Genomic DNA, 72,089 nt, shown 5'->3' with positions numbered 1-72,089 from the left:
ATGAAACCTTGGAAATGGGAATTTTTTTTTGAAAATAACCTTGTATAAGGAGAAAGAGTTTTATTTAACTTTTTCCTGGTTTTGGACACTTGTAAAGTCACTCTCAAGACCAAATTTTCCCTTGCATTAATAGGGGGAAACCAAGAGACAAAATATTGGGAGGGCGTTACTTTATTTGGAATAATTAAATCAATTACCTACCTCTTATTGGGGGCTACCACATAGGGAATTTCCTCTAGGATATTTGTATTGTGGAGGTACTTGTGCTGTGATATTGGTGAGTCTGGAATAATTTCGCCTATGTTAACTATATCTATGTGGATTAAGGGGTTGGGAGTGTAACTACAATATGAGGGGGTACTTAATCTTTGTATGTCTAGCTCCTTGTATTATTTTCTTTTGGGCCTAAGTTACAAGACACCACTATAGTTGTGGTTGTCATCGCTAGCTAAAGGTGGTGGTAAGATATTTGTAGAGCATGACACCACCATTACTATGGTTGTGATCACCAATTAAAGGTGGTAGTAAGATCCTTGCATGAGGGTTGGCACCACTATGGTTTTTGTTGCAATCACTGAAAAATGGTGGTATTAAGAATCTTACAGACCATAATCCCATGGGGTTTAGAGGTGTTGCAAGGCTAAGAACCCCTCCACCACATGTAGATTGAATTGTTATGAGTCATTTTAATTATTCTTGAATACATTGGGTTGGATTCTTGAGATTTATTATGAGTTTGTGAGCCTTGCTCTAGGGAAACACTAATGAACGTTGTTCTAGTGGTTTGATAAGTGATCACTCCTTATAGTGATTTTCCCTTACATTCATTTAATATTAGTTTGTAGGATCATAGTGATACCTAGTTCGTGGACCCAAAGGTGTGGTTGGCTCAATTCTTGGACTTATAAGAGCTAAATCTTAAATCAATATTGTGTATTTGAGTATTTAATTATGCATTTCAGAATGATGTATAGTTGCACAGTCTTTATGCGGCTTTCGCATGGCTTCTTTGATATATATGTTTTTAGGGGATAGGTTCATTAACTTATTCCTTGCATCTTAGGAAATTGACAAATCATTAGTACTTTTAAGTCTTACTCTAAAACTAAAAAGACAATTTCAACTTAGATGACATCTAAAAAAATCAATACCTCAAAATGACATTACTAAAATTATAATAATAAAATCATATACTTTCAAATAACATCTAATTTTAATCATATAAGTGAAACCAAATACTAATAAAATTATATATTTTTAAATAATATTTAATCTTAATTCTATATATATATATAACTAAATAATTAATATGTCTCTTTTTATTTTTATTATTCTTTAATAAATATCCAATAAATTAAATCAATCAATCAAGATGTAAATTAATAAAATATATTCTCTTATCAGCCTCATGATAAATTATATTTTATCAACTACACGACAAGGTAGCAGCTTCTCTTCCCTTTATTCATTTTCTTTTAAATATTATTTATAACGTTATCCCTCCCTCTCCATAGAATGATGAAAAATGGCATAATATACTAAGATACGAGGGAAAATAACCTCTAACCTAACAATGTCATTTCACATATTACGGTGAAAAGGATAGTGTGTGATATTACGAGGTGAAGATACTTTGAGAAGAATGGCGATGTGATATTAGGAAGTGAAGATATGTTTGAGGGATATAAATTGATAAAACATTAAAATATAGTTATAATAAATATAAATATAGTTCGAGTATATTTAATGATTTAGAATATATATTTTTATAAAAATTATAATTTCACGTTAAAGAGTATATATATATATATATATATATATATATATATATATATATATATATATATATATATATATATATATAAAAAAATAAAAAGTTATTTTTTTATGGGGTGATTAATTAAGTTAACGATGATACTGAGGTAATACGTGGGCATTCATGAATACTACATGGCTAAAGGCACGACGACCGGCCTCTCCATCCTCTCAATGCACCTTCCGTACGGGAGATGGTAATGTAACTTGTGTGAGACCTCAAATCAGTCTTGAAACTCGTTGGAGGTGGCATCCGTCGATGATATATGGAGGGTGGCGAGGTTTGTTGTCAGAAATTATGGGTTTGGTCTTGTTATGGTAAATGTAGTTTGAGCTTTGAGCAAGGGAGAGATTGTTTCCGAGGGCACCCTGTCTAGGAGAGGTGGCGTCTTCGTCGTTAGCGCCCCCTCCTCCCCTTACGGGTGTGCATTCTTGTTAATTGTCAGTTTGGTATTCGGTTTATGGTCATCACGCACAGGGAAGGATTTAGCCAAGTTCTAGCTCTGGTTTTGTTTTGCTAGTCTTGTTGGGGTTTAGTAACATCCCCCTTGCACTGGAGTGAAATTTGGCTCGCTACCTTTAGTGGTCCCCTCTCGGGGTCGTGTAAGGTCAAGCGATGTTTGTGGAGCACATGTGCTGGATTTTGGGTGGTTTGGTTAGCGGGGATCCTATTCAGGGAGAGGAACTGTGAATTGTAGAGCCAAGTCCTCATTGTTGGGTTGGAATTGGGGTTCTTTACATTCATCCTCGGTTGGTTGGTTGTGGTCCCGCCGGCAGAGGTGGGGCGTTTCTCCTCAATAACAGTTGAGTTTCATGAAGTCACCTATTGGTCAGCTTCAACTCATCCCAGCAGTGTAGGGTTGGTCATAATGCATCTGACTTCCTGTTTTTCTCATTCCTCTTCACAGCTTAAGCCCAATTCAGGTATCCCGGGGGGCTGTGTGTCTCTCTCGCAGATGGAAATGGCAACCAGTCACTCTGGGCGGGGTGCTATTATTGCAAGTCACTCGGAACGAGTGGTCTCTAGCAGTCGCGGTGGCAACAGGGCGGGTCATTCTGGTCGGGTGGATTATGAGGCATGTGGTGGTTGCTGTCATCATGGCTTAATGGCTGGTCGGGTGGATTATGAGGCATGTGCTGGTCACTGTCATCATGGCTTAATGGCTGGTCGTGGGATTTGCACCCCACGGAGCCAACAACGGGGTGGGACGATTCATCGCGACGGTTCGGGGCAACAAGGGAAGGCTCGTAATTTAGGACGTTGTCAGAGACAGGATTGGTGTTTAGAGCATTGTTGAGATTTGATTCAGTCGGTACTTGAACACTTAGAAACCTCGGAGCAGGTGAGGCGAGAGGAGCATGCAGAGCTCATTGCCACTTTGAACAAAATGCACTACTTCTAGTGCCAAGTCCGAGAGTGCGTAGTGGTGGTCTGGCGAGGCTAGAATATATTATCTGAGAAAGTAGAGAAGTTGGAGGCTTGGATGGCCCACTTTGAAGAACACGTTCAATGCTCCTTTTGTCCTCCTCCTCCTCCAAGAACAACTCTAGACAACCCAGCCTCCATCACTTCTAATGACTAGCATGGTTACAGGTGTTTACTAGTGCTTTTAGCCTCCTAAGTTGTGGACTGTGTCTTTAGATGTTTTTTGGTGAGACTACCTGCATTTTGCTATTGTTGTACCTTTTTTTGGAAGAATGAATAGAATCTTGATTTACAAAAAAAAAAAACAGTAGTGGGGACAGTCAAGCCATGCAAGTTGATTCATCATTGTTATTCAAGGAAAATCACATCACCTAGAATTACTGGTTAGTGATCCTTAAGGGGGCGGGCTTTCACTCCTATTAAATGCCTCTAATCCTTGATGGTTAACCATAAGAAAATGGGCTCTTAGCTAAGCAAAAGAATTTTTAAAGAATACTCCAACCCAACAAACAAAAAGTTCTTACATATTAATTTGGTAATTTTAAAATTAGAATTTTATTTTTTCTTTTCAATGAGAAAATATATTTATATTCCATACAAAGAATAAGATTTTGTTCTCGAAGTTTATTAAAATAACAAAACTAGAAACCATGACAAAAAAAAATAAGTAATATAAATTCAACATATAATGATTGAACTAATAAAAATTATATGAACATCATCATTATTATTATTATTATTAATTTAAAATATTTTATTTTTAAAATACTATTATAATATTCCAATTAAATTATAATAAATTTTATTATTTTCAAAATACATATATAGATAAAAATAAAAATATTATTCACTTTTTGTGTCACTCATTTAAAATATTTTGTTTTTAAAATAATATTATAATAAATTTTATTATTTTCTTAATATCAAATTTTATTTATATTATAATACTGATAGAAACAAAAATATTATTCACGTTGAGTGTCACTAGTATTTAATGGATAGTTTAATGTTTTAAAAATATAATTTAAGTAATTTAAAATTGTGATTTAATTAACAATCATGCTAAAATATTTTAATGATATTATTAAAATTAGCTTAAATTTATTTTAATTATCTTGATAGGTATGTCTATTTTAAAATAGGGCTTCTTAAATTTTAATTAACTTATCGATAATTATTAGGTAGATGGTAGGGATTTAATCTTCATGGAATATTTTAGAATATTCTTAGTAGTATATTCAAATCAAAGGTTAAGATTTATTTTTGAAGTAATTATGTAATTTTTTCCTTTTTAATTACATTTAGTAATTAAAAAATGGCATATGAACAAGTGTCATGTAAAAATAAGCTATGGTTTATGATATTGACAAGTCATGGTATCAGCCCATGATATTATAACAAAGCATATTTATAGATTAAAAATCTCATGATAAAGTTAGGGTGAATTTTCATGGTTAAGAATCATGTTGCATGTTTTTTAATATATATATATATATATATATAGAGAGAGAGAGAGAGAGAGTTATAATTTAGTTCATTCTTATGAGTATTTTAATTTTAAGAATTTGAGATGTATGATAAAGGTGTCTTGTGGTTAATTTATATGCACTAAAATATTATTTATGATCTTGTTCAAATTAAAATGTTATATTGATTTGTTTTTGTTATTAATATTTTTCTTTGTCAACTGTGTATTGAATATGGAAGGAACTACAAATGTATCATGAATTAGAAACAAGAATAGATCCATCTTAAATATGGATCTAGTTAGGAGAGATCCAATTACTTCACTTGCAAATTTTTGTATTTAGTTATTTATTTTTAATTTTAATTTTATTTTAATCTATATGAACAAAATTTCAACTTTGATGAATAGATAGGGTTACACATCATACTCGGTTGTAGAATGAGCCTCTCGACTCAAACACCTATGAATGAAAAAAAATTATCTCTTTACTTTTATATATACAAAAAGAATTGATATTGAAATATTTTGTTTATGATAAACACTTTATCTTTTTTGTTATTTATATTTTTTAATTGTTGCCTATCAATTTCATATTAAAAATAAAATAAATTATACATTTCTCGCATATATGTGTATATATGTATAACATGTAAGAGACTTGAAATGACTTAGAATTTATATAATTATTTCTGTTTTTTGTGTTTTATCACTTGACTTGGCATTATATCTTTTTAATAAATAAATATAATCTATTTAACATTTCATTACAAAATCTCTTCCATATTGTTTTGAAAATCTCCTCACAACACCCCCACCAAAAAAATACTAAACAATAAAATATTTAAATTTATCTTTTAAGCAATAAAATTATATATTATAAAACAAGTCACTTATTCCCCCACCAAAAAAATACTAAACACTAAAATATTTAAATTTATCTTTTAAGCAATAAAATTATATATTATAAAACAAGCCACTTATTTGAATGCCTTTAAAATGTCACTGGTGTGAATGCATTTATAATATATAAATTTAAAATAGAAAATTAAAATATTTAAGATATATTTTAATAAGATTTTTGTTATTAGCTCTTGTCAAAATGACTCAACCGTTGGATTTGTGTATTGACCACTATTAATTTAGCATTGACCAATATAACTTATAATGCTTAATTTTGAAAAAATAAATAGCTGTTTTTCAATACTATTAAAAAAATCATTTTCCAAACATTTAATTGGACTATAACTTGAAGGTCTTATTGCAACCTTTGCACAATATAATGTTATGTAGATAACTACATCACATATTTTATGGTTGCAATATTCATACATGATTTTTATACATTTGTGTACAATGATTTTTTGTTCTTAAGCTTCACATAAAACCATCCAAAAATAAAATATCTTAAAATTATCTCATACTCACTTGATTCCCACTATAATTTAAGTTTTTGCATAAAAAAATGAATAATGAATAGGAATAAGACCAAAGGTTTATTACTACACACTCAAATTTATGCTAGTTTTTGTACTTAAACAAACAATTAATTTATCAATCTCATATCTCAAATTATTAAAAACAAAACAATAAAATTCCATTTATCTATTAACCATGGTTAAATTTAACATGACCCATACAAATCATAATTTTTTCTTAAAAAAATTATTTCTTAAAACACGCTTATTTAAACTTCTTAATAAAATAATTACTTATACATTACCACTAACCTAAATACGCTGCAGCACTTCTTAATAAAATAATCACTTATACATTACCACTAACAGCAATCTGACCTCTACTTAATCCTAAAAATGACGAATTTTCGGACAAGAAAAAGTAACTTACAATCTAGCTTGACACTGTTTCTGCACCAACGAAGCTATGTCCTAGGTACGAAGGCCGCCGTTGATTAGTGTATAAATATTTTCTTCAAATATTTTCATAGCCTCCGACGGCAAACAAACAGGTACTCTGATTCCTTCACAGTCGTTCTTTGAGGCCCTCATCAAAGACGAAAGGTTGGGTACCGGGGAAGAAGCAGGACACACATACACTGCTTTTCCCCACCCGAAGTCGGCATTTGCGCAAGCCCCTACAATATCGGAAATATCCGAAATGATGTAACAACCGCGCGGTGGGCTGAGTGGACGCCCATTCACCTCCGCCAAATCAACCGTGGATCGCACGTATTCTTCGTCCACCATTTTCTTCCCTTCGTTAATCAATTTCACAGCGAAAGACAATGGCTGGTCAATCAGATCTCCGGCTCTTGCTATAGCGTGGCCGCATGCTACTACATTTCCATAGTACCCCGTGGGAAGACGCGGTCGAAATCGAGAACGGGCGTTCACGGAAAACAATAATGCCGAGTCTTGGTGGGCAGGGATATTGAGAGCCTTTACTCTCGATTGCCACAAGCAACCCGCTATTACTTCGAATGTGGTGCAGTGCCTTACCTCCTTTGCCTGCCGTTTCAAAGCTCCAATTTCTTCTGGACCAAAATAGAACCATTTTGAGCTCATTCCGTCTCCTGCACGCACTGGCACCACTGATTTTCGATATTTGTCAACAAAATCATAATATAAACGGCCGATAGCAGGGGATTTCACGGTAGGCTGCGCTCTGGGTCGAAGGATTTCTCTTTTCCAAACGGGAGGAACCGTGGGTGTTGCTGCTCCTCTGGCTATTTCACTCAGACCCATCACAAACTGGGCGATTCCAACGCCATCAGCGATGCAATGGCTGAAATGCAAACCTAATATGAAGCCACCACATTTTAGACGAGTTACCTGTGAAAGATTCAAACATAAAAGTTACCAAAACCATAGTTACTAAAGTTAAGGAATCGATACGAAAATATTTAAGTCTCTTAAATCTTATTGGAGAAATATTTGGGAGTATATATTATAAAAAAATCGAAAGAAAAATCAGGATATTTTCAAAATTGATTTTATTATTATCAAATTGAGAAGTTTTTGATTACAAACAAATTTAAGATTAAAAGTGCAGTTCTTTATGATATTTTGTTAAGTGAAACAGGGATTGCTCCTATTGAAGCAATTGCTATGATGCGAGTGATAAGGTATTTGAAAAAAATTAGCAAATGGAAAAGGGTAGACGGTCTAAGGTTGTCTTTAAAGATAGATTGTGCAAGAGCAAAAAACCTTGGATGTAGCGAAATAACAAATGGTTTAGTAAATGGGGTATTTGTTTGAACGCGTGTCCAGCAAAGAGATAATAACTTTTGTTATGGAAAAGTTTTACAAGCGTACTTGGGATAAGGAGCTAGAAAGAAAGAAAAAGTACTATATTGAAGTGTTTAATCTCACTCTTAGTCATCAACCAAAAGCATACATAGAAGTCAATATCTCTTGGAGAGCCAAAATTTTTATTGCTCAGTTAAGGACTAATTCTCATCGACTCCGTTGTGAAATAGGGCACTCGAAAAGGCTAAAGGAAGTGTGGGAGGAAAGAAAATGCATTTTTTGTTCTTCGGTAAAAGTGGAAACAGAAAAACATTTCATTTTAGAATGTGAGGCCTTCAAAGACAACACAGAACTTGGAATAATCTATTTAGAGAGGGGTTTGTCCAGAAGTTGGGAGCATTTATTTTGAAGCTTCACAGAGAAAGGGCCTAATACATCAAGCAGATGAAGAAGCAATCTGTCCCATAGGTAATACATCAAGCAGATGAAGAAGCAATATGGATTTTTAATTGTTTATTTATACCGTTATTTAAAAAAAATTATGGGCCCACATTATTTAAATGTTTTGTATAGTTATTTAACTTTTTAAATTTTTTATTTTGATTTATATTTGATAATGGACCTATATCCTTACACATCATATTGCATTGTAAAATATACCTCTTGAGAAAAAATATATACACTTTTTCTCTAAAATTATTGAGAAACATTTTCTATTTAAATTATTAATATTAAATAATAATAATAATAAATTAATAATATCAATAACACAATTTCAAAACTAAAAATGTAAGAAATAAGATTGTAATATTAAAAATAGCTCCAAATAATTTCCATATACCAAAAATTTATGTTTTAAGTATTAAATAGATTCTCATAAACCTGAATAATATTAAGGTCGTTTATAGTAGTTAAATTTAAATGTATTCAAGCAAAATTGAAATCAACAAATTAACCATTTTTATTGTTCTCCATTAAAAATGGAATTGACTAATCAAATCCCATTGTTTCATAGTAGACGGGAACGTGGTAATTGCTATCTTTAAAAAACAATGTTTTGCCAAAAAAATGTAGAGGAGTTTTACAACTGTAGTTTTTTAAGCAATTTTTTTTTAACTTTTGAAGAAAATTATTTTTGATATTCTAATTCATAAACGAAAAAAAAAATGTATTTTAATATTCACATAGGTAAAGATAACTAAAAAATCAAATCACTACAAAGAGAAAATTATTTTTAATATTCTAATTCATAAACCAAAGGAAAAATGTATTTTAATATTCACAGAGGTAAAGATAACTAAAAAATCAAATCACCACAAAGAAGAAAATTATTTTTGATATTCTAATGCATAAACGAAAGAAAAAATGTATTTTAATATTCACAGAGGTGAAGATAACTAAAAAATCAAATCACCACAAAGAAGAAAATTATTTTTGATATTCTGATTCATAAACCAAAGAAAAAATGTATTTTAATATTCACAGAGGTAAAGATAACTAAAAAATCAAATCACCACAAATTTATATTTATTTATTTATTTTTGTCAATTTGTGAATTAAAAAAAATTGATCACTATGATACTAAACAAATTATCACAGCTTATGGACTTACAATTATTAGTACTTGTTTTTTTTGTAAGGTTATTCTTGCAGATTGTTCAACCCACGAGAATATACTAGTAATTTTTCAATAATATTCTTGCGTGTTATTCAATCCACACAAAATTTCATATATCAAATTTATAATATATATATATATATATATAATTTTATTTAATTAAAAAACAAACGAATTTAGTGCAAATATAAGTGCACTAACGGGAAAATCCTTATAATCGTAGATTTTAAGAATATGTTAAACCCTAAACAAAATCAAAACAACAAATACAAACGTGACACAAAAGAAGTGGAGAGTTTCTGCGGGAATATGACGCTGGAGCGTTATTTATAAACTCGAGCATGAGGAATAGGTGGAGAGAGATCTCCCAAGTCTTCCAAGGAAACATCTGCGTCGGCCTCTACAAAGAGAACCCCTTCACCGGTGCAGTCAATGATAAGCTTACCTTTACCTTTATGGGCATTTCTTAATCTGCCAGCAAATGGATAGTAATCCACCAGAATCTTGGCCAGAGCCTCTCCAATAACTTCGACTGGATCCTGATCATTCTTGCCATTACTATTCATGGAGATTTCAGGGCGTACTGGTGGATAAAACAAGAGTGAATTGACATAAACTCTTGATGAAAATGAATCGTCCAAGTTGGTAAGATAAAGAGGCTGGGTGGGAGTCGGCCGGTTGGGCGTAACCAGGAGAGGTGGCCGCCTAGTGATTGCGAAATTGCGGGGAGACTCCTTGAGGAGACGAGGAAGCGGCGGAAGCGGAGCTGGCGGCGAAGGCGGGGGCCCCGCTTGTCTGGCCACCGCCCAAACCAATCCCATTCCCAAAACCGCCATCTAAACACAACAGTTGCAGAGATGGCCAGAGATCTCAGAGAGCAGTAGCGTGTTATGGTGATCTCAGGAGCACTAACTTATAAATGGTTGGATTGGTTGTAATCATTTAGTTATCATACAGAGTTAAATAGTAAATTAATTAATTGTTTGTACATTGTTATTGATATGGTAAGCTTTAATAGCTGCTATCAATATTTTTGGAGTTATAGCATATGTTGTTGTATATATAACTCTTAGATTTTGGATCAGTACTTTATATGTCAACCATTAGATTTTGGTTAAATTTTGTGTGATGTTTGGGAAATTTTTAATTTTAAGACCATAAATGATGGCTCAATGATAGATGTACATGTTTTATATTACATGATGTATATGTTAGTTTTTATTATCATTTACATAATGTATTATATGAGGTTTTGTTTTATATATATATATATTATATGAGGTTTAATATTAGTTGTTATTCATTGTTCAGATAATGTATTATATAAGTTTTTGTTAATTTTTTATTATGAATATAAAAGCAAATTTTATTACTAAATTTTGTGTGATGTTTAGAAAATTTTCTAATTTTAATTTGACCATAAATGATGGTTCAACCAAGTAACATGATAGATGTACATGTTTTATATTACATGAGATTTGATATTAATTTTTATCTATCATTTAAATAATGTATTATATAATTTTTTTGTCAATTTTTTATTATGAATATAAAAGCAAATTTTGTTACTATAAATTTTGTACAGTATTTAGGAAATTTTTTAATTTTAATTCAATCATAAATGATGCCTTAAGCAAGGAACATGATAGATGTATATATTTTATATTACTTCAGAAATATCAAACATATTCAATTATGTTCAATTTTATGGTCAAACTAACCTATGATTTGGTGCAATTATGTACAATTGTTATTTATGCAATTCCAAAGATTTTATAAATCATGCCCAACCATTCTTGAAAAGTGAGTATCTTGGTCAAAACCATTAACTATAATGTATTTTGAAGAGGAACAATCAATCTCAACTTACAACATGATGACTTGGAGAGAAAGATGACCTTATAAATAATAAAAACATATTTGAACCCACTTCTAAATAGTTGTTTGGATCATATATTTTTAAAAAAATCATAACTTTTGGATAAGTAAGAAGGAGGATGGAGTCTCCCTTCTACACCCTAACACTTGAAAGGCCCAAACCCAATTGCATCCATATTAAAGTATGAATGTATCAAACACATTATAGCCTTGGTAACCACACATTTGAGATTCTATACACAACCATGAAATAGATCCATTTTCTAGTCAAGCCCATAAATAAATAGATCTACTTTATAAAACCTAACACTAACACTAAAGAAAATAAATAAAAACTATGAAAAAGAAAACAAAAAGTTATTTAACACATACAAACAAGAAAATAAGTTCCATTATTTATATTGGAAAACTAAAAAACCCTTCAATTTGATTACTCTATCCTCATAAGTTAGTGTTTTATATAGCATTGCAATGGCTCATGGGTGTGGGCATGCCAGACAAGTCTCAACCTTGAAGCTTCAAGCTTTATTGTTCAAAACTTAGATTCAAGTGTGCACAATGCAGAATTACATGATGTAAGTGGAGATGGAGATAGGATTTTTCTAACAAGTCCAAAGACCCACTATGGGTGAGTTTATGCTTATCTTGGAATCTCAAACTATGGGTTTGTGACTTTTAAGAGTCTCATCGAGGTCTTCATATCGTGAGTGCTACATAATTTGATGTTTATCTTGAAATCTTTGTTGGTTTCTTTTATTTTCTGTCATCTTATTTGGAATTTACTTATATGTATGTAAATTTTTAAATCTTTGATTTGTTGACTTCTTTTATTTTCACAATCTTATTTAGAATTTATTTACATATATACATCTTTAACTCACTGAAAATTTTAAAAATTAAATAAACAATATCAATAAATTGAAAGTTTTAAAAATTAAATAGACAATATCAATAAAATAAAAATATTAAAACAGTTAATATTTAATGGTTATATATATATATATATATATATATATATATATATATATAAATAATTAAATTAAATTTAACCTCTATTTAAAATTAAATTTAAAATATTTTTCAACTATAATTGTAACTATACAACATTAATAATACTAAATATATAATGTTCACCCTAACAACTCACCTTCCACCTTCGGCACATTAATAAAAAGCAGCTAAATGCTGTTAGCCTAACAACTTCCCTCCACCCTCATGAATGAATCTTTTCATTGCAACACAGACCACGATGTTCTGATTGTTCACCCGCTATCTTTCCAGGAAATGCAAATATTTATTTTGAGGCTACTCAGTTGGTAAAACACATAAAATTCTAATGAATCCATGAACGGAATGGAGAACAAAAACTTTGTAATACGATATGATGATATAAAATGTCTTTGTTTTATCCACTAAGAGTTAGGAGAAGGCACTAAATCTCCATAAAACTTCATTACCGGTTCATCTTGCAAGTGGGTTACACGCTTTTGGTAAGGTTGGTATGTATTTAAAGTTTGGTGCATTATGCCTTTCATGAAAGTTTGTGTGGGGTTAAAATTGATTGATATATATTTAAGATGTATTCCATATAGGTTATGAGTTAGGATGCTTTTTTTCAAACTATAAATACTTATTGTCAAGTGGGTGTAGTTGGGGTGGGACTCAGAGCTATTATTATATTTTTTTTTCAAAGTTCTAGTTATATTAATATGCTTGTTTTCGGATCATTTTTATATGAAAGATAATTTGTTTATCTTATGAATAGGTTTTTTATAGATGTAATTAGTATTTATATATATATATATATAGATATAGATATATATCCGTTTTTTAAATTACAAATGATATTATTTTAAATTTTACTTATATTTAATATATTTTATAATTAACATAATTATTGGGTCAATACCATAGTCTACCAATACCACATGCTCAAAATACAAAAACTCAAGTTCATATGACACATGTTCATATGACATTTTTTTTAATTAATCAATTTAATTAAAAGGGAAGAAATGGCATAACTAATTTGGAGATAAATATCAACATTTGATCTTTAACTGTGACTAATAATATTTTAAAATATATCATGGAGGTTAAATCCCTACCATCCACTTAATAATTATTGATAATTAAATTAAAATTGGGTAAAAGCATGTTAATGTGTCTCATTATATGGCAAAAGCAAAAAAGTACTCAAATAAAAAAAGATAGAAAAAAAATAATATAAAAATATCAATTAAATGAGTTGAGTTTCATACTTGTTAATTATAAAAAAAAATGCTAAATTTGTAACAAAGCTAACTCACAATAAATTTTGGTAAAAGCTATAGTGAAACTATTTAATGGGTTTAGAAAATATTAATGTTATAAAAAGTAAATACTAAATTTGCAAATAAGTCAACTGATAGTAAATATTGGTAAAAGCTATGGTTAGTCACTCACAAAATATAAATAACTTGATGTAAAGTTAAATGAAATGCTAAAACTCTTTATATATATATATATATATATATATATATATATATAGAAGTAGAATTTCTAAACAAATAATTTTATATATTATATTTTGAATAATATAAAATACGTTATTATAATCATAATTAAAAATTTTATTATAAAAAATATAAAATATATTTTAAAAAATTTCAAAAAATAATTTTAACATTTTGTTATATGTTATTTTCAAATTTCTATTAAAAAAATGATTTTATAAACTTGAAAGGGTAGTTTCTTGGGTTGCGGTTTTATATTTACGAAAATATGATCATTTTTACTAGTATTTTAATAATAATTAAAAAATCTGCTTACTTTTTATTTTTAAATTTGTTTAGCAATCTTTAGAATGTTTACAACACATCTCTTAAAGAAAATGGAATTAAAAAACATAAATCAATAGAGAAATGGGGGGTCGCTATTTTGTCACTACTTAAAAATTTATGTAAAATATTAATGATACCTTTTAAAGAAAATGAATAAATTAGATATTAAATTTTAGAAAAAATATGACATGAAATTCAATTTAAATTGACATGTTTTGTCTTCTTTTACCACCACCTAGTTTTTGATGATTTTGTGAATTTAAGAGTAAACATTCCAACTCCATTTATTTTTATAAAACTTCTTTGCCACAAAAAGGGAAAAAGTGGTACACATTAACATGCTTTTACCCAATTCTAGAAATTGTTGAACAATGTGTTGTCATTAATGTCAAAGTTGTGGGAGTCCTAAGTGGATACATGCACATGTTTAGAGGAAATGACTCAAACCATAGAAGAAGAGCAGAGGCGCAAGGTCAAATACCAAAGAAACAAGGTTGAGTAGCATGAAGGTATGATGAAAGGCAAGTAACCAGAAGACAATTGGACACACAAGGAAAATCCTTGGATCAACGCATCTTGGATGAGTGCAAGGAAACTTGGATTAGTCTATCAATGTGTCTTGGATTAGCATAGCATGGATTAGATCAGTTTCTCTTATTCATTTCAGGGGGTTCTAACATGCTCGAAGCTTAACCGAATGGGAGGTACAAAATGACATCAGGGAAGTAAACCGCTAAGGGCAAGTGATATATGATGAAGGAATTTGTTATGAAACCAGCTCAAGAAAAGATAGAAAAGAAAGATTAACGCATTAGAATTCAGCCTCTTCGAGGGGGCAACCTCCTTTACATTACATAAATGAACAATTCTTGGATGATACAAATGACAAAACCTCCTTTCTATATATAGGAGTCTAAGGAGTCACAATATAATCCAGCCGACCTAACAATAATAATATAAAGCCACACAAATAACAATAGGGGGCTTCTATGGGGCACAGAAATAACAATATGGGGGGTAATAGGGGCACAAAAATATAAATAAGGGGTATAACTACAATAGTAATGGGGTAATCACTAGTATTATAGGGACCCAACATGCCCCTCTCCTTCAAAAAAGTGTTGTCCTCAACGCTTGAGTAGTTCTGGATACTTCTGCATAAAATTCTCATCCTCCCATGTGGAATCTTCAGCGGATAAGTTCTTCCACTTGATAAGATACTCTGAAATTGATCGATTTCGTAGCTGTCGAGTTCTTGTTTCTATGACTTCTTCCGGTTCCAATATAATTTTTCCTTCCTCATCAAGTTCTGGCAATATTGTTTGAATTGGGAGCTTGTCACCTATAACCTTCTTTAAACATGAAACATGGAAAACTGGGTGCAATCGAGAAGCTGCAGGAAGCTCCAATTTGTATGCCATAGTACCAATCTTTTGCAACACCTTGTACGGACCATAATACTTTGGTGATAATTTATTATCCTTCTTAGCTTGCTTTAGGGACATTTGCTTATATGGTTGTAGCCGTAGGAATACCCAATCACCTACATCAAAACTTCTTTCACTGCGATGTTGATCTGCCTGTTGTTTCATTCTATTTTGTGCCAACACGAGGTTATCCTTTAAGAGTTGGAGGACTTGTTGTTGATGTTCGATGTGATGTTCCACTGCCTGAACCTTAGAATTTTCTCTTAAATATGATGTGATGGATGGTGGTTGATACCCATAAAGTGCCATAAATGGGGTCATTTTTGTTGCTGTATGGAAGGAAGTGTTATACCACCATTCAGCCAGAGGCAACCATTTGACCCATTGTGTCTGTTTATCAGATACAAAGCAACGAAGATATCCTTCCAAACATTTGTTTACTATCTCAGTTTGCCCATCAGATTGAGGATGATAAGATGAGCTATGAGCTAACTGAGTACCAAGACAAGAAAATAATTCTGTCCAAAAATTTCCAGTGAAAATGGGATCTCTGTCACTTACAATAATCTTTGGGTTTCCATGTAGCTTTTGAACTGTTTCCATAAATGCAGTAGAAACTGTACTGGCTTTAAATGGATGTGATAATGCACAAAAGTGTGCATACTTGGTAAGTCTGTCAACTACCACCATGATGACACTCTTTCCCTCAGACTTGGGTAAACCTGTGATAAAATCCATTGAAACCTCCTCCCAACGTTGGCTTGGAATGGATAAAGGTTGTAATAGACCCGGTGTCTTAATTGTTTCAACTTTATTTTGCTGGCAAACCAAACATTCCGCCACAAACTTTTGAATATCTGATTTAAGGCCATCCCAAAAAAATTCCTTCTTAACCCTGTGGTAAGTTTTTAAAAATCCTGAGTGCCCTCCTAAGGGAGAAGTGTGCAATTCCATAAGAATCTTTTGTTTTAGCTGGGAATTCTTACAGAGGTATAAGCGATCTTTGTACCATAACGAATCATTTTTCCAGCTAAATGTATCAGAAGTACTGGAATCTTGTTGTAGCTTTCGAATAAGTGCCCACACTTCTTCGTCATTCTTCCATTCCTCCCTTGCTTCGTTTATCCAATCTGGTTGGATAATAGAAATGGCACACAACAATGCTTCCACATCCTCATCCTTTCTTGAGAGTGCATCTGCCACCACATTTTGCTTCCCTTTTTTGTAGATGATTTCAAAGTCATAACCCAACATCTTTGTGACCCACTTTTGTTGCTCTTCAGAGGATAATCTTTGTTCTAAAAAGTATTTAAGGCTATCATGATCCGTTTTTACCTTGAAGTGTCTTCCCATTAGGTAGGGTCGCCATTTCTTAAGTGCATGGAGTATTGCCAACATTTCCTTCTCATAAATAGCTTTGCTTAAAAACTTTCCCTTGATTGGACGACTTTCAAAAGCAATGGGTCTTTCATCTTGCATTAGAACAGCACCAATTCCATTTCCTGAAGCATCACATTCCACAATAAAGGTTTTTGTGAAGTCCGGTGTAGCTAAGACCGGTGCTTGGCACATTGCCTCTTTAAGATGTTCAAAGGCCTTTGTTGCTTCCGGAGTCCATGAAAATGAATCTTTCTTCAATAATGTTGTTAGAGGTGCTGCTATTCTCCCATAATTCTTAACAAACTTGCGATAATACCCTGTCAACCCAAGAAATCCTCGCAGATGCTTTATGGATGTGGGGATTTTCCATTCCTTAATGGCTTTAATTTTGCTAGGGTCTACCTTAACTCCTTCATGAGATACAATATGACCCAAATATTCCACCTCCTGGACTCCAAAGAAACATTTGGATCTTTTTGCATATAATTGTTTCTCCTCCAATAGTTGTAGCACCCTGTCAACATGTTCAACATGATCCTTCCAAGACTTGCTGTAGATTAGTATATCATCAAAAAATACTAACACAAATTTTCTAAGGAATGGTTTGAAAATTGAATTCATCAAACCTTGAAATGTTGAAGGTGCATTGGTAAGGCCAAAAGGCATGACCAAAAATTCATAATGACCCTCATGAGTTCTAAATGCTGTTTTTGGAATGTCTTCAATCTTCATTCTGATTTGATGATATCCCGAACGAAGATCCAACTTGGTGAAGTAAATTGATCCATGCAATTCATCCAGTAATTCATCAATAACAGGAATGGGGAACTTATCTTTAATAGTGAGCTTGTTGAGCTCCCTATAATCTGGACACATGCGCCATGATCCATCCTTCTTGTGCACCAATACTACTGGAGCAGAGAAAGAACTTTGACTCGGTTGAATTATACCAGCCTCTAGCATTTCTGCAACCATACGTTCAATTTCACTTTTTTGGACATAGGGATATCTGTACGGCCTGATGTTTGGAGGAACACTTCCTGGAATCAGATGAATAGCATGATCATGATCACGCATAGGTGGGAGACCCTTGGGAGTCTCAAATACCTTGGAATGATTGTCCAAGACTTTTTGGAGATCTGGAGAAATAGATGATTCCAATGTGGAAACATCTAGCGAACATAATTGTGCAATTACACCTCTTTGCTCCTTTTTTAGAAGCTTTGTCATACCATTAGAGCTGATTATCTTTCCTGGTTTCCCTGCAATACCCCTTAATTCAACTTCCTTTCCTTCCGAAGAAAATTTGATGAAAAGTTCTTGAAAATTAAAAGCTATTGTACCCAAGGATTGTAGCCATTGGACTCCTAGTACAACATCAGCACCTCCCATTGGAATGGAAAGCATTGGGCTAGTCAATACATATTCTCCCATGGATAGCTTGATATTATGGCACTTTCCAGAGCAATTTATTGTTCCTCCATTTGCAATCATCACTTGACACTCTGGTGCTGGATATAGGAAGCAATTCAATTCTTTTGCTACCCTACAATGAATAAAATTGTGGGTGCTTCCTGAATCAATCAACACTATTACCTTTTTCTTCTTGATTTGTCCTTCTATCTTGATGGTTTGAGGAGTGGTAATTCCCGCCAATGCATTACAAGATATGGTCGGATTTATTTGTTCTTCATCTAGGCTTTGTTCCTGGAATATATCCTCTTCTTTTGACCTTTCTTGCTCCTTTTCTTCTTCCTCTTCACAATCTATGTAGAATAATTTCTTCTCAGCACACTTATGACCTTTTGTGTATTTGCTATCACAATTGTAACAAAGCCCTTTTGCTCTTTTTTCTTCCAATTGTTGTGGTGTCAACCTTGTAGGTTGTGGAAGACTATGGGCAACAACACTTCCATCTTTATAGTTGTGAGTGGTATGCTTCCTAGTTGCCATAATTTTGCTTTCCATTTTTCTTGCTAACCTGAATGCCTTCTCTAATGAATCAGGTTCCCAAAGGCGCACATCATGTTGGATATTATCCTTTAAAGACCCTATGAACACATCAATCCTATGCTCCTCTGGAATATCTTTTACCCTTATGTTCAATTTTTGGAACTCCTCAATGTGCTCCATTATTGAACCCTTTTGTTTGAGACTTATCAATTGGCTAAAAAAAGTGTTGCTTTTTGTATCCTCATAATGTGCTATCAATTCTTCCGTAAAAATTGCCCAAGTGATAAATTGTTTACGAGAACAAAGCCATTGATACCATACAAACTGATTTGGTTCCAAATATAAAGTTGCCATACGTACCTTTTGTGTGTTTTGCACATTATTGAGATCGAAGAATTGCTCCATCTGTAATATCCATGTGGCGGGATCCTTGCCATCAAACTTCCTCATATCGATTTTTGGAACATGGTGCGTCTTCGATCCAACATTAGAGTCTATGGAATCATGATTAACATTTCTTTTGTTCTCATCATGAGTTTCCTTTACTACCTTTTCACCATTAGTGACCCTTTCTTGTAGCAAGTTCTTCAATTCTTCCATGTCTGTCTTCAAATCTATCTTCAAATTTACCATCGAATCCTCCACCTTAGTTTCCATGCCCTTTATCTTAGATTCCACGCCATTTATCTTAGATTCCACGCCACTTATCTTAGCTTCTGTTAGCTTTTGTGAGTGTGACATTTGTTGCACTTGTTCTTGTAATTTTGATATATCATGTAGCATTTCTTCCTCTTCTTCATGAGTCATGCTAGAGCTTTCAGGTTCCTTACTAGGTGTTTGCATTTTCTTTCCTCGGGGCATCAGTTACCGATAATAATGCTTTACTATGCCCTTTGAATTCCGTTAAACCAAGCTTACATAAAAATTTAAAAAAAAACTACACACCTTTTTTCACTTTATAGAAGCCTGATATTGAATCTGATGTATCTCTGTAATTTTGGATCATCCAGTTCTGAAATTGCTACCTGTAGTAGCCTTCTGTGTCCTCTTTCCAATGCCATAGGTCTGAGCCAAATTGGATTCTCCAAGTAAGAGTTATGTGAAATCTCCCACAGTGACTTTCTTTTAGACTGGTTCAGTAGAGTGAACTTGTACGACGTGCCACGAGTCACTGTTTCAACCTTTGAATCTGAAACACACATACAAGAACCTACAGTCCATCCTCTTTCTGTACCTTTTTACAAAATTTCAATCCGATCCTCAGAGAGAGAGTTATGACGATTTTCCCCAGGTCACCTGTTTTGAATGTAATTCAGCAGTCTGCAGAAAGGCCAACTTCCTCAGATCATATCTCCGAAAATATTGCGCGAAAAGCTCTGAAATTCAGACCCCAAGTTCAGCGCCAATTCTTCTCAAATGAGTTTTTTTTGTGACTTCTGAAACTTCACAGAAAAACAGTTATAGCGAAAATGCCACAATGACCTGTTTGGATCAGCGAAACCCTAGAATCCAAAGCTCTGATACCAAATGTTATGAAACCAGCTCAAGAAAAGATAGAAAAGAAAGATTAACGCCTTAGAATTCAGCCTCTTCAAGGGGGCAACCTCCTTTACATTACATAAATGAACAATTCTTGGATGATACAAATGACAAAACCTCCTTTCTATATATAGGAGTCTAAGGAGTCACAATATAATCCAGCCGACCTAACAATAATAATATAAAGCCACACAAATAACAATAGGGGGCTTCTATGGGGCACAGAAATAACAATATGGGGGGTAATAGGGGCACAAAAATATAAATAAGGGGTATAACTGCAATATTAATGGGGTAATCACTAGTATTATAGGGACCCAACAGAATTCACCCCCAAGGAAATTGATTAAGGTAATACAAAACTAGCTAAGGGTGATCTAGAAATGGTAAGGCCAGGTGCAACAAGTGGACCTCACACCAACTAATAGAGCATCTAAGGAGCATCCCACAAATCAAAGGTGTTATGGTCTATCATCAATTAATGAATGAAAAAGTTTCCATCAAGTATTCGTCCATCTATCAAACGCTCAGCTTTCGAACGCTGAGTATATATTTGATATCTGATATGGTAAGCCTCCAGTCAGAAGTATCGATCATGAGGCACTTAACGATCCACACCTAGGAGCTAAGCACCCCTGGAACAATGTATATCGGAAGTTTTTTGATACAAAGGCTCATATGATTTTCCAAAAACCCAATTTGGTTGGCACTCATTTAAACCTCTAATCACAAAGTGTTAAGGTATAGTGTTTAAGGGATAAGGTACCCTAAGCTCTCACATCATCAGGCATATATGCAAGCTCTTCATCTTTCTAATTTCTTTGATATTCGATATAGGAGCCTCTAATCATGCTCCTAGCCATAATGGAGTTAAGGTATAGTGACTAAGCGCTAAGAGCCTTCAGGCCCTTGAACTATTAGGCGTGTTGGAAATTTTGTCAATACAGAAGTCACAAAGTTTCCCTAAAATCTGATATCCCAATGCATGAGACATGCAAACTAGACCAATGACAGAGAAATGATGTGGTGTGTCAAGTGGAGTAGGTGACATGGAAGTGCTAGGTGGAGGACATGTATCACCCATATTTAGCATTTTTGGATTGTTGGTTGTGTAAAGGTAAGTGACATGTGGCATGTGTTGACAATGTCACATCGAAGAGGACTCGCTAGCATTCATTATACGCCAAACTGTGATTAGTTGTCAGAAGAATGAGGTGGTAGGCTTAGTGGTACATGGAGCCCCAGAATCCTCAGGTAGTGTTTTGCTATCTAATCACCCAATATTGTATGGCCCGCAGTCAAAGATCCTAGTCAAAAAGGGATGACATGTAGCACATGAGGAATTAGCTCCCTGGGCCTCTAGAATCCCAAGATATTGTTTTACAAGGGCAAGTTCAAAAAACTCCTAATAGCCCAAGATCACAACATGCAATTCTAGCCACTTTTCTTACTTAACACCTGGGTTCTAAACGGTATATCCATAGGTGTTTTCTCTCGATTGTCTAATAGATTGATATCCATTGATTGTTGGGTTCAAGGGACATAAATTTTGTCATTTCCTAGCAACGAGTATTTCCCAGATTCCCCATAAAGTAAAAATTAGATGTCCAGGCCACACCAACCTGTAAACAGTGGTCAACCAATATTCAAATGTAAATAGCCAAAATTTAAGGCTTTCGCATCCACCAATGCAAAGGTGCATGGTCGTGTGCAATGGTTAGACCAAATGGAGCTTTAAAATAATAATAAAATATTTTCATAAGTATTAGAAGTGGTTCAAACCTAAGATACATTGGAAAAAGTGCAAAGTTAGTTAAACTGGGGATGAAGGTAGCATCTATAAATTGAAAAGGCCTAGAGAGGCATTGGGATACAAGAGGTGCACAACAATGAGTATAAGCACAAGAGATGTTAGTGTGTCGTAAGCACACAAAGAGAAGCTAATGTAGGATTTGTGGGCAAAGCACATAGATAAGAAAACAAAGGTTTGAGTGAGTGCTTTAACTAAGATATATATGAAGTATGTGAGATGCACACCAATCAAGAGATATCTATCCATTATGTGATATATGTGCCCATCAAGAGAGATTTGTGTAGCACATGAGATGTGCGTCGGTCATGAGAGATTTGTGCAATGAACAGGGTGATGTTCCTGATGTAGAGTTGGTGTTGATGAGGTAGCTATAAATAATTGAAGAAGAGAAAAGTTGATATTATTGAGGTAGCTGCAAATAATTAAAGAAGAGTTAAGCTCAACAAGAATTTGTATTCATATCCATGGATACTCAATACATTGATTAAGAGAAATCAATTTCAGAGGAATAAGATGTTTATGGAGAGGTAGATATTGAGACAAAACTTATTAGTGCATTAGAAGAAATAGAAAGACTCAAGAGAAAGAATAAACAACTGAAAGAGTTGTTGCAGAAATATGAAAAAAGAAAAGAATCATGATCTTGATGAATCAATAGTCTCTCATGAAGTTATAGCTAGAAGAGGCAAACAAAGGATAATAAATGTTGCTAAGCCAACTTGAAGAAAACAAAGGGCGTTATGAGAAAATAGAAGTTAGAATTATATCCTTGAGAAAGGATTTAGAAAAAGTCAATGATCAGAAAAATCAAAGTTTGAAGTATTGAAACCTTAGATGATATTCTCAGTTGCTAGAGATCTTGTTTTATTAAAACAGGTCTTGATTTTCATGAAACTACTAAGGGAGTATCAAGCTCAATGATAACAAAAAAAATGCAACAAATAATCTAAAAGGCATGTTAATGTGCTCAAAGGATCTAGTAGCAATGCAAGCAAAATATTAAATGAAGCCAAGGATAAATAGAGACATGACCCCATAAACAATACAAGCAAATTGAGAAAAGAAGTAACAAATCAACAAAGATCTAAGTTTCCTCACAAAGATAGTTAGAAAGGGTTCAGAAGAAGGCCCTCCTCATCTATGTATCAAAATTAATTTTATGGCTATTTCTTTTCATTTCATAATTTTGGTCATAAGGAAATAGATTGCATAGCCTATGTGAGAAATTAATATATGAGGAATAGGAGAAAGGAATCATATAATAAGATCTCAAGGAATAGTTGTGTGAGAAACAATTTTTGAAGTTTTAATGAGAATGTTGTCAAAAATTACAATTCATTTTCCCCCTTATTAGATCATGTTGAATGTTTCAAGTGTAATAAGTCTAGGCACAAAACTCATGACTGTAGAAGAAATGCATTGAGGCATCTAAATCAAAGTAGAGAAGAAGACATTGTCAATAACAGAAATCAAAGAACAAAGGTATGTAGAAGGAAGTAATAAAATAAATAAGAACGTGGTCTATCTCTATGTGTTTAAAACAAAAGGAGCCAACGGTGTATAGATAGTGGATCTTTATGTCATATGATAGAGAGATAAAAGCAAATTTCTCTCTCTAAAGGAAGTCAAAAGAGGTAGTGTCACTCTTAGAGATAATACATCAGCCAGAATATTGGGCAAAAAAATAGTTACCCTTGTTAATGAAAAAGCAACAACTCAAGGCATCCCATTTGTTAAAGGTTTAAAGCACAATATGCTAAGTATAATTGAAATAGTTGATAAATAACATGAGTTCACATTTTGTTCTAAAGGTGGTAAAATAAAAAAGGAAGGATTTGGAAGATTGGTGGTAAAAGAAATTAGGAATTAAAACAATTTATATGTCCTTAATGAATGTAAGGGAAAAAATTATTGTATGAGAATGTTCTCTTTCATCTTATCAATAAAAGAGAAATATAAGAAAGAGTGAGAGACTATAGCACCTCAAACTACATTAAGAAAGGAACTTTAGAGAGTGAGTTGCAAGAGAAGAATGATGAAATGGAAAGTTTGAAGTATATGAATCAATAGTTCATGTGTAAAGAAAGTGAGGCGATTGGCAAGAAAATAAACTATTCGTAAATGCTTAAATAAACATCAAAGACCTAAGAATAAAGAATAAGCTAGTTGAAAAAGGAATTGAATATACAAAAGCTTGAATCATAAGCTCAAGGAGAGTGGCTCCTTTCTCATGTTATATCATAATAAGGGAGTTGCAAATAAGAATAAGCATTAGTTCAGGAGAGCATGTCTTTATAAAAAATGAGAAGTGCAGATGAGAAGAAGTGTGCGGTCAAGGGTAGCAACCCCTTCATGTTGAAGGGGAGTTAATTTGCAGGAAGAGAAGAAGGTGTAGAAAAATGAGAAGTTGTAAACAAGGGGACAATCTCAAAAGGAGAAGACTTACAAAAAAGGAACAGTTGTATACAAGGACAACATTTGCAGTCAGAAAAAGAGAAGTTACTGACAAGGGGAGTAACTAATTTTTGGTCAAATTAACTATATAAAAATGCAAACTTGCATACAAAATGAAGAATTATAACCAAATATGGAAGTTATAGACACAGTGAAGAATTGCTAACAATTAGACAAGGGGAATTTTTATCAAGATAGACAGGGTGATACTCAATAGGTATAACACTTTGCCATTGATGTAAAAGGGGGTGATATTGCACATAAGGGGGTCCCTTTTTAATTCAACAATAAATCTCAAATTTCAGAGGTTTCCATCAATGACAAAGGAGGAGATTGTAGAAGAATTTGTTGCCATTGATTTCAAATTTAGATGGAGTCTTAAGTGGATAATTGCCAATGTTAAGAGGAAAGGGCTCAAGCCATAAAAGAAGAGAAGAGGTGCAAGTTCAAGTAGAAAAGAAGTGAGATTGAGTAGCATGAAGGCATGATGAGAGGAAATTAAGTAGAGAATATTCAAATGCACAAGGAAAATCCTTGGATCAACATATCAACACATCTTGGATCAACACAACTTAAACCAGATCGGTGACTCTTATTCGTTTCAAGGGGTACCAACATGTTGAAAGCTTAACCGAAGAGGGGGTCCAAAATGACATCAAGGAAGTAAATAGTGAGGGAACATGGCATACAATGGACGAATTCCCCCCCCCCCCCCAATAACCACCTGAGGTGATATCAAACTAGATGAAGGTCATGTGGCACTGGTGGGGCTAGGTGTAACAGGTGGATCTGATGCCAGCTAATAGAGCGTCCAAGTAGCATCCCACAAATCAAAGGTTTTATGGACCACCATTAGTTAACAAATAAAAAAGTTATTGTAAAGTGCCAATATGTCTATTGGACACTCAGCATATTGGAGTGTTTGTCAATACAAAATTTAACTAATTTCTTTGATATCTAATATGGTAAGCCTCCAATCATGGTTCTCAATCACAAGCCACTTAAGGATTGGCACCCAAGAGCTAAGTGCCCTTGGAATAACATATATAAAAAAAAATTCAATAAAAAGGCTCAGCGGATTTTCCCGAAACCAAATATGGTTATCACACAATCAATCCCCTAGTCACAGAGTGCTAAGGTATAGCACCTAGGGGCACTTGGATCATCAAGTGTATAGTCATGTTCTTCATATTTCTAATTTCTCTTATATTTGATATGGGAGCCTTTGGTCATGAAGGAGCTAAGGTATAGAGACTAAGGATAAGAGCGCTCAGGCCCCCAAACCATTGGTCATGTAGGCAAGTTTGTTAATATCAAAGTCACAAAGTTTTCTCGATACTCGATATCCATATTATGCATGAGACATGCCAATAGGACCAATGATAGAGTAGTGATGTGGCATGCCAGGTGGAGTAGGTGATGTGGTAGTGCTAACTCGAGCAAATGACTCACCTCTATTTAGTGTTTTGGATGGCTAGTTGTGTAAAGGTAAGTGATACATGCCATGTGTTAGTAGTACCACATGGCAGAGGACTCATCAACACTCACCACGCATCGAACTATGATTGTTTTTGGAAGAATGTGGTGGCAGGCTAAGTGGCCTTCAAAGCCCCAGAATCCTAGGGTGGTGTTTTTCTATCAAATCTCCTGATCACCTAATAATATATGGTCTGTAGTCACAGGTGGATTACATGCAACACATGAGGAAATAACATCCCTGGGCCCCTAAGATCCCAAGATAATGTTTTACAAGGGAAAGTTGGAAAAAATTCCAATAGCTCAGGGTCACGACACATGGTTCTAGGCACTTGTTGACTTAACGTTTGGGTGCTCAATGGCATATACACAGGTGTTTGCTCCCAATTGATAGATATTTCTATATATGTCGGTTTATGGGTCTAAGGAACGAAAAAAGTTCTATATCCTAACATAATTGTCAACAAGTCTAAAGGAGATTACTTTGTAAGGCTTGATTAGTATTAAAAGTTTTCCTGGTATTTTTTGAGTTCTCGGTAAAGTTCAAATTTTAGGTCTGGATCATACCAACCTAGTAATGGTGGTCAATAGATAGTCAAATATAAACAACCAAAATTTGAGGATTTGGAATTCTCCAATGCAAAGGCATGTGGGCATCTGCAATGGTTGGATCAAAGGGAGCTTTAAAATAATAATAAAATATTTTCATGAGCATTGGAAGAGGCACAAATCTAGGATTTGTTGGCAAAAGTGAAAAGTTAGTAAAATTGGGGATGAAGGAAGCATCTATAAATAGAAAATACCTAGAGAGGCATTTGATCTTGAAGGAGCTAAGATATAGAGACTAAGGTTAAGAGCCCTCAGGCCCCCAAACCTTTGGGTGTTTAGGCAAGTTTGTCAATATCAAAGTCACAAAGTTTTCCCAATATCCAATATCCAATGCATGAGACATGCCAATTGGACCAATGACAAAGCAGTGACATGGCATGCTAGGTGGAGTAGGTAATGTAGCAATACTAACTGTAGGAAATGGGTCACCTCTATTTAGTGTTTTTAGATGGATAGTTTTGTAAAGGTATGTGACACATGGCACGTGTTAGTAGTGCCACATGGGAGAGGACTCATCAACACTCACCACACATCAAACTATGATTGGTTGTTGGAAGAATGTGGTGGCAGGCTAAGTGGTCTTCGAAGCCCCAAAATCCTAGGGTGGTGTTAAGCTATCAAATCTCCTGATAACCTAATCATGTATGACCCATAGTCAGAGGGGGATGACATGTAGCATGTGAGGAATTCACATCTATGGGCCCCAAAAATCCCAAGGTAACGTTTTACAAGGGAAAGTTTGAAAATTTTCTAATAACCCAGAGTCACAACACATTGTTCTAAGCACTTGTTGACTTAACATCGGGGTGTTCAATGGTATATACACAAGTGTTCTCTCCCAATTTCTATATAGTTCTATATATGTCAGTTTATGGGTCTGAGAGACAAAAAAAATTCCATACCCTAACAGAGTTGTCAACAACTCTAAAGGAATTTACTTTGTAAGAGTTGTTTAGTGTTCAAGATTTTCCTGGTATTTTTTGAGTTCTCGGTAAAGTTCAAATATGAGGAATGGGTCATACTGACCAAGTAATGGTGATCAATAGATATTCAAATATAAACAACCAAAATTTGAGGATTTGGCATACTCTAATGCAAAGGCATGTGGTCATGTGTAGTGGTTGGATCGAAAGGAGCTTTAAAATAATAATAAAATATTTCCATAAGCATTGGAAGTGTCGTAAATCTGGGATTTGTTAGCAAAAGTGAAAAGTTAGTTAAATTTGGGATGAAAGAAGAATCTATAGATAGAAAAGTCATGTAGAGGCATTTGTTCATGAAGGAGCTAAGGTATAAAGACTAAGGCTAAGAGCCCTTAGACCCCCAAACCATCGGGCATGCAGGCAAGTTTGTCAATATGAAAGTCACAAAGTTTTCATGTTATGCTCTTAACCTGCAAAGTAATACCGAACATAGAATATGCGAAGAAAAGATACCCAGAACACAGAATATGCGAAGAAAATATACCCAGAACACAAAATAGCAATGATTTTATTACTCAAAGAGAAATGTTCACAGGCCTCTTCGAGGGGGCAACCTCCAATAGAGCAGAGCTCGATTACAAAACAAGACACGATACTCCTCGCAGGGAGTCTCTATCCTTTATATATGACTCATACATGCAATACCACGGGCCAATACCGTGGGTTTTATTAATACCATCTATCTAATACTACCGCCCATTTACCATCTATCTAATATTACCGCCCATTTGCAACTAACTGTGGTCCCGTCATTAATTGCGGGTTAACCACTTACAAATATTAATATGGGCTTTATTGACTCTTGACTATGACGTGATCCCATGACATAAATAAGGGGGTTAGGGTGGGACCCTAACATGCCCTCCCCCTTAAGACTAGCCTTGTCCTCAAGGCTGAAGCTGCGGAAACTGCTGAAGAATAGTGGCTGGTTCCCAAGTTGCATCTTCTGGAGAGGTGTCTTTCCATTTTGACGAGGACCTCCTTAATCATGCGGCCGCGCAGGTGCTTGTCTTGTGTGTCTAGAACCTGTTCAGGTTGAAGCCAGATTGACCCTTCTTCGTCCAATTCAGGTAGACTGGTTTGAACTCGGCAATTGTTCCCAATCACTTTCTTGAGGCACGATACATGGAAAACTAGGTGGATTTTTGCTGTAGGTGGCAAAGCCAACTTGTAAGCCACTTCTCCAATGCGCTGAAGTACTTGGTATGGTCCGTAGAATTTTGGAGAGAGCTTTTGACAACCCTTGTCTTTGAGTGATGTTTGCTTATATGGTTGCAGCCTCAAAAAGACCTGATCCCCTTCTTGAAATTGGCGCTCTGAGCGATGTTGGTCAGCCTGTTGCTTCATACGGTTCTGAGCTTGATGAAGATTCTCGCGCAGATGGGCGAGCATGGTTGCGCGGTGTTGTAGGAGTTGATCCACGGCTTGTACTTTGGAGCACCCCGTGAGATAAGAAGTAGGGGAAGGCGGAAGTTGACCATAGACTGCTTCATAGGGAGTCATTTTGGTGGTGGCATGATAGTTGGTGTTATACCACCATTCCGCCAGAGGTAACCACTGTACCCAAAGGTGTTGCTTTTCTGAAGTGAAACACATAAGGTAGGTTTCTAGACATTTGTTGACGGCTTCGGTTTGACCATCTGTTTGCAGATGATATGAAGTACTGAGTTTGAGTTGAGTGCCTTGTATTCTGAAGAGCTCCTGCCAAAAATTACTAGTGAAGATTGGGTCGCGGTCGGACACAATAGAAGTGGGCATGCCATGCAATTTGAAGATCTGATCCATGAAAGTTTGAGCAACCAAAGTTGGTGTAAATGGTTGGGGTAGGGCGCAGAAATGAGCATACTTCGATAGTCGGTCCACAACCACCATGATGACTGACTTGTTCCCAGACTTTGGAAGACCTGTAATGAAATCCATGGACACCTCCGTCCAAATTGACGCCGGAATGGGCAATGGTTGTAATGTGCCTGGTGTGTTGACGGTTTCCCCTTTGTGGCATTGACAGACGTCACATTCTGCTACGAAAGTAAGGATGTCCTGTTTCATGCCGGTCCAAAAAAATGATCTTCTGGTGCGAGCATACGTCTTCTGAAAGCCTGAATGTCCTGCAATGGGAGATGAGTGCAATTCTGCCAAAATGCGACTTTTGAGGGTGGATGTTGGTGATCTTACGACTCTGTCCTTGTAGCGAAGAATATCATTCTGCCACCAGTAGCCCTTGCTGGAATTAGGATCTACCTGCAATTGAGAAATGAGTTGGGAGAGCCCGGGATGTGAAAACCATTCCCTGCAAGCCTCTTCAATCCATGTCCTGATTCTGAGTGCTTTTGAATTTGGTGTTACTTTGATTGATGCATTGTTTGCATTAGGAGTTTTTGAAACAAAATCTTCATTTTTTCTTTAGTTGAAGCTTAGTTGCATGTGAGCATCTGAAATCAAAGAAAACATCATATAGGTAACATGCATTTTAGTAAAGTAAAAGTCATTTTTGCTTTCAATAGATTTCATAATCATTAGTGAAGTGAAGTTTAGTTTTTTTCTTGCATTTCACATTTGGAAAAATTAGTTGAGGCATATTGTTTGATGCATTCTCTTGTTTGATGCATTAATTGATTGGAATTTCTTCCCTCATAAATATAGAATTCATTGAAATGAAAGGTTTCCTTTTTCTCATATATTTGCATTCTAGGATTCAAGTGACATCATTTGAGCCCCAAATTGAAACTTAATTCAAGAAAAAAATTAAAATTTATTGAATTAACCTAAGGAGCATTTGGAACTTAACGCAAACATTCAGAGGTCTAGGTTAAAGACATGTTCCGGTGTCTATAAACCTAGCATTTATCTTTAATTGCATGCATTGTATCTCGAGGGTGAAATCTCATTCCAGTATGGAAGTATATTAGAGGTTCTCTAGTACTCATGGGTATATCGGAGGCACTCTAGTATGGAAAATATATGGGAACGCTCTCACCGAATTATTATGCATTAGACAATGCTAACTTGGACTTTTGCTCCCCTTACCATCGAGTCAATATTGGGAGACCCCACTAGGTTATTATCCTTTAGAGACAGGTAACCGAGTCAGCCACCTTGTAAACGTGATACACTAAGCACAACATTTGAGGAGATCAACCGTCATACGTTAAGTCCTTGGTTTCGATTAAGGTGTATATAATTGTTCATGTATACTTGGTAAACCCTCTTTCCTAATACACCCTTTTTTGTTTATTTCTTGTTTTTAAGTTCTAAAATTTAATTACCCATGATAACATGACTTACCTATGTAGTTATCCTTGGCCTCACATTGCCTGATTAATAGTAAATTTTAATTGTAGGCTCAAATCAACCACCCCTTATTGTTCTTGAGAAAAGGTCATCGTGGTTGAACCACCAGGTTCACGTTATATTTCATCTTCATCGTCTGACACTGAAGAGTCATCACAAGGAGGTTCATCCTGAGATTTCACAGTCACTTGAAACCCAAGGTCTTAAACTTGGAATTATCTTGAGTAATCAACCCCTTGCTTCTCATCCTTCACCTCGAGACTCATCATCTCAAGAATCTGATTCATAAACTTCTGAGAATCCACATAGGTTTGTCCCTTTGAATCCACTTTTTTATTCATAAACAAGTTCGGAATTGCATATTGAATGTCAAGATCATACAATAGTACTTCCAGCAACGCCTTTCCTGTCACGTTGAGTCTTCTGACTGTAACTTTTGAGCTATCTCTTGCCTTTTCATAATCTTCTCACTGTAATCTGGCCATGTGCTGAGATTGTCATTAATTACTAATAGATTTGGAAGTTCGTTCTTGTAGAGAGGCTCCAACCTGGCAAAGATTCTCTATATTCCTATATTCATGTTTTGACCCTTCTCTTCAAGTTGTCTCATCAGGTTCCTTTTAGTTAACACTTTCCTGACTTCCAAAATTGTTCTACTCCTGTCTTCAATTTCTAATTCTTCTCGTTCTTGACTATTCTTGGAATTTAGAAATTTAATAAGCTCAGTGGCTTCATTTGGTTTATCTCCTAGCTACTTTCTGACCTACTCAATGGCTTCATTCGACCTTTCAATAAGCTCCCGTTGTTAAAAAATGATTTGGATTGAAGGCCAAATTTATCCAATGTCTTCATTAATCCTTTTCTAGATATTTTCCTTCACTTGTGCCAATGTATTGCACATGGCACAGTCTTTTTCCATTTTCTGTAATCTTTGGGACAATGTCTGGGACTTCTGTCTTTTTGTCAAGTAGGCATTTTCAAACCTTGTACTCTGCTCCTGTAAAACCTTTATCTCCAGCTTCATTTTATTTAGCTCTTCCTCATGTATTGACATATTTTCCATAGACTGAGCTAACTTAACTGAGTCATCCACAACTGAGGTAGGAAGAATTGTTGAAGATTGTGTTCCTGCTGTAGTGGTTGTTGTAGGGACACTTGTCTGTAGCAGATATGCAATAGGAACTGCATGAAGAGGAACAACTGCAAGCTGTGAATTCTGTTCCTTTTCATTTGCTAGCATCTTTAATTGTTGGCATCTTCAATTGCTTCTTTAATTCTGCAATGTCAGCATTCTTCATTATGATTATCTCCTTGGTAGATTTTGAATTGTCTGGATCAAGGCCGGTTTTGACCACCATTTCCTCCAAGTATTTGATTCTGGTATCTTTGGAAAGTGAGGATATTTTCTCCAATTTGAGTTGAGACTGCACATTATTTAGAGTAAGCTATAGTTTTGAGGCAGTGATAGCAGTCTATGTTAAAGTAGAATACACCATCTCTCCTGCTTGCATGTGCATATCTATTTGATCCAAAGGATGGACATCCTTTGCCTCAAATTCAAAAGCGGTATGTTTGAAATCTGCTACTGACTTTGGTTGAGAGAACTAGGCTTGCAAGAATGCCATATGCATTCTTCCCTTCTCTGTATCATATTCTGAGATGAGTCTGTGTTGAATGGAGGAGGATTTCTTTCTGAACTGAGCTAATATGTTATCATGAACAGCCTCATTCCTCTACTCGATTTCCTTGTATCTATGAAAAATGTCCACCTTTCTCTGCTCTGTAGATGCTTCTGGTGTCTGAGGGACAGTAGCTGGAATATCTTTTGTAACTGAGGAATAGAATGGAGATTATGTAGTACCACTGTCCAGCTTGAAAGTCTTCAAACCTGAGAGCACAATAGTGCCTTGTGTGTCCTCCAGTGATGGAAATTCTATTTTAGAACCAAAGCTTGCTTTAATATTTTTAGTATATATTTTAAATTCCTTAGCTGAGACTTCGGTGACAAGAGAATCATCCTCTCTTTCTTTCTTATTTGTTTTCTCTTGGGTATTGGAGTCTCTGAAGTTGTCCTAGAAAGTACATGATCCTCAGCCTCCTGCAATGTGTTTTCCACTCAAGTGTGTTGGTTCATATACTTTTCTATTTCAGGCCCCTGAGTGTGCACATATGGTGTAGATTTTTGTTCCACTCTCAACTTGGAAATTACCCCAAAGTGGTCATAAGACCAAGTGAAACTAAGAGGAAAGTTCACTTGTTTCAGCATGAGGTTTGCTTCCTCTCCTGCTGCTCTACTATTGTAGATGAAGGACCTGAATTGTGTCTTGATCCGAAATTGTGATTTCTTCTTGACTACAACAAGATGGATGTTATCTGAATGAATTATTTTCCTGATGTATTCCAAGGAAAATATTCTCATTGGAAAATATTTGGGTAGTTTGTATGGTGGTAGCTCTAAACCATACACTCTAATCTTTGTGAATGATTGGTAAAGGTACCAATTCCCTGTTTTAACATGTTCACTGAGCTGCAAAACCTTCTGAATTTCTTCACTGATCCTTGGAACCTGCTGGCCACTTTACAAACAAGTGGTTGGATATACAAATTGGTGTATGAACTCTGAGAAGCTATATTCCTGTGATTTTTTCTGACTAAGGAAGTCCAGAAAACAACTTACTGTGGCTCTCCTTGCTAATCAAGTTTATGCACTGAGAATGGAAAACTATATGTTTGGAAAAACATAAACATATACATAAGCATTGATGAATATATGAACATTCCTTCAGTTAAAAACTGAAGGAATTGTTCATGAATTACATTTGATAAGAAGTGACCATAGTCAAAGATGATTGATGGTCCTTCCTATGAAGAAATGGTGGATAGAAAGCCTAGAATAGGCTCATCTACCCACGCATCTGAATAATAGCCAAGAATGGAAGAAAAAACAGAAATAATCTATCTTGTCCTTTGAGGTAACATAGAAGAGGGATATGGGGGATTTTTCTTAGGGAGTTGAGAGTCTTCAAGGAGGAAGATTTCAAATATGGCAGCTCTCTGGGGGAAAGTTAACTTCTGGTAAATTTCTCTGAGAGCTTCAATGGAGAAAGGGGAGAGGGAATCATAGTGGGGAAACTACAGCATTTGATTAATCTTGTTAGATGTGATGGTGAAGAGAATTTCACCATTTGGGGAGATAATTGCCCTCTTGCTTGCAAGGTAAGAGGCTTGGCATCTTAGAAAGAAATATGTAAAATGATAGGATTGGGGAATAGCAAACAGAGGGAATCTGGATTGCCAGAGGTGTATCTCATCAGATTGGTCTAGGAAATTACCCCCGAAACCAGTAGCGCAATTCGAACAAGTCGAATTCACACTGTGTTTCGGCGATTTTGTAATCTCGGTCTGTAAGTGGGGTATGGTCTAAGTCGATAGGGGGACTAAGAATTGGATTGATTACAGGGGAAGTTTTAGGTGCAATGGTGGTTGCAGAATGGAGAATACAATATTGCAACAACAGGGAATCATTGTGTGTCCAATAATGGCGGGAATTCATAGTGGAAGACCTATATCAATTTATGAATGGTAGGCAACGGAATTGTTGCGGAAATTTTATAGCACAGAGGGACGAGAACACTGTTGAATGAGCAAGGAAAGAAAAGTGTAATCGCAGTGATGAATTTCATACTTATTTACTGTGAACTGGCCTTAATTGTTGGATTAAGGGTCTTTTTAGGGCATTAACTCCTGTAATGGCGCGGGAAAATGGATAGGGGATTTATGGAGGTTACAATGGTCTCATACGTGGTAGCTGGGGGTTGGCGGATGAGTGGAGCGGGAACATTGGTGGGAGTGATGGGGGTAGGGAGAGGTGGCGTGATGGGAGTGGTAGCTGTGACGGGACGTGGAGGTGACATATGGCAAGAAGTCGAGGTTAGTGAGAAGGAAATACTGCTTTCGGAGGGGGGGCATGGCAGTATCTGGTTTATGGGGGGGATGGGGTCCGAAATCACCTAGTGGCGACACGTTAGGAGGCGGTAAACCCCTTTTCAAGCCCCCTTATCGTTAAGCATTATCACTTCGGGGGGATCAGAAAACAATCGTGTGCCGTCGGATTTATGCGGTGAATGAATAGGTGTTCGTGAAGTGTGGGGAGGTTAACACCGGAGGGCCCCAACAAATGTTTCAGGCGCATAAAACATAACCCAAGGTCCAAGACTTTGGATAAGGGAATACTTCAGACTTATTACATGAAAATATTCATTTACCTATTCTAATGTTATCTGAAAGAAAATGTAGGTGCATTTGAGTATGAAAACCCCTTCAATTTTTATTCTAAGAGATAAAGACTATTTATTTCAAACTCTAGACTAATCTAATCAACTAAATTAATCCAAATTAAATAATTGGATTAACATTATTCACCTATTTCTGCCTATCTAGCCTTAACCAAGATTAAACTGTTTGGTTAAGTTATTCATTCTAACCTAATTAACATAAATTGAAAACAACTTGAGCATGATTAAATTGTATGTCTCAAGCAGAAAGGGATTGTGGCATTTTAAATAAGTTGCACACAATTTCACAAATTTATTCTTTTACAAAGCTAGAGGGCTAGTAGTGGCACTTAAGCTAGCATCACTTTCAGGTTTATTCATTTTTTTGTGGGGATCATTTATCATTTACTTTCTTTTTCTTTTCTTTTTTTCTTCTATTTTGTATTTATACCTTCTTTTCATTTTTTATTTTCATTTTTCTATTATTATTTTTTTGGAAATCATTTGCAGAAAGCTATATTATTTACAATCTGAAATATTGAGAGAAAATACTCAATGATCATTGATCTTATAAATTATAGGACCCTAACAGTGGCTCGAGCTGGGCATGGCACTTCCTGCTGAAGTGTCAAGAACACCTTAGACCAGTAGCCTTGAGTCCTCATCTTCAATAATCATTGCATCCGATTTTTCTATTTTCTGTAGTTATGGTGGAAAAATGTCTCAAAGCTCAGGGCCTTCTACACGAGCTTCAACTTTGAGATATAAGCTACCCACTCATGATAGTACAAAATTAAATGGTATGAACAATGAGTGTGATAAAAAAACACTTTGTTAGTCCTAAAAAACATAATGCTTGAGCATCTTACCATTGACAAGTCCTCCAGGTATTTTTGTTCCATATGTGTTCTTCAGAAAAAATCCATTGTTGCCTCAGTAAGAATCAATAATGTAAGGTCCCATCCACAAGTTGTCGAAACTACTATGCTTTCGTTTTTCTTCCCTTCATGAATTCCATTTCAGAACATGATTACCAATCTGAAAGTCATCAATTTTTGTCCTTCAGTCAAATGTTTTCTTGATGCTATCTTGGATCACCTGAGTTCTGTTATGAACTGCTTCTCTTGTCTGATGCAAATGGATGGTCTAGTTTATTCTCCTCTGTAAATCATTTGGTTCCACCTCCAACTCTTACATCATCTTTAAAATAGGAATTCCCAACAAAGTTGGAAAAACAACATCTATCCCATAAACTAGCTGATATGGAGACATGTCTATTGACTTTTTGGTAGTAAGCATGTCTGCCCACAATGCATTAACCAGCTTGATGTGCCATGACTTTTTATTTTCATGCAACAACTTTTTAATAATGTTAACCAATATTTTATTGGAGGATTCTGCTAGTCCATTTCCCTGAGGGTAATAGGCTGTAGAATGTCCCAATTTTATCTGATATTTGTTGCAGAAATCTATCATCTTTTTTGACCTGAAAGCTGCAGCATTGTCAGTAATAATCTTCGAGGGCAACCAAATCCAGCAAGGATATTTTTCTCTAGGAACTTTATGATGACTACATCAGAAGCTTGTCTAGTAGGGATGGCTTCTATCCATTTTGTAAAGTAATCAGTGGCTGTCAGAATCCACTTATGTTGGGCAGATGAGGCGGGGTGGATTTATCTAGGTCCCATTGTTGGAAAGGAGTTTCAGAAGATATAGGCGTCAAGGGTAAGAAAAAACCTTCTTTTTACCTTCGAATATTTGGCACTTGTGGCATGAAGTAACCTTCTCTTGTATATCAGAAAATAGGGTGGGCCAGTAAAAGCCTCCCCTCAGAATCTTATTTGCAGTAGTCTTCTAGTACAGGTGTCCACCGCAGTCTCCTTCATGGAACTCTTGCATGACTTTATCTGCTTCATTTTCCAATAAACAGTTTAGTAAAACACCACCAACATCTTTCTAGTACATATTTTCATTCAAAATACAAAACTTAACAGCTTTAAGTTTGATAAATCTAGCCTTTGTTTTAGTTAAACCAGGAGGAACTTGTAAATTATGTAGCACATAAATAATGTCTGCATACTAGGGAGACGTAGAAAAAGCTTATGCTACCATTGGAGTCGCCAGCTCATCTAGTTCATTAAATATTTCCAGAAAATTTATATTTAAAGCATGTAAGTTAGATTTTGCCATTAATTTTTCTAACACTTGGCCTTTGATGAGTTTAGTGGGTCGAATTTCAATATCATACTCTAATATAATAGCAATCCACTTACCCCTTTTCCAATCTGGATCACTTTAAGTCAGTATATCTTTAACTATTGCGCTTGGAACGAAAGCAATGATGTGTGAATGGAGAATATACACTCTAAAGTATTTTATAGACTTTAACAGGGCAAAAGCTTGTTTTTCCATAATTTCATACTGCAAGGCTGCATCTCCCAAAGCTTTGTTGAAGAAAGAAATGGTTTGTTCATGGCCCTCATCATTCTTTTGTAGGAGAACTACAGCAATGCTGTGTTCTTAAGCAAATGAAAAAAATTAGAAAATATTTAGTAAAATTTGGACTAATTAACACAGGTGCCTGAGTTAAAGCTTGCTTTACATTGTTAAATGATTGTCTAACTTCCATGTTCCATTTCACCTCAGTATCCTTTTTTAGCATATTGGTAATATTCTTTAAAAGTTCAGCTAAATTCGGAATGAATCTCCTTAGAAAATTTATTTGTCCAATAAAAGATTGAACTTCCTTTATATTCCTAAGGGGGTTAATTTTGAGTATAGCTTCGATTCTACTGGGATATATCTTGATTCCTTCTTCTGAAATTATGTGTCCCAATAGTTTTCCTTCTTGCAAACCAAATAATGTTTTCTTTGGGTTTAGGGAAATGCCAAATTTTTGACATTTCTCAAAAACTCTTCTCAGGTGATCTAAGTGTTCGTCATCTATTTTCGAAAAAATAGTGATGTCATCCAGATATATCACTATGAAATGACCCATTTCATCAACAAAAGTGAAATCCATGGCTCTCTAAAACGTTGCTCTAGCATTCATTAGACCAAAAGGCATTTTCACATACATGAAAGTGCCCCAAGGTGTAGTAAACATTGTTTTCTCTTTATCGTCTGGGTGAACTAAGACCTAGTTATAACCAAAAAATCCATCCAACAAGGAAATCCTGTTGTATCCAACTACCTTCTCGATCCAACTACCTTCTGTAGGATGTGGTCCATCTTAGGCAGAGGGTAATTTTCTTTTAGAGAGGCTTTATTTAAATTTTGAAAATCAATGCAAAGTCTAATTTCATGAGTCTTTTTCCGAGTGGGAAACAAATTGGACACCCATTTGGAATATCTCTAAGGTACTACGATTTTTGCATCATACATTCTCTTTACACCTTTTTCAACCAGAGGCATAAGCATTATATTTATCCTCCTTAATTTTTGGTTAAAGGGTTTATGATCTTCTTTCAATGGAATTTTGTGTTGTATGATACTAGTGTCATAGGCTTTTAGGTCCTCATAACTCAAGGAAAAAACATCAATGTATTCTTTGAACAATTTAATGTACTTCAGCTTTTCAGTTGGGGGTAAGGATTTAGACATTTTGATCATTTTGGGTTGAAGTTCAGTCCCAATGTTATGTTCCTCAACACTAGCTCCAATGGGTTCAATTTTGGGTTTCTTCGCTACATCATTGAAATCAAATAAATCTTCTAATGGAACAAGCCCTCTAGGCAGGATGTTGTCTTTCAGTTGTAAAATATTTATTTCTTGTTTTTCTTCATTTATTTCATGCAATTCTAATTTATTTACACTAGTATGTACATTATCTTCTATATCAAATTCTACATCTATATTAGTATCTTCAAATTCGTCTTTAGACTGCAAAAAGTTTTCAATCTGAGCATCATCTCCAAAAACCTGCCAGTATCTAATGTTATCAGGTACAGTAGGTCTATTCTTCACTTCGATTGTATATGGATGAGTAGGACAAAATGGTAATTTACAAGTACTTTCCAAAGTATCACAACCATCAGGCAGTGTATTTCGATCTCTTGAAACCGTAGAAAAACTATATTCAGTGAAAGAATTTAAAAAGTCTAACACAGCATTCCTATAAGCTCTCATATTAGGATGTTTTACAGAGTATTCTCATTTGATTTGTTTTATCACTAACTCAGAATCTCCATGAATGGCAATTCGTTTAGCACCAAGGTTATTCAAGAGTTATAAACCTAAGATTAAGGCTTCATACTCTGCAACATTATTAGAACACTGAAAATTCAATTTGTAGCAGTGACCTTCTGAGTGATGAGTATATGAATTAGAAACCCATACACCAGCACCAGCTCCTTCTTTACTCATTGATCCATCAAAACCCAAATTCCACAAAACGCCATATGAATTATCTCGCTCAGTGATTAATGTTTGACCATCAACATTGAGACAAAAATCAATACTATGGTTCTGAATTTGTTCTTGTGTGCTTACATCATTGTAAAGAATAAATGAGTCCAAATCAGAATGAACAGAATATAAAGGATAATTGTTAGGCCTAGTTTGAGTGGTGACCATGAATTTCATGAGTTTCTCTCTATAGAGTCTCGTGTTCTGACCAAAGACAATGATTGTTGTGTAAGACATATCCATCTGTAAAGTTCATTGGAGTTTGGATCCCCATGAATGGGAAAGCAGCATTCCATATTTGGGTGGCATATCGACAACAACTATATCCATAAGCACACTTTTGGCAGGTATTTGGACTAAATTTTGTTATGAAACCAGCTCAAGAAAAGATAGAAAAAATAGATCAACGCCTTAGAATTCAACCTCTTCGAGGGGGAAACCTCCTTTACATTACATAAATGAACGATTCTTCGATGATTCAAATGAAAATACCTCCTTTCTATATATAGGAGTCTAAGGGGTCATAACATAATCAGAGCCGACATAACAATAATAATGTAAGGGCACAATAATAACAATAGTGGGCTTCTATGGGGCACAATAGTAACAATATGGGCACTACATGGGTACATCAATATAATAAGTGGGTTGTACTAATAACAATAAGGGGTTACACTAGTAGTACAAGGGCCTAACATGCCCCTCTCCTTCAAAAAGTGTTGTCCTCAACGCTTGAGTAGTTCTTGATGCTTCTGTATAAAATTCTTGTCCTTCCATGTGGAATCTTCAGCGGGTAAGTTCTTCCACTTGATAAGATACTCTGAAATTGATTGATTTCGTAGCTGTCGGGTTCTTGTTTCTGTGACTACTCCAGGTTCCAATATGATTTTTCCTTCCTCTTCAGTTTCTGGCAATATTGTTTGAATTGGGATCTTTTGCAACTTTTGAATAAGTAGCCATACTTCTTCATCCTTCTTCCATTCATCCCTTGCTTCGTTTATCCAATCTGGTTGGATAATATAAATAGCACAAAACAATGCTTCCACATCCTCATCCTTGAAGAGTCTTCCCATTCGGTAAGGTCGCCATTTTTTAAGTGCATGTAGTATTGCCAACATTTCCTTCTCATAAATAGCTTGCTTGAGATGTAGCAGTAAAAATACCCAATCACCTACATCAAAACATTTTTCACTACGATGTTGATCTACCTGTTGTTTCATTTGATTTTGCACCGAAGTGGCATTATCCTTTAAATGTTGGAGAACTTGTTGTTGATGCTCGATGTGATCTTTCACTGCTTGAAACTTTTTCTTCTTGATATGTCCTTCTATCTCTAGAGTTTGAGGAGTGGTAATTTCTTCCAATCCTTTACAAGATATGGTCGGATTCATTTCTTGATGCTCGATGTGATCTTTCACTTCTTGAACATTTTTCTTCTTGATATGTCCTTCTATCTTGATAGTTTGAGGAGTGGTAATTTCGAACAATGAATTACAAGATATGGTTGGATTCATTTCTTCTTTCTCGATGTGATCTTTCACTTCTTGCACCTTTTTCTTCTTGATATGTCCTTCTATCTTGAGAGTTTGAGGAGTGGTAATTCTTGCCAATGCTTTACAAGATATGGTCTGATTCGTTTCTTCTTTCTCTGGGGTGGGGTCCTGGTGTATATCTTTTTCTTTTGATGTTTCTTGATCCTTTTCTTCCTCCTCTTCATATTCTATGTAAAATAATTTCTTCTCAGCACACTTATGACCTTTAGTGCATTTGCTATCACAATTGTAACAAAGCCCTTTTTCTCTTTTTTCTTCCAATTGTTGTGGTGTAACCCTTGTAAGTTGTGGAAGGCTAGGAGAAACAACACTTCCATCTTTATAGTTGTGAGGGGTATGCTTCCTGGTTTCCATAATTTTTCTTTCCACTATGTCACAAAGCCCTTTTACTCTTTCCAATTGTTGTGGTGTTGCTCTAAAGAAGGTGTTGCTCTTTGTATCCTCATAATGTGCTATCATTTCCTCCGTGAAAATTGACCACGTAACAAGTTGTTTACGAGAACAAAGCCCCTTGTACCATAAAAATTGATCTGGTTCTAAATATGAAGATGCAATAGATACCTTTTGTAACAGTTGTACACCATGTAGATCAAAATATTTCTCCATCTGAAGTATCCAATTTACCGGATCCTTCCCATCAAACTTCCTCATCTTGCTTTTTCTAGATTTTAGGAGCTCGACCTTGAAACGACTGTAACTCTGGATTTTCAGATCTTTAAGTTCTGAAATTGCGACCTATAGTATCCCTCTATGGCCTCCTTCCAATGCCACCAATCTGATCCAAATTGGATTCTCTAAGGAAGAGTTATGTGAAATCTCCCACAGTGACTTGATTATAGACTAGTTCAGTAGAGCAAACTTGTACGACGTGCCACGAGTCACTGTTTCGACCTCTGGATCTGAAAAATGCATACAAGAAACTACAGTCTGTCCTCTTTCTGTACCTTCTTACAAAATTTCAATCCAATCCCCAGAGAGAAAGTTATGACGATTTTCCCCAGGTCACCTGTTTGGAATGTAATTCAGGAGTCTGCAAAAATACCAACTTCCTCAGATCATATCTCTGCAAATATAGTGCGAAAAGCTCTGAAATTTGGACCCGAGGTTCAGCACGATTTCTTCTCAAATGGGTTTTTTTTGTAACTTCTGAAACATCGCATAAAAAAAGTTATAGAAAAAATGCCACGATGACCTGTTTTGGAGCAGCGAAACCCTAGAATCCAAAGCTCTGATACCAAATGTTATGAAACCAGCTCAAGAAAAGATAGAAAAGATAGATCAACGCCTTAGAATTCAGCCTCTTTGAGGGGGCAACCTCCTTTACATTACATAAATGAACAATTCTTGGATGATTCAAATGAAAAGACCTCCTTTCTATATATAGGAGTCTAAGGGGTCATAACATAATCAGAGCCGACATAACAATAATAATGTAAGGGCACAATAATAACAATAGTGGGCTTCTATGGGGCACAATAGTAACAATATGGGCACTACATGGGTACATCAATATAATAAGTGGGTTGTACTAATAACAATAAGGGGTTACACTAGTAGTACAGGGGCCTAACAAATTTACACATAAATATTTTATAATTCCAAGGCACTTAACTTGACTAAAATCAAATGAATACAGGCCTTTATACCTTCTGGTAATATCTAATCCCAACTTCTCCATAATTACTTTCGGCATAAGATTGTGGGAGGCCCCTGAGTCAAGCATTGTGTTGTGTAAGATTTTATCATGAATAGTCAAGCTAACATAAAAGGGAGGAACATCTCCCTCTTGAAGTTTGCCACCAACTTTTGGGCCAAATAGTAATTCAGGTTGATCATCTCATACATTAACTCTATCAGTGGTTTCTCCTATGCTCAATTCTTTCATTACCTAGGATCTGTAAGGAGTTTTACTCATCAATTATGTCAAAGGAATAGGGATTTTGAGTTTTGTCAATTCATTTTCTATATTAAATGATGTCTGTGTTTTGTTTGAATTGACAGCGTCTAGTTTATTAGCCACATCTATTTGGGGTATATCTCTTGGTTGGATGGTACAAGGATCATTTGTTTGAATTGTTTTGGATGCACTGTCAGGTTTTTTCTGGATTATAACATCAGGATTCTTCATAGTAAGAATCTCAACATTCTTTTTAGGATGTGTTTCAGTTAGTTTCTTTGGAGGAGTATCAGGTGTTTTTCTACTCTTGAGGTTGTATTGTTTATGAACTTCCATAATGGCATTCTCAAAGCCTCTATTGTAATCCTATGTTCCTTCAGGTTCTATTTCAATTTGGGATAATAGGTAAAGATCTTGATCTTCCTCAGTAAGAAAAATATAGTCATTATCATTTACTCCTAATAGATTTATTTGAGTATTCTTTATATCATCAACTACTTTTGCCTCCTCATATGTATAATTTTCTTGGAAAGGAGGTATTACCTATTGGTCTGGACCCTTTTGGTCTCTTTGTTTATTCAAGGGTTGATTTCTTCAATAGTTTGGATTTCTTATTTCCCCAGTTTTATTTTCTCTCTGAGGAGTCCTATCAACTATATTTATTATGTCCATCATTTTCTCTACTATTCTCAGTAGACTGTCTGTAGCAGAGATGCAATAGGAACTGCATCAAGAGGAACAATTGCAAGCTGTGAATTCTATTCCTTTTCCTTTATTAGCTTGTCCATTTCTGCTTCCATTTCTTTAATTTGGGCACCTTGCTCCACTACAACTTTTAGCATCTCTTCCTTTTGTAGCTTTGTCTCTCCAAGTTCTTTGGCTCGGGGGTCTTCTATTGCTGGCAGCTTCAATTGCTTCTTTAATGCTACAATGTCAACATTCTTCTTTCTGATTATCTCCTTGGTAGATTTTGAGTTGTTTGGATCAAGGCCGACTTTGACCACCATTTCCTCCAAGTATTTGATTATGGTAACTTTGGCAAGTGAGGATATTTTCTCCAATTTGAGTTGAGACTGAACATTATTTAGAGTAAGTTGTAGTTTTGAGGCAGTGATAGTAGTCTGTGTGAAAGTAGAGTACATTATCTCTTCTGCTTTCCTGTGCATATCTATTTGATCCAAAGGATGGACATCCTTTTCCTCAAATTCAAAAGTGGTATGTTTGAAATCTGCAAATGACTTTGGTTGAGAGACCTGGGCCTGCAAGAATGTCATATGCATTCTTCCCTTCTATATATCATATGTTGAGATGAGTATGTGTTGAATGGAGGAGGATTTCTTTCTTAACTGAGTTGATATGTTATCATGAACGGCCTCATTCCTCTGCTTGATTTCCTTGTATCTCTGAAAAATTTCCACTTGTTTCTTCTCTATAGATGTTTCTGATGTCCGAGGGACAGTAGCTAGAATATATTTTGTAACTGAGGAAGATGATGGATATTCTGTAGTACCACTGTCCATCTTGAAAGTCTTCAAACCTGAGAGCACAATAGTGCCTTGTGTATCCTCCAATGATGGAAATTCTATTGTAGAACTGAACCCTGCTTTAAGCTTCTTAGTATATATTTTAAATTCCTTAGTTGAGACTTCAGGGACTGGAGAATCATCCTCTCTTGCTCTCTTATATGTTTTCTCTTTAGGTATTAGAGTGTCTGAAGCTGTCCTGGAATGTACCTTCTCCTCGACCTCCTGCAATGTGTTTTCCACCCATGTGTGTTGGTTCATATACTTTTCTACTTCAGGCCTCTGAGTGTGCACATATGGTGTAGCTTTTTGTTCCACTCCCAACTTAGAAATTACCCCAAAGGGGTCATAAGACCAAGTGAAACTGAGAGGAAATTTCACTTGTTTCAGCAGGAGGTCTACTTCCTCTCCTGCTATTGTTGCAGATGAAGGGTCTGACTTATGTCTTGATCTAGAACTGCGATTTCTTCTTGGCTACCACAAAATGGATGTTATCTGAATGAATTATTTCCCTATTGTATTCCAAGTCAAATATTCTCATTGAAAAATATTTGGGCAGTTTGTATGGTGGCAGCTCTGAACCATACACTCTAATCTTTGTGAATGATTGGTAAAGGTACCAATCCCCTGTTTTAACCTGTTCATTGAGCTGCAAAACCTTCTAAATTTCTTCACTGATCCTTGGAACCTGTTGGCCACTTAACAAACAAGTGGCTAGATATACAAATTGGTCTATGAACTTTGAGAATCTATATTCCTGTGATTGTTTTCTAACTAAGGAAGTCCAAAAAACAACTAATTGTGGCTTTCCTTACTAATCAAGTTTCTGCACTGAGAATGGAAACTTATCTGTTTGGAAAAACATAAACATATACATTAGAATTGATGAATATCTGAACATTCCTTTAGTTAAAACTGAAGGAATTGTTCATGAATTACATTTGATAAGAAGCGACCATAGTCAAAGACGACTGATGGTCCTTCTTCTGAAGAAAGGGTGGACAAAAATCCTAGAATAGGCTCATCTACCCACGCATCTAAAAAATAGCCAAGAATGGAAGACAAAACAGAAATTATTTGTCTTGTCCTTTGAGGGAACATAGAAGAGGGAAATGTTGGATTTTTCTTAGGGAGTTGAGAGCCTTTAGGGAGCAAGATTTCAAAGATGGCAACTCTCTAGGGGAAAGTTAACTTCTAGTAAATTTCTATGAGAGCTACAATGGAGAAAGGGGAGAGGGAATCATAGTGGGCAACCTGTAGCATTTGATTAATGTTGTCAGTTGTGATGGTGAAGAGAATTTCACCATTTGGGGAGATAATTTCTCTATTGCTTGCAAGGTAAGAGGCTTGGCATCTTAGAAAGAAATCTAGAAAATGAAAGGATTGGGGAACAGCAAACAGAGGGATTCTGGGTTGCCAAAGGCGTATCTCATCAGATTGGTCCAAGAAACTATCCTGAAACCAGCAGCGCAATTCGAACAAGTTGAATTCACATTGTGTTTTGGCGATTTTGTAATCTCTGTCTGCGATTGGGGTATGGTCTAAGTCGATGGGGAGAGTAAGCATTAGATTGATTACGGGGGCAGTTTTAGGTGCCATGGTGGTTGCCGAATGAAGAATTGAAGATTGCAACAGCAGGGAATCATAGTGTGTCCAATAATGGCGGGAATTCAGAGTGGCAGACCCTAATCAATTTATGAATGGTAGGCAACAGAAATGTTGCAGCAAGATTAGAGCATAGAGGGATGGGAAGACTATTGAATGAGCAAGGAAAGAAAAGTGTAATCGTAGTGGTGAATTTCACATTTATTTACTGTGAACTAGCCTTAACCATTGGATTAACAGTCTTTTTAGGGCATTAACTCCTTTAATGGCACAAGAAAATGGATAGTGGATTTATGGAGGTTACAACGGTCTCAGACGTGGCAACTGGGGCTTTGCAGATGAGTGGAGTGGGACCATTGGCGGGAGTGACGAGGATAGGGAGAGGTGGCGTGATGGGAGTGGTAGCTACGACGAGACATGGAGGTGACATATGCCAGGAAGTCGAGGTAGGTGAGAATACAATATCGCTTTCGGGGGGTGTGGTGTTATCTGTTTTATGGAGGGGGGGTCTGAAATCACCTAGTGGCGATAGGTCAGGGGGCGGCAAACCACTTTTCAGACCCCCTTGTTATTAAGCGTTATCACTTCGGGCAGGTCCAAAAATAATTGTGTGCCATCGGATTTATGCGATGAATGATCAGGTGGTTGTGAAGTGTGGGGAGGTTAACACTGGATGACCCTGCCAAATGTTTCAGGCTCATAAAACATAACCCAAGGTCCAAGACTTTGGATAAGGGAATATTTCAGACTTATTACATGAATATTTATTTACCTATTCTAATTCTATCTTCAAACAAATGTGGGTGCATTTGAGCATGAAACCCCTTCAATTTTTATTCTAAGAGATAAGGATTATTTATTTCAAACTCTAGACTAATCTAATCAAATAAATTAATCCGGATTAAATAGTTGGATTAACATTATTCACCTATTTCTACCTATCTAGCCTTAACCAATATTAAATTGTTTGGTTAAGTTATTCACTCTAACCTAATTAACATAAATTGAAAACAGCTTGAGCATGATTAAACTGTATGTCTCAAGCAGAAAGGGATTGTGGCATTTTAAACAAATTGCACACAATTTCACAAATTTATTCTTTTACAAAGCTAGAAGGCTAGTAATGGCACTTAAGCTAGCATCACTTTCAATTTTTATAATTTTTTTGTGGGGTTCATTTATCATTTCTTTTCTTTTTATTTTTCTTCTATTTTGTATTTATACCCTCTTTTCATTTTTTATTTTCATTTTTCTATTTTTTTTGGAAATCATTTGCAGAAAGCTATATTATTTACAACCTGAAATACTAAGAGCAAATACTCAATGATCATTGATCCTATAAATTATAGGACCCTAACACCCCCCACATGCATGTGCATGTGATTGCTACAAAAGACAATGGAGTGGGTTATTTCTATTCTAGACCTAGTTTTAAACCTCACATAATGGAAATGGAAGAGTAAAAAAGGTGGTTCAAACCCCTCTCTAGAACAAGCAAGGTAGTGAAAAGGGAATGTCTCCATGGGAATATTGCATAGAAGCCTTATCCCCACAATGAGAGTGTTGTTTCTTGTCTCTCACTCGGCTTCAGCTTAGATAAAAGACAGTTGGGACATTGTAGTTATGGCAGTCTACTTTTGGGAAATTGAAGAGTGTATGCTTGAGGAAATTTCCATTGACATGGAATTGGAAGTGGTGGAGTGTACTTTGGTTCCTTTCTGTGTGAGTGAAGGAGAATTGGCATGTGATTTTTGGAAAATAGGAGTCTATGGGGGGTGTAAGTCTAGTGGCAGAGAAGTGGAATTTAGGGGGTCTAGAGTGAGCGTGGAGAGATGAGGGAGATTCTACCAAGGGTGGTGTCCTCGGGGTGGAAAGTGGTGGTCATCTTTTCCATTTCATTTATTCTTAAGCATTGGTGGCTCAATAGCCACTCTGAGAAGGGTAATTCTAGTGCCCCTAATTTTCTCTATTAATATATATGGTATTAAGTTGATTGGCCTTAGCTATTTGATTATTAATATTATGGTTTATCATGTTGGTGGGTGGTTATTGTCCAGTATGTTTGCATGTCTACAAGTTTTGGTGCATTTGCAAACACATTGATATGGGAGTTTCTACATCCTCTCTTCTTTTGTTTTGTCAATTATATTGGTAGGAAGTTTAGTGGTCATGGAGGTCTAGAGATTAATATTCTAGTGTGGTTTTGGTACTCTAGGGGAAATTTACAATAAAAAATATAGTGTTGTCTCTGGTATATAGTGGGGTATCCATTCTTTTGGTTTCCACTTATCCAGTTTTGGGCCTACGTACTAGTATTTTGGTGCTACATTTCTTTTGCAGGCTCGACTTAGTCTATTTTATCTTATATATACCTGTTATTATTTTTCTTTGTAAGGAACTTGGGAAAGTGAACCCTCTATGAAATATGTCAAGGTAGTGTATGGACAGCCATAGGGGCAGGGGAAGTCAGGGCTCCTAGGGCAAGAAATGAGCCCAACAACAAGGTCAGGAAGAAACTACCACATTCTAGTTCATTTTCGCCCCTAAAACTTGCAATGAGATTCACAACCCAGAGTCTTTGGTTGTTATGGACCACCAAGATTTTTCTCATACGAATATTTTGGAAGAGGTTTCTCACTAGGTTCCTAGCCCTGGTCATAAAAAGGGACAAAGGAAATAGAATTTCAATTCCATATCTCTTCATTTGCAAATGAAGAATCTACTTGGCAGGGTCTTAAAAGAAAAACAAGAGGAGAGATACAACATTTTTTCTTCTCTAAAAGACATAAAATGGGCTGAGAGGAATAAATGCTTTTACTTGGAAAGACTAGATGCAAGGCTTGAACATCTAGAAAGTCATTTGTAGTCTGACGTTAGCCCCCTTTCTCCTCCAGGATCCAATACCAAGGACCTTGCACCTATTACATCGTATGACTCTTGAATGATTGCAATGTTTACTAGCAATTTTTTGCATTACAATATTAGAGTAGTCAGGTTTATTTTGTTATATATGTTTTGGACTATTTTCTTTTCACGTAGGTAGTATAAAATATATGGTTTCCCTCAATGCAAATTGAAACAACCTACGAAGGGAAATGGTTAAGCTATGATTGGATAGATGATGCACTTTGTTTTGATGATATTCTAAGGCAATAAAAAATTTAACTTTCAAAGAAAAATGTACCTTGGTAATAAATGATGTGTCCCTATTTTAGTAATTCTTATTAAACTTAGTTTTAAGTGATTGAATAGACTTTGAGTGTTTTATATAATTAGTTGGACTCATCTATCAAGATGATTTCTTGTTGGAAATTTACCTAACAAGGAAAGAGGTATGATTTTGTGAATATATCCTTGATGGTTTATGATGGATGACCTTAATTGATATGATGTGTATATAATATGTCATGATGTATTTGTGCCTTTGTTTGAATAATAGGAGATATTTTTTTTGAATCACCATCCCCTTTTGCTTGCTTCTACTTATGATTAAGTAGGATGGACCTAGACACCTTTGTGATTGCCTAAATTGTGATGAGTTATGATTTTATTAATGATATCTTTAAATATTCTTGATAATGGCTATGAAGCATTGGTATTTTTTATGACAGTTGTGATGACCTTTGATGATAATTTAAAATAGCATTCCCTTGTTATCATATGATCAATGATGTATGCATGTACTAGATACCTTTCCATTGATATGCTTAATCTTATGATTTATGATATATGCATATGTCAAATGAATTATTATGATGTATATATGTACAAGATGTTTTGTCATTAATACACTTCATATTATGGTGAGATTGAGTATGATGAAGATGTTTCATATACGCATTGGTACATTGGATGAACTAACTTACATTACAGTTAAGATTTTGGTGGATAATGGAGAAATGCACTCAAGGGAAATGTTGTTGCCTCAATGATGATGACTATGATATCTTTGTGCCCATGAAACCTGGGAAATGGGAACTTTTTTGTGAAAATAACCTTGTATAAGGAGAAAGAGTTTTATTTAACTTTTTCATGGTTTTGGACACTTGTAAAGTCACTCTCAAGACCAAATTTTCCCTTGCATTAATAGGGGGAAACCAAGAGACAAAATATTGGGAGGGTGTTACTTGATTTGGAATAATTAAATCAATTACCTACCTCTTATTGGGGGCTACCACATAGGGAATTTCCTCTAGGATATTTGTATTGTGGAGGTACTTGTGCTGCGATATTGGTGAGTCTGGAATAATTTCGCCTATGTTAACTATATCTATGTGGATTAAGGGGTTGGGAGTGTAACTACAATATAAGGGGGTACTTAATCTTTGTATGTCTAGCTCCTTGTATTATTTTCTTTTGGGCCTAAGTTACAAGACACCACTACAGTTGTGATTGTCATCGCTAGCTAAAGGTGGTGGTAAGATATTTGTAGAGCATGACACCACCATTACTATGGTTGTGATCACCAATTAAAGGTGGTAGTAAGATCCTTGCATGAGGGTTGGCACCACTATGGGTTTTGTTGCAATCACTGACAAATGGTGGTATTAAGAATCTTACACACCATAATCCCATGGGATTTAGAGGTGTTGCAAGGCTAAGAACCCCTCCACCACATGTAGATTGAATTGCCATTTTAATTATTCTTGAATACATTGGGTTGGATTCTTGAGATTTATTATGAGTTTGTGAGCCCTGCTCTAGGGAAACACTAATGAAGGTTGTTCTAGTGGTTTGATAAGTGATCACTCCTTATAGTGATTTTCCCTTACATTCATTTAATATTAGTTTGTAGGATCATAGTGATACCTGGTTCATGGACCCAAAGGTGTGGTTGGCTCAATTATTGGACTTATAAGAGCTAAATTTTATATCAATATTGTGTATTTGAGTATTTAATTATGCATTTTGGAATGATGTATAGTTGCACAGTCTTTATGCGGCTTTGGCATGGCTTCTTTGATATATATGTTTTTAGGGGATAGATTCATTAACTTATTCCTTACATCATAGGAAAATAAGCTATTGACAAATCATTAGTATTTTTAAGTCTTACTCTAAAACTAAAAAGACAATTTCAACTTAGATAACATTTACAAGAAAATCAATACTTCAAAATGACATTACTAAAATTATAATAATAAAATCATATACTTTCGAATAACATCTAATTTTAATCATATAAACGAAACCAAATACTAATAAAATTATATATTTTTAAATAATATTTAATCTCAATTCTATATATAAAACCAAACAATTAACGTCTCTTTTTATTTTTATTATTCTTTAATAAATATCCAATAAATTAAATCAATCAATCAAGATGTAAATTAATAAAATATATTCTCTTATCAGCCTCATGATAAATTATATTTTATCAACTACACGACAAGGTAGCAGCTTCTCTTCCCTTTATTCATTTTCTTTTAAATATTATTTATAACGTTATCCCTCCCTCTCCATAGAATGATGAAAAATGGCATAATATATTAAGATACGAGGGAAAATAACCTCTAACCCAACAATGTCATTTCACATATTACGGTGAAAAGAATAGTGTGTGATATTACGAGGTGAAGACACTTTGAGAAGAATGGCGACGTGATATTAGGAAGTGAAGATAAGTTTGAGGGATATAAATTGATAAAACATTAAAATATAGTTATAATAAATATAAATATAGTTCGAGTATATTTAATGATTTAGAATATATATTTTTATAAGAATTATAATTTCACGTTAAAGAGTGTGTATATGTGTAAATATATATATTTTACAAAATAAAAAGTTATTTTTTTATGGGGTGATTAATTAAGTTAATGGTGATACTGAGGTAATACGTGGGCATTCATGAATACCACATGGCTAAAGGCACGAGGACTGGCCTCCCCATCCTCTCAATGCACCTTGTGTACGGGAGATGGTAATGTAACTTGTGTGAGACCTCAATCAGTCTTGAAACTCGTGGGAGGTGGCATCCGTCGATGATTTATGGAGGGTGGCGAGGTTTGCTATCAGACATTATGGGTTTGGTCTTGTTATGGTAAATGTAGTTTGAGCTTTGAGCAAGGGAGCGATTGTTTCCGAGGGCACCCTGTCTAGGAGAGGTGGCATCTTCGTCGTCAGCGCCCCCTCCTCCACTTATGGGTGTGCATTCTTGTTAATTGTCAGTTTGGTATTCGGTTTATGGTCATCACGCACAGGGAAGGATTTAGCCAAGTTCTGGCTCTGGTTTTATTTTGCTAGTCTTGTTGGGGTCTAGTAGCATCCCCCTTGCACTGGAGTGAAATTTGGCTCGCTACCTTTAGTGGTCCCCTCTCGGGGTCGTGCAAGGTCAAGCGATGTTTGTGGAGCACGTGTGGTGGATTTTGGGTGGTTTGGTTAGCGGGGATCCTATTCAAGGAGAGGAACTGTGAATTGTAGAGCCAGGTCCTCATTGTCGGGTTGGAATTGTGGTTCTTTACATTCATCCTCGGTTGGTTGGTTGTGGTCCCGCCGGCAAAGGTGGGGCATTTCTCCTCGATGACAGTTGAGTTTCATGAAGTCACCTATTGGTCAGCTTCAACTCATCCCAGCAGTGTAGGGTTGGTCATAATGCATCTAACGTCCTGTTTTTCTCATTCCTCTTCGCAGCTTAAGCCCAATTCAGGCAGCCCGGGGGGCTGTGTGTCTCTCTCACAGATGGAAATGGCAACCAGTAGCTTTGGGCGGGGTGCTATTATTGCAGGTCACTCAGGACGAGTGGTCTCTGGCGGTGGCGGTGGCAACAGGGCGGGTCGTTCTGGTCAGGTGGATTATGAGGCATGTGGTGGTCGCTGTCATCGTGGCTCAATGGCTGGTCGTGGGAGTTGCACCCCACGGAGCCAACAACGGGGTGGGACGATTCATCGCGACGGTTCGGGGCAACAAGGGAAGGCTCGTAATTTAGGATGCTGTCAGAGACAAGATTGGTGTTTAGATCATTGTTGAGATTTGATTCAGTCTGTACTTGAACACTTGGAAACCTCGGAGCAGGTGAGGCGAGAGGAGCATGCAGAGCTCATTGCCACTTTGAACAAAATGCACTACTTCCAGTGCCAAGTCCAAGAGTGCGTAGTGGTGGTCTGGCGAGGCTAGAATATATTATCTAAGAAACTAGAGAAGTTGGAGACTTGGATGGCCCACTTCGAAGAACACGTTCAATGCTCCTTTTGTCCTCCTCCTCCTCCAAGAACAACTCTAGACAACCCAGCCTCCATCACTTCTAATGACTAGCATGGTTACAGGTGTTTACTGGTGCTTTTAGCCTCCTAAGTTGTGGACTGTGTCTTTAGATGTTTTTTGGTGAGATACCTGCATTTTGCTATTGTTGTACCTTTTTTTGGAAGAATGAATAGAATCTTGATTTACAAAAAAAAAAAAAACCAGTAGTGGGGACAGTCGAGCCACGCAAGTTGATTCATCATTGTTATTCAAGGAAAATCACATCACCTAGAATTACTGGTTAGTGATCCTTAAGGGAGCGGGCTTTCACTCCTGTTAAATGCCTCTAATCCTTGATGGTTAACCATAAGAAAATGGGCTCTTAGCTAAGCAAAAGAATTTTTAAAGCATACTCCAACCCAACAAACAAAAAGTTCTTACATATTAATTTGGTAATTTTAAAATTAGAATTTTATTTTTTCTTTTTAATGAGAAAATATATTTATATTCCATACAAAGAATAAGATTTTGTTCTCGAAATTTATTAAAATAACAAAACTAGAAACCATGACAAAAAAAATAAGTAATATAAATTCAACATATAATGATTGAACTAATGGAAATTATATCAACATTATTTTATTATTTTATTATTATTATTATTAATTTAAAATATTTTATTTTTAAAATACTATTATAATATTGCAATCAAATTATAATAAATTTTATTATTTTCAAAATACATATATACATAAAAACAAAAATATTATTCACTTTTTGTGTCACTCATTTAAAATATTTTATTTTTAAAATAATATTATAATAAATTTTATTATTTTCTTAATATCAAATTTTATTTATATTATAACACTGATAGAAGCAAAAATATTATTCACGTTGACTGTCACTAGTATTTAATGGATAGTTTAATGTTTTAAAAATATAATTTAAGTAATTTAAAATTGTGATTTAATTAACCATCATGTTAAAATATTTTAATGATATTATTAAAATTAGTTTAAATTTATTTTAATTATGTCGATAGGTATGTCTATTTTAAAATAGGGCTTCTTAAATTTTAATTAACTTATCAATAATTATTAGGTAGATGGTAGGGATTTAATCTTTATGGAATATTTTAGAATATTCTTAGTAGTATATTCAAATCAAAAGTTAAGATTTATTTTTGAAGTAATTATGTAATTTTTTCGTTTTTAATTACATTTAGTAATTAAAAAATGGCATATGAACAAGTGTCATGTAAAAATAAGCTATGGTTTATGATATTGACAAGTCATGGTATCGGCCCATGATATTATAACAAAGCATATTTATAGATTAAAAATCTCATGATAAAGTTAGGGTGAATCTTCATGGTTAAGAATCTTGTTGCATGTTTTTTTAATATATATATATATATATATATATATATATATATATATATATATATGTAGAGAGAGAGAGCATTCTTATGAGTATTTTAATTTTAAGAATTTGAGATGTATGATAAAGGCAGTGTTTTGATGTCTTGTGGTTAATTTATATGCACTAAAATATTATTTATGATCTTGTTCAAATTAAAATGTTATATTGATTTGTTTTTGTTATTAATATTTTTCTTTGTCAACTGTGTATTGAATATGGAAGGAACTACAAATGTACCATGAATTAGAAATAAAAATAGATCCATCTTAAATATGGATCTAGTCGGGAGAGATCCAATTACTTCACTTGCAAATATTTTTATTTAGTTATTTATTTTTAATTTTAATTTTATTTTAATCTATATGAACAAAATTTCAACTTTGATGAATAGATAGGGTTACACATCATACTCGGTTGTAGAATGAGCCTCTCGACTCAAACACCTATGGATGAAAGAAAATTCTCTCTCTTTACTTTTATATATACAAAAAGAATTGATATTGAAATATCTTATTTATGATAAACACTTTATCTTTTTTGTTATTTATATTTTTTAATTGTCACCTATCAATTTCATATTAAAAATAAAATAAATTATACATTTCTCGCATATATGTGTATATATGTATAACATGTAAGAGACTTAAAATGACTTAGAATTTATATAATTATCTGTTTTTTGTGTTTTATCACTTGACTTGGCATTATATCTTTTTAATAAATAAATAAAATCTATTTAACATTTCATTACAAAATCTCTTCCATATTGTTTTGAAAATCTCCTCACAACACCCCCACCAAAAAAATACTAAACAATAAAATATTTAAATTTATCTTTTAAGCAATAAAATTATATATTATAAAACAAGTCACTTATTCCCCCACCAAAAAAATACTAAACACTAAAATATTTGAATTTATCTTTTAAGCAATAAAATTATATATTATAAAACAAGCCACTTATTTGAATGCCTTTAAAATGTCACTTGTGTGAATGCATTTATAATATATAAATTTAAAATAGAAAATTAAAATATTTAAGATATATTTTAATAAGATTTTTGTTATTAGCTCTTGTCAAAATGACTCTAGCGTTGGATTTGTGTATTGACCACTATTAATTTAGCATTGACCAATATAACTTATAATGCTTAATTTTGAAAAAATAAATAACTGTTTTTCAATACTATTAAAAAAGTCATTTTCCAAACATTTAATTGGACCATAACTTGAAGGTCTTATTGCAACCTTTGCACAATATAATGTTATGTAGATAACTACATCACATATTTTATGGTTGCAATATTCATACATGATTTTTATACATTTGTGTACAATGATTTTTTGTTCTTAAGCTTCACATAAAACCATCCAAAAATAAAATCCTTAAAATTATCTCATACTCACTTGATTCCCACTATAATTTAAGTTTTTGCATAAAAAAATGAATAATAAATAGGAATAAAATATAAATAAATATACTTACCAAAGGTTTATTACTACACACTCAAATTTATGCTAATTTTTGTGCTTAAACAAACAATTAATTTATCAATCTCATATCTCAAATTATTAAAAACAAAACAATAAAATTCCATTTATCTATTAACCATGGTTAAATTTAACATGACCCATACAAATCATAATTTTTTCTAAAAAAAATTATTTCTTAAAACACGCTTATTTAAACTTCTTAATAAAATAATTACTTATACATTACCACTAACCTAAATACGCTGCAGCACTTCTTAATAAAATAATTACTTATACATTACCACTAACAGCAATCTGACCTCTACTTAATCCTAAAAATGACGAATTTTCGGACAAGAAAAAGTAACTTACAATCTAGCTTGACACTGTTTCTGCACCAACGAAGCTATGTCCTAGGTACGAAGGCCGCCGTTGATTAGTGTATAAATATTTTCTTCAAATATTTTCATAGCCTCCGACGGCAAACAAACAGGTACTCTGATTCCTTCACAGTCGTTCTTTGAGGCCCTCATCAAAGACGAAAGGTTGGGTACCGGGGAAGAAGCAGGACACACATACACTGCTTTTCCCCACCCGAAGTCGGCATTTGCGCAAGCCCCTACAATATCGGAAATATCCGAAATGATGTAACAACCGCGCGGTGGGCTGAGTGGACGCCCATTCACCTCCGCCAAATCAACCGTGGATCGCACGTATTCTTCGTCCACCATTTTCTTCCCTTCGTTAATCAATTTCACAGCGAAAGACAATGGCTGGTCAATCAGATCTCCGGCTCTTGCTATAGCGTGGCCGCATGCTACTACATTTCCATAGTACCCCGTGGGAAGACGCGGTCGAAATCGAGAACGGGCGTTCACGGAAAACAATAATGCCGAGTCTTGGTGGGCAGGGATATTGAGAGCCTTTACTCTCGATTGCCACAAGCAACCCGCTATTACTTCGAATGTGGTGCAGTGCCTTACCTCCTTTGCCTGCCGTTTCAAAGCTCCAATTTCTTCTGGACCAAAATAGAACCATTTTGAGCTCATTCCGTCTCCTGCACGCACTGGCACCACTGATTTTCGATATTTGTCAACAAAATCATAATATAAACGGCCGATAGCAGGGGATTTCACGGTAGGCTGCGCTCTGGGTCGAAGGATTTCTCTTTTCCAAACGGGAGGAACCGTGGGTGTTGCTGCTCCTCTGGCTATTTCACTCAGACCCATCACAAACTGGGCGATTCCAACGCCATCAGCGATGCAATGGCTGAAATGCAAACCTAATATGAAGCCACCACATTTTAGACGCGTTACCTGTGAAAGATTCAAACATAAAAGTTACCAAAACCATAGTTACTAAAGTTAAGGAATCGATACGAAAATATTTAAGTCTCTTAAATCTTATTGGAGAAATATTTGGGAGTATATATTATAAAAAAATCGAAAGAAAAATCAGGATATTTTCAAAATTGATTTTATTATTTATCAAATTGAGAAGTTTTTGATTACAAACAAATTTAAGATTAAAGTGCAGTTCCTTATGATATTTTGTTAAGTGAAACAGGGATTGCTTTTATTGAAGCAATTGCTATGATGCGAGTCATAAGGTATTTGAAAAAAAATGAGCAAATGGAAAAGGGTAGACGGTCTAAGGTTGTCTTTAAAGATAGATTGTGCAAGAGCAAAAAACCTTGGATGTAGCGAAATAACAAATGGTTTAGTAAATGGGGTATTTGTTTGAACGCGTGTCCAGCAAAGAGATAATAACTTTTGTTATGGAAAAGTTTTACAAGCGTACTTGGGATAAGGAGCTAGGAAGAAAGAAAAAGTACTATATTGAAGTGTTTAATCTCACCCTTAGTCATCAACCAAAAGCATACATAGAAGTCAATATCTCTTGGAGAGCCAAAATTTTTATTGCTCAGTTAAGGACTAATTCTCATCGACTCCGTTGTGAAATAGGGCACTCGAAAAGGCTAAAGGAAGTGTGGGAGGAAAGAAAATTCATTTTTACTCCGTTGTGAAATAGGGCACTCGAAAAGGCTAAAGGAAGTGTGGGACGAAAGAAAATGCATTTTTTGTTCTTCCGTAAAAGTGGAAATAGAAAAACATTTCATTTTAGAATGTGAGGCCTTCAAAGACAACACAGAACTTGGGATAATCTATTTAGAGAGGGGTTTGTCCAGAAGTTGGGAGCATTTATTTTGAAGCTTCATAGAGAAAGGGCCTAATACATCGAGCAGATGAAGAAGCAATCTGTCCCATAGGTAATACATCAAGCAGATGAAGAAGCAATATGTCCCATAGGTTACCTTTAGCCTCGTGGACTTTAAAAAAATTTCTTTCTTTCTTTTTTTCTATATCGAAAGGAATCAAATTATTACAAGTGGATGGATTTTTAATTGTTTATTTATACCGTTATTTAAAAAAAATTATGGGCCCACATTATTTAAATGTTTTGTATAGTTATTTAACTTTTTAAATTTTTTATTTTGATTTATATTTGATAATGGACTTATATCCTTACACATCATATTGGATTGTAAATCTTCATACCGCAGAAAATACCGCAGAAAATAAATCTTCATTTAACAGCAAAGCAGATCTCCTAAACCAAACTTCTCCGACTATAGATCGCGAAGCTAAGACACCAATGTCCCAAGAACCAGAAGAGATGAAGGAGATGCAAGACAAAGGAAGTTGGAAGACCGTAGAGAAAAGAAAGAAAGCTACAACACCAATCTCGCCAAGAAAGACGAGGAGCCAGACAAGTAAAAATTAAGAAAATTGTAGGTCCGATAGACCAATTTGGTCTCAGTGGACGTTAACCATCATCATCATCATCATCATCATCAAAATATACCTTTTGAGAAAAAATATATACACTTTTTCTCTAGAATTATTGAGAAACATAATCTATTTAAATTATTAATATTAAATAATAATAATAAAAAATTAATAATATCAATAACACAATTTCAAAACTAAAAATGTAAGAAATAAGATTGTAATATTAAAAATAGCTCCAAATAATTTCCATATACCAAAAATTTATGTTTTAAGTATTAAATAGGTTCTCATAAACCTGAATAATATTAAGGTCGTTTATAGTAGTCAAATTTAAATATATTCAAACAAAATTGAAATCAACAAATTCACCATTTTTATTGTTCTCCATTAAAAATGGAATTGGCTAATCAAATCCCATTGTTTCATAGTAGACGGGAACGTGGTAATTGCTATCTTTAAAAAACAATGTTTTGCCAAAAAAATGTAGAGGAGTTTTACAACTGTAGTTTTTTGAAGCAATTTTTTTTAACGTTTGAAGAAAATTATTTTTGATATTCTAATTCATAAACGAAAGAAAAAATGTATTTTAATATTCACATAGGTAAAGATAACTAAAAAATCAAATCACTACAAAGAGAATTATTTTTAATATTCTAATTCATAAACCAAAGGAAAAATGTATTTTAATATTCACAGAGGTAAAGATAACTAAAAAGTCAAATCACCACAAAGAAGAAAAATATTTTTGATATTCTAATGCATAAACCAAAGAAAAAATGTATTTTAATATTCACAGAGGTGAAGATAACTAAAAAATCAAATCACCACAAAGAAGAAAATTATTTTTGATATGCTGATTCATAAACCAAAGAAAAAATGTATTTTAATATTCAGAGAGGTAAAAATAACTTAAAAATCAAATCACCGAAGAAGAAAATTATTTTTAATATTCTAATGCATAAACCAAAAAAAAATGTATTTTAATATTCACAGAGGTGAAGATAACTAAAAAATCAAATCACCACAAAGAAGAAAATTATTATTGATATTCTAATTCATAAACCAATATTCACATAGGTAAAGATAACTAAAAAATCAAATCACCACAAATTTATATTTATTTATTTTTGTCAATTTTTCAATTAAAAAAAATTGATCACTATGATACTAAACAAATTATCACAGCTTATGGACTTGCAATTATTAGTACTTGTTTTTTTTTAAGGTTATTCCTGCAGATTGTTCAACCCACGAGAATATACCAGTAATTTTTCAATAATATTCTTGCGTGTTATTCAATCCACACAAAATTTCATATATCAAATTTATAATATATATATATATATATATATATAATTTTATTTAATTAAAAAACAAACGAATTTAGTGCAAATATAAATGCATTAACGGGAAAATCCTTATAATCGTAGATTTTAAGAATATTTTAAACCCTAAACAAAATCAAAACCACAAATACAAACCTGACACAAAAGAAGCGGAGAGTTTCTGCGGGAATATGACGCTGGAGCGTTATTTATAAACTCAAGAGCACGAGGAATAGGTGGAGAGAGATCTCCCAAGTCTTCCAAGGAAACATCTGCGTCGGCCTCTACAAAGAGAACCCCTTCACCGGTGCAGTCAATCATAAGCTTACCTTTACCTTTATGGGCATTTCTTAATCTGCCAGCAAATGGATAGTAATCCACCAGAATCTTGGCCAGAGCCTCTCCAATAACTTCGACGGGATCCTGATCATTCTTGCCATTACTATTCATGGAGATTTCAGGGCGTACTGGTGGATAAAACAAGAGTGAATCGACATAAACTCTTGATGAAAATGAATCGTCCAAGTTGGTAAGATAAAGAGGCTGGGTGGGAGTCGGCCGGTTGGGCGTAACCAGGAGAGGTGGCCGTCTAGTGATTGTGAAATTGCGGGGAGACTCCTTGAGGAGACGAGGAAGCGGCGGAAGCGGAGCTGGCGGCGAAGGCGGCGGCCCCGCTTGTCTGGCCACCGCCCAAACCAATCCCATTCCCAAAACCGCCATCTAAACACAACAGTTGCAGAGATGGCCAGAGATCTCAGAGAGCAGTAGCGTGTTATGGTGATCTCAGGAGCACTAATTTATAAATGGTTGGATTGGTTGTAATCATTTAGTTATCATACAGAGTTAAATAGTAAATTAATTAATTGTTTGTACATTGTTATTTATATGGTAAGCTTTAATAGCTGCTATCAATATTATCAATATTTTTGGAGTTATAGCTTTATTAATGCTCTGGATTGTATATATATGTTAATTTTGGAAGTTTCTGATATTTTTGGAGTTATAGCATATGTTGTTGTATATATAACTCTTAGATTTTGGATCAGTACCTTATATGTCAACCATTAGATTTTGGTTAAATTTTGTGTGATGTTTGGGAAATTTTTAATTTTAAGACCATAAATGATGGCTCAATCAAGTAACATGATAGATGTATATGTTTTATATTACATGATGTATATGTTAGTTTTTATTATCATTTACATAATGTATTATATGAGGTTTTTGTTAGTTTTTTATATATATTATATGAGGTTTAATATTAGTTGTTATTCATTGTTCAGATAATGTATTATATAAGTTTTTGTTAATTTTTTATTATGAATATAAAAGCAAATTTTATTACTAAATTTTGTGTGATGTTTAGAAAATTTTCTAATTTTAATTTGACCATAAATGATGGTTCAACCAAGTAACATGATAGATGTACATGTTTTATATTACATGAGGCTTGATATTAATTTTTATCTATCATTTAAATAATGTATTATATAATTTTTTTGTCAATTTTTTATTATGAATATAAAAGCAAATTTTGTTACTATAAATTTTGTACAGTATTTAGGAAATTTTTTAATTTTAATTCAATCATAAATGATGCCTTAAGCAAGGAACATGATAGATGTATATATTTTATATTACTTCAGAAATATCAAACATATTCAATTATGTTCAATTTTATGGTCAAACTAACCTATGATTTGGTGCAATTATGTACAATTGTTATTTATGCAATTTCAAAGATTTTATAAATCATGCCCAGCCATTCTTGAAAAGTGAGTATCTTGGTCAAAACCATTAACTATAATGTATTTTGAAGAGGAACAATCAATCTCAACTTACAACATGATGACTTGGAGAGAAAGATGACCTTATAAATAATAAAAACATATTTGAACCCACTTCTAAATAGTTGTTTGGATCATATATTTTTAAAAAAATCATAACTTTTGGATAAGTAAGAAGGAGGATGGAGTCTCCCTTCTACACCCTAACACTTGAAAGGCCCAAACCCAATTGCATCCATATTAAAGTATGAATGTATCAAACACATTATAGCCTTGGTAACCACACATTTGAGATTCTATACACAACCATGAAATAGATCCATTTTCTAGTCAAGCCCATAAATAAATAGATCTACTTTATAAAACCTAACACTAACACTAAAGAAAATAAATAAAAACTATGAAAAACAAAACAAAAAGTTATTTAACCCATACAAACAAGAAAATAAGTTCTATTATTTATATTGGAAAACTAAAAAACCCTTCAATTTGATTACTCTATCCTCATAAGTTAGTGTTTTATATAGCATTCCAATGGCTCATGTGTGTGGGCATGCCAGACAAGTCTCAACCTTGAAGCTTCAAGCTTTATTGTTCAAAACTTAGATTCAAGTGTGCACAATGCAGAATTACATGATGTAAGTGGAGATGGAGATAGGATTTTTCTAACAAGTCCAAAGACCCACTATGGGTGAGTTTATGCTTATCTTGGAATCTCAAACTATGGGTTTGTGACTTTTAAGAGTCTCGTCCTGGTCTTCATATCGTGAGTGCTACATAGTTTGATGTTTATCTTGAAATCTTTGTTGGCTTCTTTTATTTTCTGTCATCTTATTTGGAATTTACTTATATGTATGTAAATTTTTAAATCTTTGATTTGTTGACTTCTTTTATTTTTACAATCTTATTTAGAATTTATTTACATATATACATTTTTAACTCACTAAAAATTTTAAAAATTAAATAAACAATATCAATAAATTGAAAGTTTTAAAAATTAAATAAACAATATCAATAAAATAAAAATATTAAAACAGTTAATATTTAATGGTTATATATATATATATATATATATATATATATATATATATATAAATTAAATTTAACCTCTATTTAAAATTAAATTTAAAATATTTTTCAACTATAATTGTAACTATACAACATTAATAATACTAAATATATAATGTTCACCGTAACAACTCACCTTCCACCTTCGGCACATTAATAAAAAGCAGCTAAATGCTGTTAGCCTAACAACTTCCCTCCACCCTCATGAATGAATCTTTTCATTGCAACACAGACCACGATGTTCTGATTGTTCACCCGCTATCTTTCCAGGAAATGCAAATATTTATTTTGAGGCTACTCAGTTGGTAAAACACATAAAATTCTAATGAATCCATGAACGGAATGGAGAACAAAAACTTTGTAATACGATATGATGATATAAAATGTCTTTGTTTTATCCACTAAGAGTTAGGAGAAGGCACTAAATCTCCATAAAACTTCATTACCGGTTCATCTTGCAAGTGGGTTACACGCTTTTGGTAAGGTTGGTATGTATTTAAAGTTTGGTGCATTATGCCTTTCATGAAAGTTTATGTGGGGTTAAAATTGATTGATATATATTTAAGATGTATTCCATATAGGTTATGAGTTAGGATGCTTTTTTTCAAACTATAAATACTTATTGTCAAGTGGGTGTAGTTGGGGTGGGACTCAGAGCTATTATTATATTTTTTTTTCAAAGTTCTAGTTATATTAATATGTTTGTTTTTCGGATCATTTTTATATGAAAGATAATTTGTTTATCTTACGAGTAGGTTTTCTATAGATGTAACTAGTATTGATGTCTCATACAATTATATATATATATATATATATATATATATATATATATATATATCGTTTTTTAAATTACAAATGATATTATTTTAAATTTTACTTATATTTAATATATTTTATAATTAACATAATTATTGGGTCAATACCATAGTCTATTAATACCACATGCTCAAAATACAAAAACTCAAGTTCATATGACACATGTTCATGTGACATTTTTTTTAATTAATCAAATTAATTAAAAGGGAAGAAATGGCATAGCTAATTTGGAGATAAATATCAACATTTGATCTTTAACTGTGACTAATAATATTTTAAAATATATCATGGAGGTTAAATCCCTACCATCCACTTAATAATTATTGATAATTAAATTAAAATTCTAGAAATTGTTGAACAATGTGTTGTCATTAATGTCAAAGTTGTGGGAGTCCTAAGTGGATACATGCACATGTTAAGAGGAAAGGACTCAAACCATAGAAGAAGAGCAGAGGCACAAGGTCAAATACCAAAGAAACAAGGTTGAGTAGCATGAAGGTCTGATGAAAGGCAAGCAACTAGAAGACAATTGGACACACAAGGAAAATCCTTGGATCAACGCATCTTGGATGAGTGCAAGGAAACTTGGATTAGTCTATCAATGTGTCTTGGATTAGCATAGCATGGATTAGATCAGTTTCTCTTATTCATTTCAGGGGGTTCTAACATGCTCAAAGCTTAACCGAATGGTAGGTACAAAATGGCATCAGGGAAGTAAACCGCTAAGGGCAAGTGATATATGATGAAGGAATTCACCCCCCAAGGAAATTGATTGAGGTAATACAAAACTAGTTGAGGGTGATCTGGAAATGGTAAGGCCAAGTGCAACAAGTGGACTCACACCAGCTAACAGAGCATCCAAGGAGCATCCCACAAATCAAAGGTGTTATGGTCTATCATCAAGTAATGAATGAAAATTTTGCCATCAAGTATCCGTCCATCTATCAAACGCTCAACTTTTGAACACTGAGTATATATTTGATATCTGATATGGTATGCCTCCAGTCACAAGTATCGATCATGAGGCACTTAAGGATAAACACCTAAGAGCTAAGCACCCCGGAACAATGTATAGCGGAAGTTTTTTGATACAAAGGCTCATATGATTTTCCAAAAACCCAATATGGTTGGCACTCATTTAAACCTCTAGTCACAAAGCATTAAGGTATAGTGTTTAAGGGCTAAGGTCCCCTAAGCATTCACATCATCAGGCATATATGCAAGCTCTTCATCTTTCTAATTTCTTTGATATTCGATATAGGAGCCTCTAATCATGCTCCTAGCCATAATGGAGTTAAAGTATAGTGACTAAGCACTAAGAGCCTTTAGCCCCCTGAACTATTAGGCGTGTTGGAAATTTTGTCAATACAAAAGTCACAAAGTTTCCCTAATATCTGATATCCCAATGCACGAGACATGCAAACTAGACCAATGACAGAGAAATGATGTGGTGTGTCAAGTGGAGTAGGTGACATGGAAGTGCTAGGTCGAGGACATGTATCACCCATATTTAGCATTTTTGGATTGTTAGTTGTGTAAAGGTAAGTGACATGTGGCATGTGTTGACAATGCCACATGGAAGAGGACTCACTAGCATTCATTATACGCCAAACTGTGATTGGTTGTCAGAAGAATGAGGTGGTAGGCTTAGTGGTACATGGAGCCCCAAAATCCTCAGGTAGTGTTTTGCTATTTAATATCCCAATCACCCAATATCGTATGGCCCGCAGTCAAAGATCCTAGTAAAAAAGGGATGACATGTAGCACATGAGGAATTAGATTCCCTGGGCCTCCAGAATCCCAAGATAATGTTTTACAAGGGCAAGTTCAAAAAACTCCTAATAGCCCAAGATCACAACATGCGGTTCTAGCCACTTTTCTTACTTAACACCTGGGTGCTAAACGGTATATCCATAGGTGTTTTCTCTCGATTGTCTAATAGATTGATATCCATTGACTGTTGGGTTCAAGGGACATAAATTTTGTCATTTCCTAGCAACGGGTATTTCCCGGATTCCCCATAAAGTTAAAATTAGATGTCCAGTCCACACCAACCTGTAAACAGTGGTCAACCAATATTCAAATGTAAATAGCCAAAATTTAAGGCTTTCGCATCCACCAATGCAAAGGTGCATGGTCGTGTGCAATGGTTAGACCAAATGGAGCTTTAAAATAATAATAAAATATTTTCATAAGTATTAGAAATGGTGCAAACCTAGGATCCATTGGAGAAAGTGCAAAGTTAGTTAAATTGGGGACGAAGGTAGCATCTATAAATTGAAAAGGCCTAGAGAGGCATTAGGATACAAGAGGTGCACAAAAATGAGTATAAGCACAGGAGACGTTAGTGTGTCGTAACCACACAAAGAGAAGCTAATGTAGGATTTGTGGGCAAAGCACATAGATAAGAAAACAAAGGTTTGAGTGAGTGCTTTAACTAAGATATATATGAAGTATGTGAGATGCACACCAATCAAGAGATATCTATCCATTATGTGATATATGTACCCATCAAGAGAGATTTGTGTAGTACATGAGATGTGCGTCGGTCATGAGAGATTTGTGTAATGAACAGGGTGATGTTCCTAATGTAGAGGTGGTGTTGATGAGGTAGCTATAAATAATTGAAGAAGAGAAAAGTTGATACTATTGACGTAGATGCAAATAATTAAAGAAGAGTTAAGCTCAACAAGAATTTGTATTCATAGCCATGGAGACTCAATACATTGATTAAGAGAAATCAATTTCAGAGGAATAAGATGTTTATGGAGAGGTAGATATTGAGAGAAAACTTATTAGTGCATTAGAAGAAATAGAAAGACTCAAGAAAAAGAATAAACAACTGAGAGAGTTGTTGCAGAAATATGAAAAAGAAAAGAATCATGATCTTGATGAATCAATAGTGTCTCTCATGAAGTTATAGCTAGAAAAGGCAAACAAAGGATAATGAATGTTGCGAAGCCAACTTGAAGAAAACAAAGGACGTTATGAGAAAATAGAAGTTAGAATTATATCCTTGGGAAAGGATTTAGAAAAAGTCAATGATCAGAAAAATCAAAGTTTGAAGTATTGAAACCTTAGATGATATTCTCAGTTGCTAGAGATCTTGTTTTATTAAAACAGATCTTGATTATCATGAAACTATTAAGGGAGTATCAAGCTCAATGATAACAAAAAAATTGCAACAAATAATCTAAAAGGCATGCTAATGTGCTCAAAGGATCTAGTAGCAATGCAAGCAAAATATTAAATGAAGCCAAGGATAAATAGAGACATGACCCCATAAACAATACAAGCAGATTGAGAAAAGAAGTAACAAATGAACAAAGATCTAAGTTTCCTCACAAAGACAGTTAGAAAGGGTTCAGAAGAAGGCCCTCCTCATCCATGTATCAAAAATTATTTTATGGCTATTTATTTTCATTTCATAATATTGGTCATAAGGAAATAGATTTCATAGCCTATGTAAGAAATGAATATATGAGGAATAGGAGAAAGGAATCATATAATAAGAGCTCAAGGAATAGCTGTGTGAGAAACAACTTTAGAAGTTTTAATGAGAATGTTGTCAAAAATTACAATTCATTTTCCCCCTTATTAGATCATGTTGAATGTTTCAAGTGTAATAAGTCTAGGCACAAAACTCATGACTGTAGAAGAAATGCAATGAGGCATCTAAATCAAAGTAGAGAATAAGACATTGTCAATAACAAAAATCAAAGAACAAAGGTATGTAGAAGGAAGTAATAAAATAAATAAGAACGTGGTCTATCTCTATGTGTTTAAAACAAAAGGAGCCAATGGTGTATAGATAGTGGATCTTTATGTCATATGATAGGAGATAAAAGCAAATTTCTCTCTCTAAAGGAAGTCAAAAGAGGTAGTGTCACTCTTAGAGATAATACATCAACCAGAATATTGGGCAAAGGAATAGTTACCCTTGATAATGAAAAAGAAACAACTCAAGGCATCCCATTTGTTAAAGGTTTAAAGCACAATATGCTAAGTATAATTGAAATAGTTGATAAATAACATGAGTTCACATTTTATTCTAAAGGTGGTAAAATAAGAAAGGAAGGATTTGGAAGATTGGTGGTAAAAGAAATTAGGAATTAAAACAATTTATATGTCCTTAATGAATGTAAGGGAAAAAATTATTGTATGAGAATGTTCTCTTTCATCTTATCAGTAAAAGATAAATATAAGAAAGAGTGAGAGACTATAGCACCTCAAACTACATTAAGAAAGGAACTTTAGAGAGTGAGTTGCAAGAGAAAAATGATGAAATGGAAAGTTTGAAGTATATGAATCAATAGTTCATGTGTAAAGAAAGTGAGGTGATTGGCAAGAAAATAAACTATTCGTAAATGCTTAAATAAACATCAAAGATCTAAGAATAAAGAATAAGCTAGTTGAAAAAGGAATTGAATATACAAAAACTTGAATCATAACCTCAAGGAGAGTGGTTCCTTTCTCATGTTATATCATAATAAGGGAGTTGCAAATAAGAATAAGCATTAGTTCAAGAGAGCATGTCTTTATAAAAAATGAGAAGTGCAGATGAGAAGAAGTGTGCGGTCAAGGGTAGCAACCCCTTCATGTCGAAGGGGAGTTAATTTGCAGGAAGAGAAGAAGGTGTAGAAAAAGGAGAAGTTGTAGACAAGGGAACAATCTCAAAAGGAGAAGACTTACAAAAAAGGAACAGTTGTATAGAAGGACAACATTTGCAATCATAAAAAGAGAAGTTGTTGACAAGGGGAGTAACTAATTTGTGGTCAAATTAACTATATAAAAATGCAAACTTGCATACAAAATGAAAAATTATAACCAAATATAGAAGTTATAGACACAGTGAAGAATTGCTAATAGTTAGACAAGGGGAGTTTTTATCAAGATAGACTGGGTGATACTCAATAGGTATAACACTTTTCCATTGATGTAAATGGGGAGAGATTGCACATAAGGGGGTCCCTTTTTAATTCAACAACAGAGCTCAAATTTCAAAGGTTTCCATCAATGACAAAGGAGGAGATTTTAGAAGAATTTGTTGCCATTGATTTCAAATTTAGATGGAGTCTTAAGTGGATACGTGCCAATGTTAAGAGGAAAGTGCTCAAGTCATAAAAGAAGAGAAGAGGTGCAAGTTCAAGTAGAAAAGAAGTGAGATTGAGTAGCATGAAGGCATGATGAGAGGAAATTAAGTAGAGAATATTCAAATGCACAAGGAAAATCCTTGGATCAACATATCAACACATCTTGGATCAACACAACTTAAACTAGATCGGTGACTCATATTCGTTTCAAGGGGTCCCAACATGTTGAAAGCTTAACCGAAGAGGGGGTCCAAAATGACATCAAGGAAGTAAATAGTGAGGGAACATGGCATACAATGGATGAATTGAACCCCCCCCCCCCGACAATAACCACCCGAGGTGATATGGAACTAGATGAAGGTCATGTGGCACTGGTGGGGCTAGGTGTAACAGGTGGATCTAATGCTAGCTAACAGAGCGTCCAAGTAGCAACCCACAAATCAAAGGTTTTATGGACCACCATTAGTTAACAAATAAAAAAGTTATTGTAAAGTGCCAATATGTCTATTGGACACTCAGCATATTGTAGTGTTTGTCAATACAAAATTTAACTAATTTCTTTGATATCTAATATGGTAAGCCTCCAATCATGGATCTCAATCACAAGCCACTTAAGGATTGGCACCCAAGAGCTAAGTGCCCTTGGAATAACATATATAAAAAAAATTCAATAAAAAGGCTCAGCGGATTTTCCCGAAACCTAATATGGTTGTCACACAATCAAGCCCCTAATTATAGAGTGCTAAGGTATAGCACCTAAGGGCACTTGGATCATCGGGTGTATAGTCATGTTCTTCATATTTCAGATTTCTCTAATATTTGATATGGTAGCCTTTGGCCATGAAGGAGCTAAGGTATAGAGACTAAGGATAAGAGCGCTCAGGCCCCCAAACCATTGGTCATGTAGGCAAGTTTGTTAATATCAAAGTCACAAAGTTTTCTCGATACTCGATATCCATATTATGCATGAGACATGCCAATAGGACCAATGATAGAGTAGTGATGTGGCATGCCAGGTGGAGTAGGTGATGTGGTAGTGCTAACTCGAGAAAATGATTCACCTCTATTTAGTGTTTTGGATGGCTAGTTGTGTAAAGGTAAGTGATACATGCCATGTGTTAGTAGTACCACATGGCAGAGGACTCATCAACACTCACCACGCATCGAACTATGATTATTTGTTGGAAGAATGTGGTGGCAGGCTAAGTGGCCTTCAAAGCCCCAGAATCCTAGGGTGGTGTTTTTCTATCAAATCTCCTGATCACCTAATAATATATGGTTTGTAGTCACAGGTGGATGACATGCAGAACATGAGGAAATAACATCCCTAGGCCCCTAAGATCCCAAGATAATGTTTTACAAGGGAAAGTTTGAAAAAATTCCAATAGCTCAGGGTCACGACACATGGTTCTAGGCACTTGTTGACTTAACACTTGGGTGCTCAATGGTATATACATAGGTGTTTGCTCCCAATTGATAGATATTTCTATATATGCCAGTTTATGGGTCTCAGGAACAAAAAAAGTTCTATATCCTATCATAATTGTCAACAAGTTTAAAGGAGATTACTTTGTAAGGGTTGATTAGTATTAAAAGTTTTCGTGGTATTTTTTGAGTTCTCGGTAAAGTTCAAATTTGAGGTCTAGGTCATACCAACCTAGTAATGGTGGTCAATAGATATTCAAATATAAACAACCAAAATTTGAGGATTTGGAATTCTCCAATGCAAAGGCATGTGGTCATCTGCAATGGTTGGATCAAAGGGAGCTTTAAAATAATAATAAAATCTTTTCATAAGCATTGGAAGAGGCACAAATCTGGGATTTGTTAGCAAAAGTGAAAAGTTAGTTAAATTGGGGATGAAGGAAGCATCTATAAATAGAAAATACCTAGAGAGGCATTTGGTCTTGAAGGAGCTAAGATATAGAGACTAGGGCTAAGAGCTCTCACGCCCCCAAACCTTTGGGTGTTTAGGCAACTTTGTCAATATCAAAGTCACAAAGTTTTCCCAATATCCAATATCCAATGCATGAGACATGCCAATTGGACCAATGACAAAGCAGTGGCATCGCATGCCAGGTGGAGTAGGTAATGTGGCAATACTAACTGGAGGAAATGGGTCACCTCTATTTAGTGTTTTTGGATGGATAGTTTTGTAAAGGTAAGTGACACATGGCATGTGTTAGTAGTGCCACATGCGAGAGGACTCATCAGCACTCACCACACATCAAACTATGATTGGTTGTTGGAAGAATGTGGTGGCAGGCCAAGTGGCCTTCGAAGCCCCAGAATCCTAGGGTGGTGTTAAGCTATCAAATCTCCTGATAACCTAATCATGTATGACCCGTAGTCACAGGGGGATGACATGTAGCATGTGAGGAATTCACATCTATGGGCCCCAAAAATCCCAAGGTAACATTTTACAAGGGAAAGTTTGAAAATTTTCTAATAGCCCAGAGTCACGACACATTGTTCTAAGCACTTGTTGACTTAACGTCGGGGTGTTCAATGGTATATACACAAGTGTTCTCTCCCAATTTCTAGATAGTTCTATATATGCCGGTTTATGGGTCTGAGAGACAAAAAAATTTCCATACCCTAACAGAGTTGTCAACAACACTAAAGGAAGTTAGTTTGTAAGAGTTGTTTAGTGTTCAAGATTTTCCTGGTTTTTTTTGAGTTCTCGATAAAGTTCAAATATGAGGAAT

The 72,089-nt window shown here is 34.6% G+C and overlaps 2 protein-coding genes across 2 annotated transcripts; both read right to left on the bottom strand.

Moving 5' to 3' along the window:
* Positions 1–6,509: 6,509 nt before the first annotated feature.
* LOC149154649 (benzyl alcohol O-benzoyltransferase-like) lies at positions 6,510–10,369 on the bottom strand. Its single transcript, XM_089444187.1, has 2 exons — positions 9,869–10,369; positions 6,510–7,498 (listed from the first exon to the last, which is right to left on the bottom strand). The coding sequence occupies exons 1-2, from the start codon at positions 10,367–10,369 to the stop codon at positions 6,596–6,598; spliced, it is 1,404 nt and encodes a 467-aa protein (XP_089300313.1). The 3' UTR covers positions 6,510–6,595.
* A 46,390-nt stretch (positions 10,370–56,759) lies between these two features.
* Positions 56,760–61,411, bottom strand: LOC149154648 (benzyl alcohol O-benzoyltransferase-like). Its single transcript, XM_089441338.1, has 2 exons — positions 60,774–61,411; positions 56,760–57,816 (listed from the first exon to the last, which is right to left on the bottom strand). Exons 1-2 carry the CDS (start codon positions 61,335–61,337, stop codon positions 56,914–56,916), a joined length of 1,467 nt encoding a protein of 488 aa, XP_089297464.1. The 5' UTR covers positions 61,338–61,411; the 3' UTR covers positions 56,760–56,913.
* Between the last annotated feature and the right edge of the window lie 10,678 nt (positions 61,412–72,089).

Source organism: Pinus tabuliformis, chromosome 9 (genome assembly GCF_031772625.1).
Source record: "Pinus tabuliformis cultivar Carrire ecotype Pingquan chromosome 9, CPIR1, whole genome shotgun sequence".
In the NCBI taxonomy this organism is placed as follows: domain Eukaryota; kingdom Viridiplantae; phylum Streptophyta; class Pinopsida; order Pinales; family Pinaceae; genus Pinus; species Pinus tabuliformis.
This window is presented reverse-complemented; position numbering and strand designations above follow the sequence as displayed.

Excerpts from the sequence above, each read along its gene's own strand:
- LOC149154649 (XM_089444187.1), bottom strand. The coding sequence starts at position 10,369 with ATGGCGGTTTTGGGAATGGGATTGGTTTGGGCGGTGGCCAGACAAGCG. Across the intron at positions 7,499-9,868 it reads CACCTATTCCTCATGCTCGA|GTAACTCGTCTAAAATGTGG; the intron begins GTTTATAAATAA and ends AATCTTTCACAG.
- LOC149154648 (XM_089441338.1), bottom strand. The coding sequence starts at position 61,337 with ATGGCGGTTTTGGGAATGGGATTGGTTTGGGCGGTGGCCAGACAAGCG. Across the intron at positions 57,817-60,773 it reads CTCCGCTTCTTTTGTGTCAG|GTAACGCGTCTAAAATGTGG; the intron begins GTTTGTATTTGT and ends AATCTTTCACAG.